Here is a 56,792-nt window from a genome sequence, read left to right on the forward strand (position 1 = left end):
GCCCGTCTCGCCCTCTTTCAGTGCTTGCTTGTCCCCTCCATGATGCTCTTTGTTGGCTGTTGTAATTTGTGGAGCACTGGGGCGGCCACTCTGCTGTGAACTGTAGCCCAAAGAGTTGAACAAAGCATTTGGCAGTGCATGATCAAAACAGATACTGATCAAGTTGTGTGTAGTATTACTCAGAGTCTGGGAAGGAGGAAAAATGTTATACACCCTTTCTGCAACAGAGGAAAGCTTTCACAGGTCTGTGTGACTTCTGGGTATGCTTCCCGTCCCTTCATGAGTACTCTAGAAGTAGACTTTTTGTGTGTCAATAGTGTATTAGGAACTGGTGCGAAGATTTCAGAAAGCCCAACAAAAAGCATATCTATGCAGCTCCAACCTCCTCAGATCTTGGCAGGAGCAATCTTTCTTGCGCACTCCAGAGCTGCTGATAAGCATCACTCAATGGACTGTCATACAGAGGGAATTGCCAGACTGTCTATAACAAAAATCCTTGGATGGTGGGGGCAGAGATAAAAATCAGTCTTCCTGGTGGAAGGGGAGAAGGAACCACAGGGCTAAGCTACCATATATAAGATGTACAGTAAGGGCAAGGCCTGCGAACTGCAGCCAGAGAACCACCATGAGGTGAAGGCTTCATGTTAAGCAGCTGGAAAGGATTCAAGAGATTGAATCTCTTGGCTAGAGATTCCCTGGGATAAGCCGTTGTGCTTACACTGCCTGCTTTTACAGTAGGAAGAGTCACTGAGCAGTGATGCCATGGAAATACCCATGGCAAGAGGCACAGATGAGAGTACAACGCAGGTTCCGAGAGCACCGAGCAGACAGAGGCAAGCTAGCTGCCACCTGCTAAGCTAGGTACATCCAGCATCTTACGCAATTCACAAGTTCCAGTTCCTCTTAGACTTACAGATAATTTATTAGACTTTTCTGCATTAAAATCTGACAGGCAGTATAAAAACTTTGTATTTAAAAACACTGATTATTTAAAAACTCTCAGCATGGCTAGGAGTTAAGGAGGTGGGCGCTTAAAGAAAAAATCTAAAGTTCTTGTCACACCTTCTCTGGGTCGTTTTGCACTAGATGCTGCTGGAGGCTTGGGCTTGTTCTTTGCCTTGGCAGGAGACCTGGAACCTGCAGCCTTTGGGTTGGGAGCTGCTGCTGGAGCCGTGGGAGCGCTTGGCTCCAGGAAGGAGCTTTGCAGTTCCAGAGCAAAGTGGTAGTCCATGTGCTCTGGGAATTCCCACACCAGCACGAGCTCACCGCACTTCTCACAGCGTTGCTGGTCCCCTGGCGAGGCAGGAGGGAGCGGAGTGAGCTCGGGAGAGGGTGGCATATTCTGCTCATTTCCCTCCATAGCTGGCTCTAATTTCAGAAGGGTCCTGGAGCTGGGTGGAGTCAAGGGTGTTTGTGTGGCATCAGACAGCAACTTCTCACAGGGAAGCCTCTTGTAAAGAGAAGTAGGGCTCCCATCCCTGGGACTCCGCTTGGCAGGGGACTCTATGTCACACTGCACAGAGGCAAATCCAGTGCCATCTCTCTCTCTGTGCTCTGGGGAGCTTGGCACAGGTGACTCCGCAGTGGTAGCAGTGGGCAGGCTGGTTGCTGCCGCCGTCTGTGACTGCTGCCTTTCTGCTGCCTTTTGGAAGAATGACTCAATAGCATTAGCTGGTTTTTCCCTAAGCTCTTTGCTTGGGCTCCTGAAGAACTTAACCCTGGGCCTCCTAGAAGATGCGGTGTCTTGGCTGCCAGTGGCAGTGCCGTCAGCCTGGGTGTCACCTGTCAGGAAGGTGGCAATGCCTGCAGAGAGGAGCGTGGCAGGCTCTGAGAACTTGCTTGCCGAGAGAAGCACCGATATGAGTGGTGGAGACCTGCAAAGGATAAACCAGCATCAGCTCAGACACCAGCCTGGGAAGGAAGAAGTCCACTGAGGTAAGACTTTAAGCAATATATTATGTTCACAGGCAGGAGATGGGAGCTGCAGTCTGGGTATCTGGCAAGGGGCAGAAGAGAAGTTTCCCCTGACAAATGCTGGCATTGCTACCTCCAGAACAGTCTCACAGACACAGCAGGCTGCAGCGGGCAGAGCAGAAAGCCTCCTTCCCAGAGCAGCATCCCAGAGCAAAGGAAAGGGCACTGGAGCCAGAGCAGCCAGTGCCAGCCTGGACTTCCAGCCCACCACGGGCCATGGCTGCTGTGAGACTCCCAGGCAAGGTGAGAGGGCCTTAAGGGAGCAGCAGCATTGTCAGAGCCTAACAGACAGGACCTTCTTGCCTTCGCTCCAGAGCAGGAGGAAGGCAGGCAGTAATGTTGAATACGTGCACCTTAGCTTTTCCTTTCTGCCCCAGCAGCCTCCTCCCAAAAAGCACATTTGTCCTTAGGGGAGGACAGCAAGGCCTAGCTGTTCTCCGGCCCAGCAGGGCAAGGACTGCCTTGCTTCATCTGGACAACCTGCTACCAGCAGCAGAAATCATCAGCTCTACGTACAGAAGTCAGAAGTGTCTTGCCAGATGTTGGGCTAAGAGGAGGCCAGCCTTTCACAGCTGTCCTACTGCTAACAAGCGAAGTCGCTGCGCTCCACTGTGCGTGTGCTGGGGATCGATTTTCCTGCCAGTTGGCATAACACTCATTCCTTTCTGTCAGGTCCCTGGCTCACCCTGCACCTCCCGCAGGAGAACCACCCCTGACAGCGATGAGAACCACTTTCTCCCACACTCACCAGGCCGCCTGCTGAGCCCCAGCCACGTTGCAGTTTTGGATGAGGGCAAAGGCATCGTTGCACATCTTCTGGGCATCATAGCGGGACAGAGCACAAAAACGTGACACCCGGGTGTCTCCCTGCATGCGGATGACCACCATCAGCTGCTTGGCCACTCGGTGGTTCTGCAGAGAGAAGCAGCAGCAGTGTTTCAAGCGACATCTGCAGGAAAGGCCGAGGAGACAGTCTCACTGCGCAGAACCCTGTACTAACGGCTACCACCTCCTGAAGATGCTGTGTGACAGACAGCAGTTTGTCCTGCCTGGCCTGATCTCCAGGGGATGAGATACAGAACAGCTTGTACGGTGCTTGTACAGCTGCACCACACAGGATGGGAAGCAGTAAGTCTTTGCTTTCCTTCAAAGGCAGCTGCACACTTTTTTTTGCCGCCGCCGTGCCCCCCCCCCCCAACAGCAATGAAGTTTGCATATTACTATCACCCTAGCCTGCAGTCTACCGTTTGGATTCAAGTGTATTGCATCCCCTCACAGCCCACCGCACAGGCAGAACTGCATCAGCAAAAAGGCTTGGAAGGGAGCAGCAGTGCGGCAGGATGAAGATGCAGGTCCCTGCATCCTAAAGTACAGGACAAGGACTGTCCTTAGCCCTGCAGTGTTCTTGGCCAAAATCATCCTTCCTGGGCAGGCCCCTGCACACCTCTCTGCTTGAGGTACCTCAGCACACATCTGAGGGCCAGCAGATTTCCTCATACACCACCCTCAGCCTCCTGCAAACAGCTCATGGTGCAAATGCACTGCATGGCCTTCTGAAGGCCAGCAGGGAGAACGCTGGTTCCTGTGCTTCCCCTCCTTACCTGGCTCCTGTCCTTGATCAGTCTGGATTCCAGCTCCAAGGCCAGCTGCAGGAGCCAGTGTTGCACCTGGACAAAACAGTGGTAACAGACAGGTTGGGCCACTGGTCACAGCACTGCCACCAGGCCAGAGCGATGCTCTGCACGTCAGGAATGCTGCAGGGGGATCTGACTGGAATGGGCACAGACTACAGGCCCTGTATCTGGAGTACTCCTGGAGAAATCAGCCCAGATGAGGATTCAAGTGGAGACAAGGCACTGCAGATACAAGCCCTGCAGCCCTACTACTAGATTTTGCCAAATAATCCGAGTTCCCTGCCCTGGATCTCTCTTTGCATCTCCCTACAGCTCTGTGGGAGCCCTTCCCCAGCTAACAGGTAAGGTGCATCCTCTCTCTTTCTTTGGACTAGTTACCTTCTTTCTAGCAACAAAGCCCTTGAAGCTTGGCACCTTAAATACCTTCTGAACAGCACACCCACGGTTTTGCTTGTGGAAATTACAACACTGTTTGACTCCTTTGTGCAGGAGTTTGTCAATACATTTCTGTCAAACGGGTATTTCCCTAATTTCTGGGGGCCAAACCACCTCCCCCTACTGAGACCCTAGGCTGGGTTTTAGGGCACGGTGACACACAAAAGCAGCAGTTTTGCAAGTTATTCTCAGCTTCTAGTGTTCTCATCTTCTCTATTGCAAGTGTCAAAGCCTTCTGCTACATGTGAGCTTCTCCTACCTCCTTCTGCGTGGCCAGGGCTGTCCTCCCAGGGAAGTTCTTGCTGCAGCCAATGGACTGGGGCAGGTACCGGTTTTTGACAGGTTCCTCTTCAATTCCCCTGCACAAGTCATAGAGCCAGGACCTGAAAGTCACAGAGGAAGCATGAGGTGAAGGCTGCCACAGACAGGCAGGCATCACTGGGCAGCAAGTCAGCCTTCTGCTGAACCATGCTTTCAGCTCTGTGCAAGCTCTGACTCTTGCTGCAGCCGCAGCCAAACAGGCAGGCTTCCTTCAGGCCACAACTGCCTGTTGGCACAAGTTCTCTGCCTCTTCTCCTGAAGTGGCAACAGTTCACCGGTCTGCACGGCACCCCAACCGCTGCTCTGGGCCCAGAAGTGGTGTTTCAGGCTCCAGTCCAGCCTTGTAATTTCCTCTGTAATGAGACTGTCAAGCCTGCCTCCTTCCCAGCCTGCAGGGAGCCCTTCCACAGCTTGGCCCCATCCTTAAGACACTAGAGGAAAGCAGAGGAACTGGCTGACAGGCAAAACATTATCCTGCGGAGGGTGCCTGGGAGCAGTCAAGACCGAACACCTGTTTGTGGCCTGCCAGTCCAATGTTTCTCAAAGGTGTCACTGAAGTTTTACCTTCCAACCTTCCTAATCACAGCAGAACAACCTGTGACCGAAAGGAAGTCTCAGTTCCTGCCAAGAGTCACGTTGTGGTGAGTGGTTTATCATTACCCAGTTTTGTCTCCAAAGTGGGTCTGGAGCTCTGTCTCACTGTACTGTGTCAGCTGCCCAATGTACTCTACTCCCAGGATGTCTGTGATGGCAGTGCCAAGCTTGCCTCCCAGGTTACGGCTACAGCAGAAAAAGAAAGAAAGAGAAAACACAAATGAAGCATCATGTGAGGATTATATCGAGTCTTCTTGCAGCAGCTATCCCTAGATCACATCAGCTAGAAGCAGTCAGGAACTAGCAGGACAAAAGGGAACACTTGGGATACAACAGTTCTTCTGCTCATAGTAGAAGGACAGATAGGAGTTGAAGTGGGACCTGTTCCTTGGCTCACCCAGTTTCAGTGCTTCTCCCTTAGCTCCATCTTCAAAACATGATCCTAAACCATACTCTGAAGAATGCCTTACATGCTCCCTGCTTCCTCCTACACAGACAGGACCCTTTCCCACACACACCCCTCTCCACCCCTAGTGAGACACTGAAGGCAGAGAGCAGCAGTGCAGGTCTGGAGAGCAGGACCAGGGATCCATTGCTCTGGAGCAGCGATGCTGGTAACTCTTCCCTACGCTAGGAAAAGGACTTGTGCACAGTGTGGATGCTCAAAACCAAACCACATCTGCTCTCTGGGAGCCCAGCTTACAGTCTCCTGTCCTGCAGTTGCCCCTGGCTTATACCTATGCATCCTAGCAGTCATCTTGAGCACAGCTGTACCCAGGGAAAGGCTGCCCACAGGATGCTGGTGGGCTTTTTGTGTGTGGTCCCTTCACTGGCAGGGCTTGCAGCTCCCAAGCATGCTCCTCAGCTGCCTGTCATAGCTGTGAGGGATTGATTACTGGCAGGCTTTCCTCTCCATTTCTTACAAGCGCTGATGAGCAGTTACTGCAGAGTTGAAAGTCTTTTTGCTGGCTGCTATCAATTACCATCAAATTGCTCTCTGCTGAGGTGGCCAGGAGCAGTTTTCTACCCCCAAGTCACTTTAGTTCTGCTCACACAAGCAATGATGGCAAGCCAACAGGAACAAGTACTACAACAATGAAGACAAACAAGGCTCTCTTCCTGATAAAAGCCTGGGTTGTGGAATTGGAAGGACGTTTCCAATAAATGTCCTTGCCACAGAGCAGCTCAGCCCAAGCCCCAAGCAGCACACAAGCAGGCAGCTCCCCAGTACTTACATATTGCCGATGGGCAGTTGGCTGAAGAGCTGTGGGACAAATCGCGAAGATACTAGTGTCTGGCGGTTGGGCTTGTTTAACCCACAGGCCAGTTTTGCCAGCGTCTGTAACACAGAAGAGGGTGTAAACCCTGTTATTACAAACTTTGCACTGGCTTCATTGTGAGAATACCTAATGGCTTGTGCTGTATCACCTCTAAGAGCTGCCTCTGGAATAGCTGCCAGGAGGGACATGCAGGGTGCACCATTGCTTGCTCTCAGGTAGCACCCACCTTGGGACTCGGCACGCACTGGCTGGGTACCCTGAAAGCACTGCTGCTTCCAGACTTTTAGCTCTGCTCCAGGCAGCTAGGGGATCTGGATCTATGACCTGTTCTGGCTGGCTTAACTTTCCATCAGGCAAGCATGCTACAGCTTCCACAGCTTCCCCATAATCCTCCCCAGGCTATTTCTCTCACTGTCTTGCTCCATCTTCTGTGTTTTTCTTGCTTTTTCTCAGTGTCACTATTTTAATCTTCTCTCTGCGAGGTCCACAGCAGCATAGTGCTGCAGAAGTAAATCTGCAAAACACAGAATTGCTAGCCTGGAAGGGATGTTCCCTAGCCTCTCTGCTGTACGGCTTCCCCTCCCACTCTTAATCTACCACAGGATCAAGAATACAGACCAGCTTGAAATATGTTTAGCTAGATGTTTGTTTGTTGGGGTTTTTTTTAACGAGTCTAATAATTTCCTCTTTCACTGCTTTACCACACATCCTGTAAGCAAAACTTCTTTCCTGCCTATTGAGCTATGATCTTTATTAACAGCCTGTTTTACAGACTTACATACATTCTCCCTCTTTTTTAGTCAAAGTAGATGCCTTTCCTTCAACATTTCATATCCAGTCATTTTCCAGATGTCCCATTGTTGTTATTGTTTCACTGGAGACTCTAAGTTTACCCACACTGTTCATACAGTGAAGTGCCGCAAGATGAACCAATCACTAAGATTTCATGGCGAGAAAAAAAATTACTTTTTCTGACACCTCTAATCTGCACATGCTGGAACAGGATCCTAGCACACTTTTTTTTTTTTTTGAGGGAGTAAGGAAATTGTGATGTACTGTGCTGTCTCTGAAGAACTGTATATATCTATACCAGCAAGCGCAGTGCGGAGATTACCAGGGCTGACATATGGCTGTGCAGAACATGCTACAGTGCTTCCACAGCCAGCTGACCTCTGCAGGTGCAAACCTTATCTGCAAAGAACAAAATGAGTGCTAGGTGCTCTCAGTAAACCACCCTGCACTTCATCCAGCAGGAAATCTTCTATAACTGCAGCATCAAAGTCCGTTTGTTTCTGCAGCTGCTGTCATGCACAAACCACTCCTGTGGCTACTCTCAGCAGCTCGCTGAGCATCACCCAAAGCGCAGTCTGCTAGCAGGGGTAAAGACTGATCGACCAGAAAGAGGAAGAGTGACCCGACTCACCTCAGTGCCCCAAACTGACGTTCTTCTTTCCCCAGGTCACTGGGAACTTGTGTCAGTAAAAACCATTCCCTGGCTACAGCTGCTGTTGCTTAAAATTCATGGTAGAGGTTACCTGCTGTAAGCTCTCATTTTTTCCTGATGAAAACTTTCCTGGGGGACTTAAAACTCTTTTCTTCCTAGCGAGCTAACTCATTAGGGCACATCAAGAATCCAGGCAGTAAATCTGAATGCTGACTGCATAGGCCACATCTCTGGGAAAAGAACTCCTCCCCTTCTCACATGTCTGATAATTTCCCTGAAGGTGTGCTCACACATGGCTGCATTCCCCACTCAGTCGATCTACGGCAGACTTGGAAGAGTGTGTAGGAGAGTGTCTACGGCACATTCTGACTCTGCTACTCAGAAGAAATGAGGCTGACATGTTACACATGTACCTTGTTGTGCGAAATCCCAGCTGAACACCTGAATCCTGTGGCTGCTTCTACAGCCACCCTTATTTCTTCCACAATGACTGCACCCATGGTCAGCTGCAGGTCAGGGCAATCAGGGTTATCGAAGGACAGAGACGCCAGCCACTCATGCAAGCCACGTTGCCGCAGCTCCTCTAGAAAAGGGACACAAAGGGGATCAACGCGGGCAATGCTTGCAGAGCCCAGCGAGTGGGCTGGCAGCATGGGCCAGTCTCAGCCAACAGCCACATGCTTCTGTAGCTGCCTGCCAGCAGCAAGGACGGGAAGCAGGCGCCTTAGAAGCCACTCGCTGGGGAAAACACAGCCCCCATTTACCGTGGTCTTGCATCGGGGGGGATAAAGCAGCCTGCCCTCCGCCGCTGTGGGCACACAGGGAGCGGGAGAGGAACAGCAGAGAGGGTCCGGGAGCGGCTGCACCGGGCTCATAGCTCGCAGCGCGGCCCCAAAGCAAAGCGGTTCCAGCCGCCCCGCCGCGGTGTGCAAAGCGCCGGCGGCCCCAGCCCCGCGGGGCCAGCAGGTCCGGGGCGGTGCGTACCCTTCCCGCCGGGCTGGGGGCCGGGGCGGTGCGTACCCTTCCCGCCGGGCTGGGGGCCGGGGTCGTCGGGCAGCCCCTGCACGAAGGTGGTGGGCAGCAGCGCAGCCGCCAGGGGGCGCCCCCGCAGCGCCCGCAGCCGCTCCCGCGCGCTGCCCGTCAGGTCCAGGTACGCCTCGTCGATGCTGGCCCGCTCGATGGCGGCGAACCGCGACAGCACCTGCATCACCTCCGCGCTGGCCTCCCGGTACCTGCCCGGGGGGCGGCGGGCACGGCTCAGGCGGCGCCCCCCGCCAGGCGGACCCCGCCGCCGCCCCGGCCCCCGGCCCCGCTCACCGGGTGAGGTCGGCCTTGCCCCGCGCCTGGGGCACCCGCGCCAGCGCCAGCTCGGGGCACAGCGCCCGCGCCTCCGTCGCCCACATCCCGCGGGACACGCCGAAGGCGCGCGCCTCGTAGCTCACCGCGATGATCCTGCAAGACACGGAGGGCGGTGCGGGGCGGTGCGGGCGCGGCCCCGCCGGAGGGGTGCGAGGGTTCGGGGCCGCCGGCGGCACCTACCCGCCGCCCTGCCACTGGGTGTACTGCACCACGGCGCAGGGCCGGCCGCGCAGCTGCGGGTCGAGGCGCTGCTCCACCTGCATGAAGAAGCAGTCCATGTCCACCAGGGCCACCACGCGCTCCCGGCCCCGCGACATCCCAGCGACGCCGCCCGCCGACGGACCGACTGAGCGCCCCAGTGCGGGACCGCCCCGCCCGCCGGGAGCCGCGGGGCACGCCGGGAGCCGTAGTTCTCGCCGGGGGGGGCGGGGGGGGGGGCGGCGCACGCGCCGTCCCCGCCAGCCCCTCCCGCCGCGCATGCGCACAGCACCGCGGGGGCCGCGCCTGCGCCGCGTGCCGGCCGCCCCTTCCTCTCGCCCGTCGGTGGCCGCTGGCGCGGGGCCGCCGCCGCAGCCATGTCCGCCGAGCAGGTGAGCAGCCTCTGCGAGCAGCTGGTGAAGGCGGTGACGGTGATCATGGACCCGGCCTCCACGCAGCGCTACCGCCTGGAGGCGCTCAAGGTACCCGCGGCCGGGTGAGGGGGGAGCGCCGGGTGGCGGCCACGCGGGCGCCCCGGCCGCACGGTCCCGGGGCCCGGCGGGCTCGGGGGGCGCGGCCCGGCCCCGGGCGGCCCCTCAGGCGCTGGGAGGCGGCGGCAGGCGGGGGAAGGCGGCGGGGGCTGCGCCTGCGCGGCGCTGAGGGGGTCGCTCCCCCCCGCCCCCGACGTGCTCCCTGAGGGGCAGGGACTGCCCCTCACCCACCCCCGTTACCGGCTGCCCCTTGGCCGCCCCGTGGCCGCTCCTGTGTTTTAACTGCGTCTCCCCGGTCCTTTCCCAGTTCTGCGAGGAGTTCAAGGAGAAGTGTCCCATCTGCGTGCCCTGCGGGCTGAAGCTGGCGGAGAAGACGCAGACGGCCATCGTCCGGCACTTCGGCCTGCAGATCCTGGAGCATGTGGTCAAGTACGGCAGCTCGGCTGCTGCCCGGTGCCCGGTGCTGGGGAAGGGTGCCGGCCCGCTGCCACGCAGCCGCTGGCGTGGGCTCTGCTCCCATTCGGCATCTCCCGCTCCAGGGAGACACTTTCAGGACACGGAGAGTCTGTTCTGCAGCAGAGGGCAGTTGCTGTCCCCCTCTGTTTCTCTCCTGTATGAAAGGAGAAAGCTGCTTTCAGGCAGATGGGGAAGGTTAATTCACCAAGCTCTGAGGCATGTTAACGTTGCAAGACGTAAATAAGCGTGCAGGTTTATCAGCAGGTCTTTGCAGTGTTCTCTGTCATTAGCCTCATGCTAACAAAGAGGCTTTGTATTAGTTCAGTTCTGAGATTCTCTCTGCCGCCTCTACAGACCTGATGCTTTGTGCTTTTGCTGCTGCTTCTCATGTCTGTTGACTTCAGTAGTGCACGCCCATTTTCCAGCAGCAGTTTTTACTCAGCCTTTTCATTAAGGGATTGGGTGCTGGCAGTCAGTGAGCTGTAGTGTCTTTCTCTAGATGGTTCATTAAGAATCAAGTCAGACATCTCTATAAATGTTTTGATTTGGTGTCCTTTTTTTTTTTTTTTTTTTTTTCCCCTCCAACTCTTTCAAACAGGTTCCGCTGGAACAATATGCCTCGCCTAGAAAAAGTGTATCTAAAAAACAATGTCATGGGCCTCATATCCAGTGTAAGTATGTTCTACACCAGACTGTTCTCTGAAACATGATTCTTTCACTTGGAGATAGGAAGTGGGAACGAAAGGAAAAAAAGACTCCATTAATTAGCACAGAGGACCTGAATTCAGTTCTGCATTTCATTACTTTCTTGCTGTGCAACCCTGTTTTTTCCAGTGCTTGTCTCCGGCTTGTAGTCAGGTCAATAACCATGTCACCTCACATGGCAGGAAGTTGTGAGGCTCATATAACATATAGATAAGGCAATTTTTCTTAGGAAGGAATTCAGTAAGTATGGATATTCTTATCCTTTGCAAGATAATGACATCGTTATCTTAGTTGTGTTTTCTCTATTGCTGTCACTGCTCTCGTGACCAAATGACCTTCTGAGGAAAATCCCTTTTGTTCCCAGAGTTCACTAGGTATAGGTGCTTGGGAAGGTAGTTGGGATGAAGAGCGACCCAGTTTTCCAGCATTGTGTTTTGTTGGTTTTATTTCATGTGGTTTAGAATATTCGCAACAACTGTGCTTCCCAGGTCAGAATTATAAATGTCTGGTGTTCGCTGTTTTGTATATCTCTGCCCCTCTTCTGCCACAGGGGACTCAAAGTATTCTGGAGGAGGAAAGTCACATTAAGGATGTTCTGTCTCGCATTGTGGTGGAGATGATCAAGCGTGAATGGCCTCAGCACTGGCCTGACATGCTAAAGGAGCTGGATACCCTCTCCAAGCAAGGGGTATGAAATACACCTGTCTGTTCTCTTCTGCTTGCTCATGGTATGGGTTTCAGTCTTCCATCATCCTGAGGAAAGCCTAACTCACTCGTGGTCAGGTGAGACAGGCTGATGATGCACTCAAAAAATCCCTGTAAGATTAAGTTATTCTCAGAGGTGGTTTTAGCAGAGAGAGGGCCATCCTCCTGTCTTGTTTTCTGAAGGCGTGACTTGTGTCTTTGTGCGTGCTCACTTTCTCTCTGCATCTTTGAGGTAGCCTCCAAAGATTTTAATGTTTGAACTGTACTGATGGAGAGTATTTCATTTTGGGACATCAGGAAACTCAGACGGAACTGGTGATGTTCATCCTCCTACGTCTGGCAGAGGATGTGGTGACTTTTCAAACTCTGCCTACCCAGCGGCGACGAGATATCCAGCAAACCCTCACCCAGAATATGGAGAAGATCTTCAGCTTCCTGCTAACTACCCTGCAGCAGAACGTCAACAAGTACAGACGCATGGTAAGAGTCTCCTTTCCTTGGGTTCAGTCAGTGCTGGAGGTGTTTAGGAATTGGGATACAACTCACAAGTTGTTGGGGAAGCAAGTGCAGAAACTGTCTGAAATCTGTTGCTGTGGCTGTGAGGTAGGGATCTGCTGTGGCCTGGTAAGCCAGTGCTCATCAGAGGAACTGAACACACGAGGTTGACAGGCTTAGTGTTGGTATTTCGCATTTGCTAGTGTAAATGGCTTGAGCAGATGCATGCCTCATCCATACTGTTGGAATGCTCTGCTGACACTAGGGGTGTACAGCTTAGCAAAACAAAGGTGTGGTTGTGGCAGAAACAGCTAGAGGTTTGGGGGAGTTTATGTAACACGCAGTGGTAAAGAGATGCTGTCCTGGGCTCACATCTGCTCTCTTATGCTGCAGTGGTGTCTTTGTGGTGATGCACCAAAATGCATGAGTTCTTGATACCTCAGCATTGCATCTGGGCCTCTCTGGTCCTTTTCACTGAGAGCTCAGGTCAAGAAGCCCTTTTTTTCAAGTTATGGTGAGGAATGCTCTTCCTTTTTGTGTAAAGAGACGTCCCTGAACTCTTACCTAAAGTCAGAGTTGCGCAGGTTGGTCAAGATGGATGGTGAAGGCAAGCCTCTACCCCTGTCTGTTCGTGTGAGGAGGAAGTGGATTTGGAAGTGAAGCACAATTGAGAAACCAATCTAGAAATAAGTTGCTTAGCTGTATCTCTTGTTCTTTTTTTTTGCGAATTAAAATCCAGAGTTACACTAAATGTGAAACTGGGAGGCAATGAAAAACCCTCTCCTACCTGACTTCTGTTCATTTTCCTGATGCACTGACAGGCTGAACAAACCCACCTGTAGAGCAGACAGTTCTCTGTGCAGTTCATGGTGGTGGGTGGGAGACCCTGGTGCATTTTGTAGTCTGGTTGAAATGCATTTCCAGGTAAGGTTTGAATTTCAGTGTTTGAGGCTCTGAAGTGTGGCTGCTTCTGCTAACGGTGGAATCTTTCTGATTGGCAAGGTTGGAGCACCCCAGGAACAAGAAGCCCTCACCACTCCACAGGTTAGCAGATCTTTGGGATGTTTGTGCACAGGGTAAATTCTGAGGGTTGGGTGTTCAGTTACCTGTCTGCACACTGAGACTGGGGGAGATGAGGGACAGTTCCCCAAGACCATAATTATCTGCAGTGCTTATAAGTATGCAGTTCTGGTATGGTGGCTCATCGTTAAATGTTTGGGACACAACCAGATTAACCTAAAATCGCTGTGTGAACACATTGATGGACAGAATTTCCAAACCAAAACCTTGCAGTGGAAAGAAATGCTTGTGGTGTGTCTTTGCAACTGGCAAACAAATTGAACCTGAGCGTCTGAGGGACTCATTTGCATTAGCCAAAAAGATGGTGCAAGCAGCGTGTTGCTGCTGTTAAGTGTTTGGAACTGGGAGTCAGGCTGTAAGCTTTTGCCCCAGCTCTCTCTCCAGCTGCCTTTCTAACCATGGACAAATCACTTACCCTTTTCAGACGTCAATCACAGTACATAAAAGCCACCAGCATCTTTCAGAGTCTGGCTTTTGGATGCAAGATGCTCTAAAAGGTTAAAAGTTTCTTTCCTGGAAGCTTCCAGGAAGCATTGAAATGCCTTTCCTTCTTGTCCTCTGTGTCTCCCTGGTGCCTGCTGACTGGAGTGTCATCTTTTGGATGAGAAGGAAATTGTGGCTTAACTTGCAATTCAGAGTCCTGTTGCCTTACCCGCCAGAGGGCTGTGGAGGTGGTTATGATGGCTGCAGCCATGTCCTGAGCGGGGGACTGTGTTGCAGCCTCTTTCACTAGGCAGCTGTTCTGTGAACCTGCTTCTGGCTGCATTCTCGAAAATAAGCCTGTCCAGCTGTGGCTGAGTGGAAGTATGTGTTGTAGCTGCTCGCTTACCATCTCTTGTTTTCTTTTCCAGAAGACTGATCTGGCTCAGGAGCCAAAGGTGAGTGGAGCTATATGGGAGTTAGTGCATTAGTCATTCTTAAGACCAAGATTTCTTAGAACTAGGCTTTTCCCAGGCTCTGGAGTATATTACCTGCAGTTCTCATTTACAGATGGATTTGTTCACCCATAATACAAACTGCTTAAGAAGAGACAAGTGAGGGGTGGCAGCAGAAGGGTCCAAGTCTCTCACTCTCTCAGGGTGGTTCCTGGTACTGTTCTTCCAGGGAGTGGACAGCTTTAGATGGGAACTGGTGTTTCTCTCTGGCTCTGACCCCTTGCCTCCTCTCCCTTCGCAGGCCCAGGCAAACTGCCGCGTGGGAATAGCAGCACTCAACACCTTGGCCGGCTACATTGACTGGGTGGCCCTGAGCCACATCACAGCAGACAACTGCAAGCTCTTGGAGATGTTATGTCTGCTCCTAAATGAGCCTGAGCTCCAAATAGGAGCAGCAGAGTGTCTTCTGATTGCTGTCAGCAGGAAAGTGAGTTCTTCCTCCTCAGCTCCTCTTGATCCCCTTTGTTTTCCTCCTGTTCTATATAATTCTTCAGAATGATATCTTTGTCCTTTCATTTAAGAAACAGAATTCAAATTTGGCTGCATGTGTTAATGATGTTTGGTGTCAATGTCATGCCAGCACAATACATACATTAGCTGTTGGAACCCACTCCAATTTCTGTGCTCACTTCTCTGCACAGTTTTGAAGTTGGAGATACCCATTGACCTTCTTCCCCCCCAACATTCCACAACTGTAAAGTGGGAAATATTGTCACCAACTGTGTCATCTGGCAGCTCAGAGAAATGACAGTAAGATTTAAACAAGTGATTTGACCCATACATTCACAAGCAGCTTAGTGTCAAGGCTGAGCGTTTATCAGCTGCCTCTAAGTAACTAGTCAGTGTGGTGTGAAGAAGAGTTCATGTCTCAGTATCAGTTTTTTTGATTTAAAGTTCCTGTGGTGGGATTGCTTGGGGATCAGGAATATCTTCGATTTTTTGGCAAGTTTTTACTGAAGTCATTTGTGGACTGTAAGCCCCTCCCCAGATGGAAGGACGACTGGGGATCTCCTAATCTCACTTGCAGATGGGAATAGTTGTGTTCTAATTGAGGCATTTGGCATATTTTACTCATAGGGTAAGCTGGAGGATCGGAAGCCTCTGATGGTCTTGTTTGGAGACGTTGCCATGCACTACATTCTCTCTGCTGCCCAGTGAGTACCATCCTGCTGCTGTAATTTCACACAAAACTGCATACAAATGGCTTTGTAGATGTGACTTGCAAAAGAGATTGCTGCTTAACTGCAGGAAGCTGGGACTGGATTAGAAGAAAACAAAACCACTGTTTCTTTTCCAAAACCTGAAAAACTGCAAGTTTTTTCAAGTCCTGTAATTGAAAGACAAAGTGGTGTAAATATCACCACTTTCCCAGCTTTCTTTTTTAGCCTGGAACTGATCAGGAGGGACTCTTTTCAGAGAGTTTCTAGAAGCCAATAGAGCAGTAATTCATGATCATAGCAAATAAAGTCCCACTGCAATAAAATCAAAATGCTCTAGTCCTCTTTTTATCTGCAAGTTGGATAGCAGTGTGCTGTTAGCAGCGTGAGTAACTGTGATCCTGTTTTTCCCCCTCCCCTCATTCCCAGGACAGCAGATGGAGAAGGCCTGGTGGAGAAGCACTATGTGTTCTTGAAGAGACTTTGCCAAGTTCTGTGCGCGTTGGGCAGCCAGCTATGTGCGTTGCTAGTAAGTCTCTACTAATACCAGCAGCAGCCCTGGCAAGGCTAGTTTTTAGGGCTGGGGGTGAGGTGACCCTGATGTAAGGTAGCACCAGATTTCTCTCTGCACATGTGGTAGCCATAGGGTGCTCTCCACATGTTTGGAAAAGGCAGAAATGGCTCTGCTTGTAAGTGGGATGACTATCCTGTCAAGTCATAGGAACGCAGAATGAGGGACCCTGACTGATTCCATGCCTCTGTTGTCTTTAAGAATCATCTCCTATAACCTCTGTAAAATGCTGAGGCTTCGTTGAAAATTGGCTGTTTCTTGCTGTCTGCTGCCACAGGAAAAGCTACTCCAGGAAATTATTGTTGTATTGGAAGCCTTTTAAATTTCCATATTAGAAATAATTCAGAGAGTATCCCTGTTTGTTATTCTACCAAGATTCTCTTAAGCTGAAGGAAGAAACGGTTTTTGTTCCTGCTGTTCATCTCTCCGATGCTTTGTGTCAATGTTGAGATGAAGGTGCACACTGATACTTTGCATGCTACGCTGGTTGTTGAATTTCCACTCCCTCCATTCAGCACAGTGCTTCTACAGTAAAGAAGGCAGGCTTTCCCAGAGATGCTGTTCATGGGGAGACTGAGGCAGCCAGCCTGTGCTAGTGATAGAGCAAAGTAAATTCTCACAGGGAGGGAAAGAAAAAAAAAACCCAACCCATGTTTGAGAATTTATCCCTAAAAGGAATGGACAGCAAACAAAGAGTGTTACTACTTTCAGTGACTTCACTTGCTGATAGCAGTGGGAGCTGTTAGTCCGTGTTGAAGTAATGAGATGGGGATTTGAGTTCTCATAGAGATTCACTCAGGAGAGGCAGCGCTGAGCTGTACAGCTCCAGAACGGGGATCTTGAGGGCATCAGGTCATATGGTTAGCAAGGAGCAGCAAAGCCTTGAATTTGTGGCTCTGTGCAAAACTTTAAGTTCCTGACAAAATTCCCAGAAAGTCATTGGTAAGAGATGTCCATACATTAAATACAGGAAGCATTTGGAGAGTGAAATATCTGGGTGTATTTGCTTGTGAAATTCCACAGTTGCAAGTTCCACTTCGGTACTGCTGGCTGAGCTTGACCCAGTAGGAGTAACATTGTGACTCATGGCAGCAGCAGTTATGAATGTGGTTTCGACAGAACTGCACTATCTGAGAAGTCGCCCTTTCCTCTTGAATGCGGGTAGTGCTGTCTTCAGCACCCCCAGGCTGGTAGGCAGAACTTGCTGTTGCTCAGGCTGTGCTGGTTTCAGAAAAAAAACAGTTGTTCAGTGGTTTTGTCTCTGCTCCTGTACAGTCTCTGGCCTTGGTGCTGCTACACAAATACCACTTGTGAGCCCAGCATGACTGAGAGTTAGTATTTTGTCTGAAATTGTTTGTCTTCCTAATAGGGCTCAGATTCTGATGTGGAAACGCCAGCCAACTTTGGAAAATACCTTGACTCATTTTTAGCTTTCACAACCCATCCCAGTCAGGTATGTAAAGGGCTGAAAGTCATATGTATATCTTTGTAAGAATGCATGAATGTGTAACTGAGTGAAACCTATAGAAGATGGCAGAACTTCAGCTGCCAAATACTGCTTTCCAGGCTCTCCATTTCAGCTGAAGACCTGGAAGGCAGAGGGGTTTCTCCTGCGTTACCACTGAATTAGGAACAGTGTGTGATGCAGAGGTCCTGAGTAGAAAGTGCAGAATTTGCAGTCAGCCCTAGTATTTACTTTTGGTGTTCTGGAAGTTTGGGTTGTGCCTGCAAGGTGTCTTGGCCTCAACCAAATAGCCACTGTAATTTGCTTTTGCCTTCTGATAGCAACACTTAATGTTAGCAGTAAAGATTCTAGCACTGAAATCCTTTTCTGTTCCCTTCTTTTCTCTCTTCTCCCTCCAGTTTCTACGCTCTTCCACCCAGATCACATGGGGAGCCCTCTTCAGGCATGAAGTTCTGTCTCGTGACCCCTTGTTGCTGGCTATGATTCCTAAGTATCTCCGTGCATCTATGACCAACCTAGTGAAGGTATGTGGGAGCTGCAGCCAGACAGGTATGAGGAGGTGCCTAGGTTAACGTGGCCTGTGGATCCTGGGGGAGACGCTGCATTTTTATAGTGTCTGCCATGATCTCCAGGCTGCTGAGCAAATGGCTCTCTCAGTATTTTAATGTCTGCTCCTTGCCTTTAGTCTTCATCTCCTTGAACCTGGTGTTAGCTGTGATGGGTGTCTTCTCTTCCTTCCTGACCTTGTCTGCTCTGTCTCCAGGTGGGCTTTCCCTCTAAAACAGACAGCCCCAGCTGTGAATACTCCCGCTTTGATTTTGACAGTGATGAGGACTTCAATGCCTTCTTCAACTGTAAGTTGCCTTCATCCTGTATGGATGCTGTTGTTTCTGACTTTCGTCTTAGTTTCAGTTGCTGCCTGAGCTTGGAGCCTACCATTTTGACTTGGCAGCTTCCATTTGAGGCTTTCAGCCTGAATCTTGGAGTGAAATAATTTGTGGCAGCTCAGGTGTTTCATTTTACTTAGTTTTTACTATTATTTTGCTTGCTGGCCAGGTAGGTGTCCTAGTAGCATTTGCTACCTAGTGTCAAAGAAAATGTGCCTCTTGGTCACCTAGAGGACAAAATGAAACAGCCTCTAGTCATGGCTTAGGTTCGGAGGGGAAGGCAGCTTACAAATGACTTTAAATGTCATTCCAGAAAGAAAATCTGTCTTGGCCCTGCTAAGAAGCTTCTGGTTCAGTACCAATAGCTAGAAACAAGTAATTAAAATAGCCAAATTTAATCTTGACCTCAGACCAGCAAACAGGAAGCCCTGGATATTAATAATTTTATTTTTTCTTTGTATTTTACATCCCCAAACTGAGGTTGGTTCTCAGTGGCTGGTATAGTTTGGTACTCACTTGGTGCCTGGGAAGATACTTAAATTCTTACTTTTTATATTTCTGTTTGAAGACTCTGTTGCATTTTTTTTTATTGCCTATTAGATAGTTTATTTTTTACTTACTGTAATAAATGTTCAGTTGGAAATCAAAAAGTAGCTAAATGCACAAAGACAGAATTTGAAATAGTTTTAGGGAGTTAAATTATATTGAAGGTATTACATATATAAGAAAATAAAACTGATTTGAAACACAAAATTAGTTGATAAACCAACTTTTTTAAACCATGCAATTTGCATCTGTAGTCAGCAGAGCTGACTTTTTTGTGTGGCCATGTATTGGAATATTTTGGAACAAATGAAATTCCTGTTATGTGCTTTGCTTTTAATATGTTTGAAATTAAAAACGAGGCTACTTTGCATTTTTTCAAGTTCACATTAGTCTGTCAGACTAGAAAATTAGTAAGTTGATTAAGAATAAATTGATAAAATTGAATAATCTAGAAAAAGTGTGTTTAGATGAAGGAAGTGGTGGTTATCTAATGCTGTTTTTCTCAGTATCTCAAGGTGCTTTGTAAGGAGAAAACATACAGTTCAAGTATTTTTTTGTATGAAAAATAGAGGCATAATTGTAGTAAATCTTGGTTTAGCATAGATTTTCATAATTTATGTTGCATTTTAATTGCACTTATTATGTTAATCCAGCATTTTTTAGTCCATTTAAATTGCTTCAAAAATTGCCCATCCTGTTACACCTAGGTTACTCACTGTGTATCTGAGCTTACTGAGCTATTGCCAGAGTCCATAATGTTCCCAGGTCTGCAAAGCTGCAGGTGAGCTTTGGGGTAGGGAGCATTTGCGGCATTAGCTTGTTGCATGGTGTCTGATTTTTTTCACTGCAGCTTTCCGAGCCCAGCAAGGGGAGGTGATGAGGATGGCTTGTCGTCTGGACCCTCGAACTGGCTTCCAAATGGCTGGTGAATGGCTGAAGTACCAACTCACAGCTCCTGTCGATACTGGACCCATGAACTGTAAGTGACCTGAAAAAAAAGTAGGGATTTGGGACTTGTTTTTTAATTCAAGCCAAGAAGAAACATTTTTGCCTTTTTCTTTTCTTCTTTTTTCAAGGGGCATCCAAGACTCAACACTAGATTCTCAGGCTTTTAAGGTCTTTGCAAGTTAAAAGCAAAATCAAATCAAACCCACCTGTCCCCAAATTTAACTCTTTACAGTCTTACCTATGGAATAGCTGATGTAAAGCCGCTGGCTCATCATTTCCTTCCCTCGAGTTTCTCTGCAAAACAGATGCAGCTATCCTTCTGATACCATTTTATAATTTTTTGGGTCCTGTTATCTCTGTAACGTATTGATTATTTTTGTCCAGGGAAGTTCTGTCTGCCTGGCAAATCCCTCTGTCAGTCACTTTTTTGCTTTCCGCCTGTGAAGGAAGGCCACTTGGTGCTCTGCAAAGTCACACCGAGGGCAGTCTTTCCTGCAGAGCTGAGTCTGGGCATGTGGTCTCCCACCTTTTCTTTTCCCTTCTGTGACTTGTTGGTGTTGTTCCCTGTGGTATCTCGAAGGTCAGACTTGGGTCTCGGGAGCCTTCATTTGAATGAGGCAAATCACGTGCTGGTACCATAACTGCTCCCAGCGCGTCCCTGCTAGGCAGCTGCGGGGAGAGCTGTGTGACCAAAATACTTGTTGAGTGCCGAGATGTTGCAGTGTGGGAGCTTATTAGCCTGCTGTTGTGCATGCAGGGAGGAGCATGGTGAGACCTCCAGTGTTCTCTTCCTTTCAGCTAAGACGGGCGAAGGTCTCTGCTCCATCTTCTCACCATCATTTGTGCAGTGGGATGCCATGACCTTCTTCTCAGAGAGTGTCATCAGCCAGATGTTTCGAACCCTGGATAAAGACGTATGTGTATCAAATGCTCTCACTTGCTCTCGTAGCTTGTTCTGGGTTGACATGACTGGTTTTTTTCAGCTATGTTGTTCTTGAAAAGTTTGTAATAACTGGTTACCTCCATGCAGAAACACAGATTGTTCGGCGAGTGATTCTCATAAGGGGTAATGACCCTTCTTTAGATGGGACCAAACTCATACTGGTTTACTCTCAGGCATGTCTTGGTTCTGGACACTATGCCATGAGAAGTCGCAGGCGAGTGCTTAGGTGGCACGCTTTGACATAGTGCCTGGCTAGGGGAGGAGAGCGCTGCTGTCGTGGTCAACCCCAGCCAGCAACTAAGCACCACACAGCCGCTCACTCACTCCTCCCACTGCCCTGGTGGGGTGGGAAGGAGAATGAGGGAAAAAAGGTAAAACTCGTGGGTTGAGATAAGAACAATTTAATAAGTGAAATAAAAGGAAATACGATAGTAACCATTACAATGAAATGGGGAGAGAGGAATACAACAATACAGTTGCTCACCAGCTGCTCACCAGTGCACAGCCAGTCCCTGAGCAGCAGTTGCTAAGCCCCAGCCAACTCCCAGTTGATACATACTAGTCAGCATGACGTTCCATGGCATGGATATCACTTTGGCTAGTTCAGGCAGCTGTCCAGGCTGCATGGCATCAGTTGTGTGATGTGTAGAAGAGACCCTCCCTTTGAACATCCAGCCCAGCACTGGCAGCCAGTGTGCCAGAAGGAGCTGTGCTTCAGCACCAGTCACTTCTGAAGCATCTTGAACCCCTTCATAAATGGCTGGTATCTCATTTTTATATCATAAATTGGAGTACAGCGAGCCTCAGATCCTCTATATCTCCGACTCCAAAAGCCTAAGGGTCAACCTTGAGTCTCTCCTGGTGCCTTCTGCCAGAGGCTCCAGGTAGGGCCATTCTCCCCAGCTGCAGTGTGGAGTACATTTTTTACGTCTTGCCCTGTCCAGACTGGTCCAAGGGCTACTGCTTAAACTATCTACCTCCCATCTAATTTGTTCAAAGGCTTGTTATTGCTCAGGGCCCCATCTGAAATCATTCTTCTTTTGGGTGATTTGATAGAGAAGGCTTACAGTCAGACTGTAATTTGGCACGTGCATTCTCCAAAAACCCACAGTGCCTAAGAAAGCCCGAGTTTCTTTCATATTAGTTGGTGGAGACATAGCTGTTATTTTTTTGATCATATCCATTGGGATCTCATGATGTCTATCTTGCCATTTTATTCCCAAAAACTGGATCTCCTGTGCAGGTCCCTCAACCTTACTTTGTTTTATGGCAAAACCAGCTTTCAGAAGGATTTGGACTATTTTTTTCCATTTCTCAAAATTTTTTCTGCTGTATTGCCCCATACAATGTCATCAATATATTGCATGTGTTCTAGAGCTTCACCCTTTTCCAGCACAGCCTGGGTTAGTCCATGGCAGATGGTAGGGCTGTGTTTCCACCACTGTGCAGTCAATTCCAGGTGTATTGGACATCTCTCCAAGTGAAAGGGAACTATGGTCTGCACTCCACTGCCAAAGAGATTGAGAAAAATGCATTTGCGGTACCGATAGTGGCACACCAGCGGGCTGCCCTTGACTCCAGTTCATATTGCACTTCCAGCATGCCTGGCATGGCAGCACTCCACAGCAGCGTGAGTTCATGTGGGCCTTGATAGCCTACTGTTAGTCTCCACTCTGTTAGACTATTGCAGTGGCCACGTGGGGCTATGAAAGGCTGAGCAGGTCCTGTTGATCACTGCTTGGCTCTAAGCTTATGGATAAAAATCAGGGAGTCTTAGTTGGCGTGGTATTGCCGCCAACGCACCATTTTGGTAGCGATCAGCACCTGTTGTTCTTTGACCTTCAGCAGCCCCACAATAGAAGGGTCCTCTGGAGAGACCAGGCAAGGTGCTTAGCTTCCTCCTTCAAGGCAGCTACACCGAAAGCTACTTGTACCAGCCACTGAAAAGAAAATTTACTCTTATCTCAGCCAAAATGAGGACAACTGCTTAAGCGGAAATTTCCTAAATTTATTCTTTTTAATTATCCCCTGATTAGATTATTATTTTTTTAAAAAAACTTTTAACTAAATCAGAGAAACTCGTGCTTGGGCAGGAGGAGATCAGAAGCAATTTGTCTCTGCTTTCTGTTCAACAGCAGGCAAATCAGAAGGAAAGCATTTGTTTTCTTGGCCTTATGTAGACTGACTTGATTTTTTTACTACATTAGGCTGCTTAAGCGCTTTAGTTCATCATTCTGATCATGGTAAAGTAATTATATGGGCTGATAAAGTTGGGATGGAATCTGTTGGACAGAGTCAAGAGGAAAATTTGGAGCCAAACTGAGAGAGGAAATTGGTCTTTCCCAGAGGTTCAAGCAATTGTATGGGGACTTCAGATTGACATCTCACCACTGCCCTGCCATCAATGGCAGTGCTGCGGGCCTTTTTCCCCTCAGCAAGTGCACATGCAAGTGCACAGTTAAACTGATGTTTCTGCTGCTGTTCTTTCTGCTTTGAGAACAGCTGTGTTCAGCTGAAAGGCCTGATATGATAGCAGCAGCTCCATGGCTTAGCTCTAGGAGTTGTAGGATGTGCTGCAGGCTGAAGTACTGAGTGTTGCCTCCTTTATTCTTTCCTCCTTCTTTCCCTTTGCTGCCTTTGTAGCAAATTCCAGTGAATGATGGCATAGATCTGCTGCAACTGGTCCTTAACTTTGAAACAAAGGATCCTCTCATCCTGTCCTGTGTGCTCACCAATGTCTCTGCTCTCTTCCCATTTGTCACTTACCGACCAGAATACCTACCACAAGTACTTTCCAAGGTAGGTACTTGCAGACTGCAAAAATCAGGTAGGCTTTTTCTGGTGCAAGGCCCTTGTATTAAACTGCAGGACTTGATCCTCGTGATGTTACTGTCAAGGAAGGATTATCCTTCATGTTAAAGATGGAAAAACTGAGACTGATTCTCGTTCAAGAAGAAACAATGTCAGATAACACAAATTTTGCAGTTCCTAGCCGTAACGTTAAATACACGCTCTGGCCAGTAAACATGTTTTATTTCAAGGCCTTGTTGTACTGATGATTCATCTTTCGACTTTACTGACTTTAATAAAATTGTACTAAAGCCTTACGATCTATTCCTTGAGCTCAAAACACATGTGTGCGCTAGATATTAACAAATGATGTGAGTTTTTGGATTTTTCCTCCCTTTTCTCACAGCTGTTTGCTTCAGTTACCTTTGAAGTTATAGAAGAAAGTAAGGTACGTCTGAATTATTATCTACTAATGAGCTATAGAAGGTGGATCAAATCATACTCTTATTTGAGAGTGTGCTGAGTCTGAAGACTGTTGTAGTAGGCTTCCCAAGTATAGTTCTGCTCCTGGAAGGGGCTGGGAAGTCTAGATATAGCTGATCTCTTCTTGGTGGACGTAGCCTAATAAGCTTTGGCTCACAAACTTGGAAAGCCACAAGCATGGCCGAAGGCCAGTGCACTTAGTCCCCTGGTGTGTGCTGGCCTTCCTTAGCGTAATGAAATCCTTTCATTAGCTGCGGGTATTCTTCAGTAGTTGGTATATGTGGCCGTGAGGGATGGCTATAAAGCTGCCAGCTAGCCAGGGAGTGCTTGGAGTCTTGAAATATTAAGATCTATGATATTCTTGCCTCTGGAGTACAGCTTGTTTGAACATAGGCTTCTTGAGTTAGCTACCGCTCCAGAGGAAATATGGTTGTTACATGCTTGTTTGGGGTGCGGGGTGTGGAAATACTTTTTTGATCAGTAGTCAACAGTGCAGAAAACTGTATGTAATGCATTTGTCTCTTGAAGATACCCTGCATTTGTCTGAACTTTTGTTTTGTTGCATTGAAGTTTGTTATGTCTGTCCAGGCTCCTAGAACTCGAGCAGTGAAGAATGTGAGAAGGCATGCATGCTCCTCAATCATAAAGATGTGTCGAGATTACCCTCAGCTTGTCCTGGTATGTAAATGCAACTCTTATCATGAAGAGTCTTGCCTCTATTTCAGCTGGATTTTGTGGGATCTTCAGCTTCCTTGGCTACAGCCTCAGGTTCTCTTCCAAGAAATATTCCTGCTTGCAAATGGAAAAGTATTTTATTCCCTGCATGTCCCTTCTTCCCCCCAGGCCCTGAAAAAGTTTTGGCCAGAAGAGTTGAATTGTGAAGTGATAAGTTAAAGGAAAAGGTAGTGAGTTAAATGCAAAAGGAGTGATGAGGAAGATACAAGCAGCGCTAGATTCATTTTATGAGAATGCTTGCTGAATTTCCATTTTTATCACTTGCGGTGGTCTCAATTGATTCCTTAGCTGAAGATGCCAGTAATGATTAATCTCCAGACTTTCTTCTGTTACTTAGCAGAATGTAGGAGCAAAAGGATTTTTCTGGATTAGCTTGAGGAGACTAGAAGAATCAAACACATTTAAAACCTGTGAGCCAGTGTTGTGTTTGGTGTTGCTGACCTAAACAGCCTGCATGCGATATGTGTAGCTCTGAACTGCTTTCTTTGGTGGTGGTTACGTGTGGGGTGATTCTAGGATTATGGGAGCGCAATAGGTCATTGCTACTTTAAACAAAGACTTTTTTGAGGATGGTACGTTAGGGGTTCCAGTTTGCATTCTGCAATAGCTGCTAAGAACGAGAGGGTTTGTCTATGGCCCCACTCTACTGGCTGTTGAACTACAGCTCTCTTTCCATGGCCAGCCAAACATCCTCACTGGGAGAGTCAAGGGCCCAGAGCTGTCCCAAAATACGTTCAGATGACTGTGCTGAAGGGGGTGATCGCTAGTGCTTATGCAAAGTTACTGGAAGACATGGTTGTGGCTGGAATAGGTAGGAAAGAAAGTAAGCTATTCCTGTGGAGATGGTGATAACCATATGAATAATTATTAGCCTAGTTGTGAGCAAAGAGATGGAAGAGTCCTAAGTCTGGCACTTGGGAGCCAAAGGAGCGAGGTACTTTCTGTGCGCAAATAAAACCAGAACTGTTTTGAGGTGTGACACTGCTGTAAGGGATATCACCGCCTGGAAAAAGAGAGATTTCCTCTGCTTATTTTAATCACTCTAGAGACTAAAGTAAGCTGGATTCAGGATGGCGATAGAGGAGTAGGGAAGAAAAAAGGTTCTTTTAGACTGGGCATTCAGAGAAACTTGAGACTGAGAAGGAGATGGCTATGTAGAGAAAAGGTAACTTGGACATGCTCCTCCCGCTGTTCTGCATAGTACAGTACTCCCCAGCTCTGCCTCTCCCAGTGGCCACCCTCCACACCAAATGCATGACACTCTTCCACTCGGATGTGTTTTCTAGCCAAACTTTGAGATGTTGTACAACCACGTGAAGCAGCTGCTCTCCAATGAGCTACTTCTGACGCAGATGGAGAAGTGTGCTCTTATGGAGGCCCTCGTCCTCATCAGCAACCAGTTCAAGGACTATGAGCGGCAGAAAGCTTTCCTGGAGGAGCTCATGGCTCCTGTTGCTGGCTTATGGCTCTCCCCAGAAATGCAGAGGTATGGGGTCATTTTCTGAGCTTTGAGCTGGAGGTGTTGCAGAGGTAATGTCATGCGCAATAAGGGAATGCACAAACCAGGTGAGGGTGGTGGGGTGCCTCATGATCGCCTGTGCTCTGGGCAGTCTTCGTGGTAATAGCTCTCCCACAGTTCAGAAACTGCCAACTGAGTCTAAATGCTGTTCGTTAAAAATTGCTAGGTAAGAATTCTTTAAGGTGATAGAGGAGCACTTCCCAGCACGCTTCCTAGCATTTGCAGAAAATGAGAAATAAAAGATGTCTTTATCCATCTTAAGGAGAATTTAGGAAGCTGAGCTTTCCTTGTGAAAGCTGAGGTGTCCTGCAGCCCTTGGCATCTGGGCATGCACAGAAGTTTTCCCAGCAGGGCTATCTTCATAAGACATTCAAAGGTTTTAGCTCCCCATGGCCCAAGAGCACGAGATGTCTGGAGAGTACACATGTGTCTAGTGCTTTTTATCACGTTCCCATATCCAGTGTGGAGCACTAGCTACTCTCTCTAGCCTGCTCTGTATTTGTTAAGATTTTTATTGCCAGTGCAAAGCTCTGCTCAAATTCCCTGGTTCAAACCCCCATTCAAATCCCCATTGCTGTCTTTTGCTGCTGCCAGAGTCCTCTCAGATCCTGAAGCCTTTATCTCCTATGTGGGTGCAGACAACAAAATTGCTGATCCAGTCTTAGAAGATCCTAGTGGCCTGAACCGCTCTAGAGTGAGTATCATTACCAGGAGAGGTGTAATCCTTATCAAGGTGAAGCTTGCTTCCTTCTATCCCCTGTTTCTGCTGTGGTTACACACAAGATCTCTCCTGATCATCTACTTCTTTAGGGTGTCGATCAGTAAGTCTTTCTCATTGCAGAAGAACAGGCTGCCTTTTGCCTCTTTAAGCTACAGCAATGAGCATGTAGGCCATGCAAAACCAGATTATTCAGCAGAGTGAAGCATGCTATTCCCTGCTTTTTATGTAGCAGTGTTTGGTTTTGGAGAAGCAAGTGGTTTATATGAGTTTTGGAAATGTGCAGTGAATTGTGCTTTTTGAGCCAGGCACTGTGGAAGGTGCCATGTGGAGACTGCAGCATGGAATAGAATTAAAATTCATCCAAGGAGATTCATGTTGTTGGAGTCGTTACTAAAATGTCTTCACTTCATGGACAGACTGCAAACGGAGTTGCTATCTTTTAGGTCTGTAGAAGACACTGAAATGCAGTCCACAGAGCTGTGCTTGTGATTCAGGCCTAATGCAGTTTGACCACTGTGTCATCACAGATCTCTACATCCATGCCAGCCCATGAAGGAGATGAGGAACTGATAGTGTAGACCCTTCCTTTTACAGGATGACCTACCTGGTTGCTTGCATACTCATGAGACTATGCGTTGATGCTTTGTGCGACAGCGAGTTTTCCTAGGCCGTCCTGCCATGGCTGAGGGCCACTGAAGGTGATGGAACATGGCACGATCGTTTGCTGATTTTCTTGGCAGCAAACCCACCAGAGTTTGTTCCTGTCACCAGATTAGGCTCACTGCAGAGCGTTCCCTTTGAGGTGGGATGATGTTGGGGTTCTCTGAAAACCTGTTTATTCAGGTTGTGCTGTGGCTAATAAACTCTCCACATCTCTTGCTGCAGATAAGCTTTTGTGTGTACACCATTCTGGGAGTTGTGAAAAGAGCTCGTTGGCCTGCTGCTACTGAAGAGGCAAAAGCTGGAGGATTCTTGGTGGGATACATGCCCAGTGGAAGTCCAATCTACCGTAATCCCTGCACTGAGCAGGTCCTGAAGCTTCTCGACAATTTACTTGCTCTTATAAGGTGGGTCAAGTTGACTTGAAATCATTTATGTTGACTTAAGAATCTCGGAAAGCCAAACTGTGATAAATACATGGAATGCTCAGAGCATGTTCTCCCAGCGAAGCCAGCGGGAACACAGGCTGGTGCAGGTGCCCAAGTACTGTTCCTGACTGTTCACAGTGGGGAATGGCACTGGGGAAACTGGAGCCTTCTGAATGTTGATTGGCCTGGCCTACAAGAGTCCATCAAAGCCAATGGGAGCTTGGGCTGGGGTTGCCTCCCCCACCTCCACTGCTATAAATCTGCCACCCAGTTAATCATTTCTAGACTAATATCTCTGCTCTGCCCTCAGTCCCTACAAGGCCACCTCTCCAGTCACCACCAGGGCAGTCCCAGCTCTCATCGCATCCTGTTTGTGTTGTTCTCTCTTCAGTGTCAAACTAAGCTGGTTTTGCTGAACACGAACACCAGCCTCCTGAAGCACTGTCTGCTATTGAAATCAGTGGATGCATACTCTCAGGCTGTTGCTACCTTGCAGTGCCTCTCTGCATGTCACTGGTGGTGTGTACATCTGGGGCAGCCAGAGGAGGGAGCAAGAGAAGGCGGAGAAGGGGAATCCTGAATAACAGTTCCCAGAATAATAAAGGAGGAATCTGTCTCAGGGTAACTGCTGACACTGGGATTTTGCCAGGCTTATGGGGCAATTTTGTGAGATAATGCTACATGTTACGTACTTTAAAACATGAGGCTCTGTCCTTGGCAGGAGCCTGCTGGGAAACAGCATTTTGAGATCCACTTAGATTTTTCAGTTCCCAGGTCTTTCAGGAAAGGGGCCCTATTACTCGAGCTCTGTCTCGTCAGGTATGTTTGGTAGTTGCTGAGGTCAGGGCCGCTGCTTCCAGTGGGAAGCAACATGCTGGGCCGGTAGGACAAGCATGTATTGTCATGGCCTGCCCTAGCGGTGCTTTTCATCACAAAGCTCTGTGTAGCACAGCAGGCGGCACTTTGGCCAGTGAGCAGGGTTGTACCATCTTGTTAGGGCCACAGAGTTGTGCTTGAAGTAATTCTGCTTTTTATCCTGGAAGGCTGAAGATCTTATCGATGAGCTTTTGGGAGAGGCTGGGTAGAGTTGCCTGAGTAGAAGTAGCCTCCTGCCATTTCTTCCAGAGCCTGGAACACGCTCAGTGTTGTGGCAGACCAACTAAACCAGTGCCCAAGGTCTGAACAGGCTGAAATAGACAGACTTTTTGCTTGTGCAATCACTGTTCTTGCCAGAACTCAGGCATTATTAAAAACACTTAGGATCGCAGTTACAGCAAGCTTAGGAAAACTTACTGTCCAATTCTTATCGCTCCCTGTAAAAAAGCAGAAATTCTGTGCCTGCTTGTTTGCCACCTCCAGGAAAACGCATGAGCTATGTTCTATTGCCAAGTGCTTCCCCATCTACGTAAAGGAAGAGGCTCCCTGGCTGTTTGTGCGGTAACATCTCACATCAAACATCTGCGTTGTTTGAGCATCTCCCCTGCAGTCCAAAATATTTTCTGAGTGCATAGTAGTGACATACGTGGAATGGCCTGTTGTTCACTCGGGTATCAAGGCTTTTTTTAAAGGCTGGATACTCCAACAAGAACCAATGAGTGATGTGTTAAGAGCAGTAGATTCTCCATCTCATACCTTTCCTGGCTGCTGCTGTGTGTAGAGGCCTCTATGTGTGACAACTGCAAGCTTATAGTTATTCAGTGCAAATGCTGGTGATGCTTACGTCTTTCTGGAGAAGCTGGAGCTTCTGGTGTGTTTTTTGCTGGCTTTGAGTGCTTTTTCCATGTACTGCTTCCTCGAGCCCTCTTTAGTATGCATTACAGAAGAGAATACAGAATCTGTGGCAGCCTGTCAGCAGGTACAGGGATATGAGGAAGGCTGGCTGGCAGGAAAACTGCCTGTGTTGAGGATGTCTTCAGGAATGTGATTGCGTTACTACTGGGGGATGGATCTTCTCTTAGCTGTGTGCCATTAGGCAGCTTTCCGGGGGGATGAGCAAGGTCCAGTGTTGCTTATGTGCTTATGCAGGAATCGGATGTGGAAGTCCTCACAGGGTTGTATTGGTTACTGTGTGAGCAGAACTGAAGTAGGAGCAGCACAGATCCTTCTGAGCAGCTGAACTGAGCACCAAGTCAGGCACCAGCATGCAAAAAAGGGGCATTCTGCAGGCTGAGCAGTAGGGTCTGTTGCTCTCTGATATTGTATGGCATTCTTCTGCTGTGTTTGCAGACAGAAGCAGTGAAAGCTGTTAAGCCATTGAGTCTTTGCCAGGGTTAGTAGCTTGAAGGTAGGTCATGGATGAGACCAAATAGCCAAGAGGAATGAGAGGGAGTCCAGGTATCAAGGGAGAAATAAGGTAGTTTTGAGTGGCATCCTTTTGTGCCTAGCCATATTTGTCTCTGTCTTGGTAGCTGTAGTTACCAAATTATTTTGAGGTTGCTTTGTTAATCACTGCTTGCAGCTTTTTGAGCGATGATTCTCCTGTCTTCTGTGGTACCTCATTTCACCTAGGTGCTTTCTAGCTTCTGGCTTAATTGTTCTCTCCTGAATTTAAACTGAAATAATGATCTGCAGCCACCTTTAGATAAAGGCGCATTTCTGGAGTCAGTAGCTGCATGAACTGATAGATGCAGCACCTTTATTGTGGTGGGATTTGCTCGTGTTTTGTTACAAATGGACTGGTCAGGCTCAGCAAATGCTTTGCATGGACAAAGGCTATTTTGGAACTCCTCTTGATGAGATGCTGACATTACTAAGGCATTAAATCTGGTGAAAGAATTGTTGATTAGACATGGATGCTGTAGGCATTTTCATTGTAGACGGCTCCCGCTTTGGATAAAGATTCTTCAGGCATGAACTGTCCTAAAGGACTCATCTTCTGGCCTTGAAGTTCATCTTTCTAGGCATCAGACCCTCTTTCCAGCAGAGCTGCGACCATCGCTGAAAATCCCCCAGGTCCTGCCATATCCTTTGCTTGTCTTTTCTAAAGCATAAATGTCTCTTGAATTTTTTTTTCCCATGTGTGGGATGCCCAGGAGTGCTGCTCACTGCTGAGAACATGAACATGCCTACGGGCTACATCTTTGTGTATGAGGGCTGTTGGATGCTTTTTTGACTCCCATGAGGAGCAGCTGATTAGCCATTTTATCTTTGTTACTGCTGGGACCTGTCTAAAGTATTAATTAAGGGAGATCAGCCTGTGAGCGAACATCTGCCCTCCCAACTGTCAAACTTGAGAAAATGCTTCAAGGACTCTGAAACAACTAAGGACCATGATCACAGCTTCAGTATATGAATGTCTGGCCCGTCCTGCTGGGGTTAGAGCAGTGGGATTTCAAGGTTCACCACTGCAATTCCACAGTCCTCGGGTTCGCCCCACTGCCCTTCTGCCCAGCATGAGGCAAAGCCAACACTGGCACGGAGCAGGCAGGAGACATACAAGAGGGAATTACTTTAGTAGCTAGGTTTCGGGATAGCCTCAAGCAGAAATGCACGGGTTTTTGAGTCAGTGGAACAACATTATCCAAACTTCTGTGGAGGCTGGGCTGCTCCCTGGCCCCTCTTGGGAAAGTAACACCAGCTTGTGCCCGCTTTGAGGCCTGTTGCATGGTGTTAGATCCAGCCCAGAATGAGAGTATGAGTCATTAAGAAGTCATTTGTGTAGCTCTTTCATAAGAAACTTACATACTTGCCTTCCTCACGTGCAGTGAGCAGGGAAGTATTTAACGCTTGCAGAGAGAAATGGGATAGCTGCCATTTCGGAGCTAACTCAGGCTCTCGGCAAACTCAGGCAGACGTCACTGCATCGGGGTTGCCAGGATTGTGAACATAGACCTTCAAAACAAAATAAAATTAAATCATTAAGACATGAGTGAAAGCTGAGACTCTGGAGAACATACTGAGGTCTGCCCGCGCTCCCTTCCCCCAGCCATTCCCATGTACCCCCTGCTTTGGGAAACGCTGCTCTAGGGGGAGATACTGAGTTGCCCTTGATCACCTCTAGCAGCAGGTACAATGGCATTGCAGTTTTGGAGGAGGCTGCAGGATTTGTGCTGTGTGCAGCTGGCGACACCCAGAGTGGAGGTCTGAGGTCTCAAAGGAGAGAGGTAGGTGAGAGAGACACCCCCTGCCGAGTCCAGCTCTGAGTGTCAGTACCCTGGCTAAGAGGGGACCCATTTTGGCCTGGATGGCAAGAACCAGCCACCCGTGGCTGAATTGGTGTCCCGCACGGAGCCGTGGCCGCCTCCTGATGATGCGGAATTGTTCCCAGCTGGATGTGTTGTCCAGGGGGCACATGTGTCTGCCACGAGTAACATCTGATCGGACTGATGTTCTCCCTAGAGTCCCTCCAATGCCACCTGCCATTCTGGGGACTGTGACCCATTCCTGGGGGGCAGTGTGTGTATTTTGGACTTGATACAGCCCCTCCCTCTGCAGGGGCCTTAGGTGCGGAAGATCTTTTGAGATTACAGAATCTGTGTCTTGTCGGTTTTTAAAATACATTCTCTGATCCCTTTGGCCAAGCTAATAAGCTGTTGCCAGCATCAACTGGATAATTGCTGGGAGTTTTTACTGCCAGTGCTTGCAAGGGGTGGGGTGAACTGAAGTAAGTGGAAGGGGCAGCCAGGAGATTCGGGACATGAGATGGAGTCACTCCATGTCTCTGTCGGGTCAGCTTCCCCAATATTTTTGCAGGTGGGGAAGGGGGATCCCATGCACACGTGCTTGGTCTCACCTTCCTCATCATCTGCCTCAGAAGAGCGGTTCACAAGCTGAAGGAGAGGATCCCACTGTCAAGGGCAAAAAGGGTTGACCCACATGAGTATAAACCAAGTGCTCTTCTGTTTCAGGACTCACAACAATCTCTACAAGCCGGAGATGGTGGCTAGGCTGGGGGAAACGTTTGCAAAGGCCTTAGATATGCTGGAGGTGGAGAAGAATGCCATCCTAGGTAAGGGGCTTCTCTTCAGGAGGAATGTGTGGGCAGATTCTCAGAGGTGTTTGAGGTGGTGGTCCATCATTAGCAGTGGAAGTGAAGAGGGCTGGAGAGCCAGCTTCTTCGTAGTATTTGCAGCTCAGCTTCTTTGTAGTAGTTGTAGCTGAGCTCTGATTTAAACCTGCTGAAATGAAGAAGTTAACGTAAGTTACTGGTCACAGACCAACTGGCTTCTTCTGCATGAAGTGAAGGGTACCCTACCAAACTGCTTATCCCAGCTGGGTGGCGGTCTCTGCAACATGGCATTTCAGGCTGGAGAGGCTGGTGTTGCTGTAGTTGTCTGCCTTTGAGCAGAATTGGTTCCCAGCAGGATCCCTGAGTGCTGGTGCAGAGACCTGTCCTGGAGGGTAAGACCAGGTCCTGCAGTATGGTTTTGTCCCGTTTTTCCAGACAGTGTATTAGAAAGAGGTTTCTGGAACTGTCTTAAAACAGGTTTGAGCTTGTGAACACAAGCCTTTCCAGCCAAGCAGAAGTGGGTGGCTTTGTGGATAAAGTGTAAACCGTGAGTCTGGAAATTTCAGGTTCTGATAGTGAAATATTTTGGGGAAGTTGCTTTGTCTTCTTTATCCCCGTTTCCTATCTGTAAAATGAGGAGATGCTTCCTTTTCCTGTTTTCTGTGACTTACAAACTCTGTCGGTGAACCACTGCATGTAAAGCAACAGGGTCTTGATCTCTGCTCTAAACTTTTTAGTATCACAGTTCAGCAGTAGCTTGTGTCCTGACAGAGATGAATACAAACCTGTAGAGATGAGCTATTGGAGGAGCTGCACAGCTGTCAGCGTTGCTCCTGACTGGGTTCTGATAGCTCCAGTAAGTTTTGCTTTGGAGAAATGAGGGGGCTATAACAACCTTAGTGGGAACACCTCTGCTCTGGGTACAGCCAACCTGAACTTGGCTTACCTCTGAGGGGAGGTTCTGCCCCAGGGTTGCTGCACCTCTTCCCGTTTGGCTGCGTGTTGATCTTGTCGACCCTCGCTGCTGACAAGTTGGCTGGGGCCTCCCCAGCATGTTCTGAAGGTGCACCGTGCTCTGTCAATGTAGCTGAAGCTTATTCATTCCAACAGGTCTACCTCAGCCTCTGCTGGAGCTTTATGACTCTCCTGTTTACAAAACGGTGTTAGAAAGGATGCAGGGCTTCTTTTGTACTCTCTACGACAACTGGTAAGAGCACCAGAAATCCCCATTCACCATTGCACAGCTGAAGCAGTAGGCTATTGCTGGGTGCTGACTTCTTCTAGAGTTAAGACTTTTCATGTGAGCTGTATCCTATAATATCCAAGTACGAGCTGCAGTTGTGAACTGTACTCAGTGGTTGTAACCTACTGCATATATGTGGAACACAGGCGCTGGAGAAAGTACCTCAAAATGTGGATCTGATTTTAGCCTTTCTGCGGTTAGGTAGTTGGATTGAGCACTTACCTGATACCCAGACCTAGTCTGACTCTCTGCCACTTTTAATCATGTGTTGGGATACATCAGCACTTGAAAGTACATTTTAGTGCTTAAATGCTTAATTCATTGTCCCCTCTGCAGGTACCCCAGAAAAAAAGAGATGCTGTGCTAAAATTCCTCTATAGTATTTGTTTAAGAACATGGCAACTATCTAATATCAAGATGACAGTACTTGTAACCTTTGCAGACCAGAGGCATAGTACCTGTTCTCTAGCAGACTTGCAACTGACTTGTTTTTTTGTTGAAGTTTCCACATCCTGGGAAATGCAGGCCCCTCCATGCAACAGGATTTCTACACTGTTGAGGGACTTGCCACCCAGCTCCTCAGCTCAGCTTTCATCAACCTCAACAACATTCCTGATTACAGACTGCGTCCCATGCTCCGTATCCTTCCATCACTGTCTCCAGCCAGCTAGGGAGGCTTTGAACACATAAATTGTTCAGTATGGCCAAGCCAAAGAGGGGTGATGGAGGAGGTAAACAAACAGGGATACGCCTGGTGTGGATGAGGTGTGAGCCTAGGTGGGCATGAGCAGGAACAGCAGTGCAGTGGGATCAGAGAGAGTAAATACAAAGAATTATGTGGTCCTGGATTCCGCATGGGAGGTGGGTAGTCCCTCCTAGGGGGCAAGGAGGCTTGGATAGTGTAGCGGCTTGGCAGTAGGATGTCTGACTAGACTTCGTGCTTGTGTGGGAGGCCATCTGGAGTTCCCAGCCCACTTTCCAGGGCTGGACATTCAGTCTTACAGCTGGGAAAAGGATGCTAGTACCCTCAGCTTTCTCAGCTGAACTGTCAGGGGAAGGGGCTGAATATTTCATGCTCTTGCAGCGTAGAGATGTCACTTGTTAATTCAGGGCTGTGAGAAGATGGGCTTTGGGGTGTCTGTTGCTTGGCCTCCCAGTGGAATGGACTGGTTCGGGCAGTGTGCTGCAGTCTCCCTAGCAGCTGGCCATGTGTGCTGGATCTCTTCCTTAACTAGTCTATGCAGGTGTGTTTGTGAAGCCCTTGGTACTCTCCTGCCCTTCAGAATACTACGAAACCCTTGTATGCCCCATGCTGGGACCACTCTTTACCTATCTGCACATGGTAAGAAAACAGCTTGTTCGATGCCGGCTCCTTGGCAGACCAGACTCCCTGTAGCAGGTGGCAGCAACATGTGAGGACATCTGTCTCTCCAAAGCTAGCAGACACCAGGGCAGAGCCTCGATGCTTAATGATTTTGATGCTGTTCAGGGAGGGCTTTTATGGTGCGTTGAACTCTGGCTGTTGCACAGCACCCCTTGCTGTGAATTCAAACATTTGCTCCTCAGACCTTCAGCCCTGAGAATTTTTGTGGGTTTGGGTTTTTTTTTGGCCTGTGTCCTCTCCTTTTCCTGAAAGCTCGCTCAGATTCTTACAGCCAGCACAGCCACAGCATCTTCAGCACAGCTGGTGGCAGTTCTTCCCCATTCAAAATGGGACTTGGCATGAGAGCTGTGTTGAAAGCTCTTGAGCTGCTATCAGCTGTGTAGCCTCTTTGCATTGTGTCAGGCATGGCTCCTTAGGAAGGTATTGAATCTTCCCTTTTGTTTTGAACAGAGGTTGTCTCAGAAATGGCAGGTGATCAACCAGCGAAGCATGCTCTGGTAAGTGTCCGTACCTTGATACGAGGGGGAGATGGGGAGTGGGATGGAGCTTTGGTCTTATATGTGGCCCTTTGCCCAGGGAACAGTCCTGACAGCAGAGAGCTGGAAAACACTGTTTACTCTGATGGTGACTCATTTGCTGTGCTTGGGCAGAGGGGATACTTTCAGACATTGGCTCCCTTCACACTAAAACCTCTTGTCCTCAGTGAGGATGATGCTGCAGATGACAACCCCGAGTCTCAGGAGATGCTTGAGGAACAGCTGGTCAGGCTGCTGACCCGAGAAGTCATGGATCTCATCAGTAAGTGAAATCAAGCTAGGTCCCCTGGGATATTTGAGAAGTTTGCCCCGGAGAGGACAAAAGGAATTTCCAATGTGCGGTAAAACTTAACTATAATGGCCAGTATTTAACATAATCCTTAGAAACCAGGTGTGAGACGGGTAACCCTGCCAAAATCTTAGCAAAAACCTAGTAAGAGATCAATTAAAAACCTTCAGAAAAGGTGCTTCCTTCTGTTAGGTTAGCATTTAGGGCTCCATGGTTTTGGCACTGTCTTTGTAGAAGTCCAGTCCTCCTTTGGAATCTGGGTTCTCCCTTCCTCTGCCCTGGAGCCCAGTACAGGACATCAATTTATGGGCAATCTGAGCATAGAGCAGTTTTGTTGCTGACAGTCGCCATGTTTCTAGCCAGACAGGTGGGAGGAGTCCCTCCTGCAAAGCAATCTCCCTTATTTGTGTTCCTTTTCTCTCCAACATTGTGTTTTTGTCAGCATGGCTTTGAGCACAGAGGCTGGGAATATTGACTCCACGTAGAGATTTCAGATCCTCGACCTTCCATCTCCTTTCGTGCCTTAAGATAATGTTCTTCTTGGGTTATGGCTTCAAATGGTTTTACACATTCCTGGTTCTCAGTAGTCTGAAGCAGCCACTGTACAGCAGGTTCCGCTGTGGGAGGATGCTGTGGGTGGGGTGTTTCAGCCTTCCAGGTAGTGCAGTATGTGGCTTTCATACTGGGTTTGCAGATTCTTCTGCAAAGTGCTGTATAAGAGCTTCTGCAAGTGCTGTGTAAGAGCTGGGGGAGCTTGAAGCAGCTGTGAGCCCATCAGAGTCTGTAGGATAATCTCTGCGTGTACTGAAGTAGCATCTTGCTTTTCCGCTCCTCTGACCTGCAACTGTTTTTGCAGCCGTTTGCTGTGTTTCTAAGAAAGGTGTTGAGCATAACACTACTGCTGCTGTAGATGGAGACGGTGAGTAAATGCCTACCTTTGCCTTTCCTGCCCTTGGTGTACACGAGCACTTTTCCCATTTCCTCATGCATTTCTTGAAGGAGAGGCTGGCCTGTTGCTGGAAGTTCTGTGTGAGGGGTGTGGTATAGGTTTGGTTAAGAAGCCTTCAGCTCTGTCCTGCCCAGCATGTCTGGGGGCCACAGGAAAACCCAATTAACCTAGGAATAAATGTGCTGTAGGATTCACAGGTAGCATGTTTGAGCAGCTGATTCTTAAGGTACCGAGAAGAGGGGATGTGCACAGTCTCCCAGAGAGCTGAAGGTCGCTCACTAGGTGCCCTTCCTGCTCCCCAAAGGGTGCGGGTGCTTTCTGCTTGGAGAGAGATGTTCTGGCAGGCTGTGCCAGCATACTGACTGTGTGCTGTGTCCTGGCTCCCAGCTGAGTTCTCGCTGTGCCTCTCTGTGTCACCCGCAGTCCTCGGGAGGCCACGTTCACAGTGCTCTTTGCTCTGCTCTGCAGATGATGAGGCGATGGCCACAGAGGTGACTCCCCCTGCCAGCGCAGAGCTCACCGAGCTTGGCAAGTGTCTGATGAAGCAAGAGGTAAGAGTGTGTGCTCTGACTTTCACCATCCTTCCTGTCACACTTGTCTGTGGTGCAGCCAGGTGCTGATACAGCGATCTAGGCTGTTGGAGCATCCCTCAGTGTGAGAATCTTCTCTTGGGACCTTACATATTTTTTTAAGGGCCTTGTTAATGGCTGCGGAAGCCACAAAGCAAGTGGGGATTGGGATCCAGTGTAACACGCAGCTACAGAGTTTCAGCCCTTCTGCAGGTGAGGCCTTAGTTGTACTGCCCCCAAGGTGCTCCCTGGCTCTGCCTCCGTCCTGGGCTCCAGCCTTCATGAGGAAGAACTTCACCCAGCAGCTCTTTTTTCTGTAAAATGTGCCAGAGCTGGCATAGGAGCCACAGTGTTAACGTAATCCACTGTGCAGAGTGCCTTCCTCCCAATACCTCTGTATTCCTCCTCTGCTGTGGATGCCTCAGAAGCTTCAGAAGCTGTTGTAGAAGCTTTTGCAGTGACTTGAGAGTAGCAGCTGATGGGAGTGAGATGAAGGGAGCAGGTTTACTTGAACTTGATTCTTCATGGCTATGGTTGTGCACACTGGGTGCCTTTAAGCACTTCAGCTGGAGCAGCAGCATGCCAGATTCTCAGAAGACAGCCCCAAGGAGCTCCTGCAGAGTCCCTGGATTTCTTCTTGGCTTCCTTCAGGTTTGAACCCTGGAGGTGGGAAATAGTTCCTTTGACTGGTTTCCCTCTCTGGCTCCTTTTCAGGATGTCTGCACTGCGCTGCTGATCACTGCCTACGCATCCCTCTCCTGGAAGGACACCTTGTCCTGCCAAAGAACCACAACACAGCTTTGCTGGCCGCTGCTCAAACAGGTACCTCTGGGAGGAAGAAGGGATTACTTCTGGCAGGGTTAGGAGATGAAGCTCTGAATGTAGTGAGAAGCATGGCTGCTTCACCCCTGGGCATCTTCTCCTCAGGAAGACTGAGCTGCTGCAGAAGAGCAGTCATGTATCAGTATCCTGCTTCCGTGCTAATATTGCCTCTTCCCCAGGTGCTTCCAGGAAACCTCCTGCCCGATGCTGTGTCCTGGTTTTTCACAAGCGTGCTGAAGGGCTTACAGACACACGGGCAGCACGATGGCTGCATGGCAGCTCTGGTCCACCTGGCTTTCCAGATCTATGAGGCCTTGGTGAGAAATTCCACTTGTTATCTAGATGCAAGGTTGGCTGGGGAGTGGTGGAAAACCAATCCCATGCGTGCTTGGGTAGGGGCGGAGGAGCTAATGGTCCCCCAAGGAGGGCAGGGCTGCTTCTAAAGCAGAGCTGTGTTAACTGTATGGCTCCCTGCAGCGCCCTCGCTACGCTGAGCTGAAGGCAGTGATGGAGCAGATCCCAGACATCCAGAGGGACTCCTTGGAGCAGTTTGATTCAAAGCTTCTCAACCCAACACTGCAGAAGGTGGCAGACAAGCGCCGGAAGGATCATTTCAAGCGCCTCATCACAGGTTGCATTGGAGTAAGTGATATCCATGAGGAAAATGAACCCGTTTCATTTCACACCCATATGCTGCAGAAAGCCAGCCTGCCTGCCTCTCCCCAGCCGCGCCTCCCCCTATCCAGGAGGGCATTGCAGTGTATTCTGTGTTTGTTCTGTCTTCAGCTCAGAGGTGCAGCAGGGGTAGCAGCCCGACTGAGCAGCCTCTCCAGCGATGATTTCTGACTGAGAGGCGGGGGGGTACCCTGCACAAGGGTGCCCAGGGGAACAGGGTGTTAAAAACCTTTGAGGGACACTCTTAGGTGGGTGCTGGGCTTTTGTGAGGATGGTGATGTTGGGAGCCTGATGGCACGGGATTAGAAGCTTGGCAGCCGGTGCCCTGGTGGTTATCTCTGTGCCCTGGCACCTGGGAAGGACCAGGCTTGAGAGTCCCCAACATGCAAATGCAGGATCCAGGCCTGGGCATTACTCAGAATCTGGGGTCTGCCTCTGAGCTGCAAGCAGCCTCTGAGCTGAGGCAGGGTATGAAGGCAGTAGTGACTGATGCCTGCCTTGTCTGTCCTCTGCAGAAGCCCCTTGGGGAGCAGTTCCGCAAGGAGGTTCATATCCGGAACCTCCCATCTCTCTTCAAAAAGGTGAAGCCATCATTGGAGACGGATGTGCTAGAAAATGAGGATGGAGAGGGTCTCACTGCACTCTTCGAGCCCTGAGCCTGGGCTGTTGCAACCATCTCCACCCCTACCTTGTATTCTGTCTCTCCACATAGTAAGCACGTTAGATTCTCTTTGTCATCGCCTCCACAAGCGTTCGTCTGAATAAAGCCCTTTACAGGCCCTGTCCCATTCTCCTCCCTGCATTGGGATGGGGCCTGTGGTGGCATTTGAACCAGTGTATTAAGCTTTCCCTGATTCCTTCCCCTCCATTGGATGAGCATCTTTAGACCTTTGCTTCTCTGCAAGGTGGGAGCTGAGCCCATAGGCTCCATTAGGTAAAGCCTGGTCATCCTGTAGCCTTGGGTCACTCTTGTTCCACCTCTTCATCCCTTGGGGCTCAGGATTCATGCAAAAGGCAGAGTAGTGCGCCATGGGAAAAGGGGCTACCCTAATCTTCCTCCAGGTGCTAGTAGCCAGGCTTTGTGGGGAGCGTATCAGACACTCCGGTCATGCCTGTCGGCTCTTGTCCCTTGCGGACTCGTACTCTGATGAATCTGTTTCCCTCCGGGGTGCTGAGCCTTGGGCTGAGGGCTGCGTGCCAGGCAGCCTGGCAGTGCTCTAGGATCTCCCTCGAGATCAGCCTTTTCTAAGGTGCAGCTGCTCTCTAGAAAGAGGCACTGTCATACAGATACATACATATATATGTATGTATATATGATCATACAGCTTGTTCTACCCAGAGCCAAATGGAAGGCTTTTCCTTTGTGCCAGCCTTTCTTGGACATCTCTCAGGGGGAGCAGGACAGATTTTTTTTTTATTATCTTTTTCTTTTTACCATGTCCTGTAGATTAGAACATGGCCAGTGCAGGGTACGCAAAATCCGGACCAATATCTGAAGCACCTGCAAACCAAAAGGCATTTCCTCACCCTGTTGCTGTGGAGGTGACAGTAGCCTGTGTTTTTTAACCAGCCTGGTACTTGGAGAATTGCATGGTGGGGCAGGAGTGGGGGCGGTAATTCTGCAGTTTACAGGGGGGAGCCAGGTCAGAAACTGGGTTTTGGATGAGGTGGGACTCTTATGATGCCACTCCAGTCTGCAAAGCTGGTTTTTCTTACATGACAAGTGGTTCCGTTGGTCTATCCTAGCGTTAGCACAGGAGCTGGGAGGGTCTGTCCAGAGCTGGCTGGCAGTTTTGCCATCCGAAGACAAAACAAGGAATAACCTGGTGGGCAGAGAACATGGTGTCTCCACTTGGACAGACTGGATAGAATAGCTGGAGTTGGGAGGGATGGGAATGCAGAAAGGAAGAGCAGCCCTTAGGAATCCACTCACCCTCCTGCCCCTGCTGTTCCACCAGCACCCTCCACTTTCTTCCTGGCCTCAAAACTTTTTTAACCTCTGAGCTAACGTGGCTCCTGGCTTTAGCAAAGGCTGGGTGTATTTATTGTGTTGTGATATTTTTAACATCCTGTGACTTCATGCTAGACACAAGGGGTTGTTTTTTTTTTAAATGGTTTTTAGAACCTTTTTTTGTAGGAATGTTTAAATCCAAAGCTGTCTCTGAACTGGTTGTGTTACACCTCTGAATGTCAGTAAAGCTATTCCAGTTTCATACACACAGTGTCATGCTTCATTTTTATTCTTTTATCTGTTTCGGTAAGATCCGAGACCTCTGCTTTGCCCAGATTGCCCTCCTAAGGATTGTTCAGCCAGCACTTCTTATTCCAGCTACCACACAGGGAGCACCTTTGCTGGTAGTCAACATACATTATGAGGGAGGGGATGAACCATTCCAGACTACCTAATCAAATTAGAAGGCAAGGGGAAAATTGCATTTTAAAGTATTTATGTCACTCACAGCTGGTTATATTAATTCCACAACAGCTGCTAGGTCCCAGCTTACAGCTTGAAGGCTCAATGTTGCCGAAGTGAAACCCTTTGGCATGCCTATTCCAGGCTATGTCCCATAAGCAGTATGGCAAATACGCACAGAAAGGTGCGTATACTACTGAAGTAGCCTCCAAGCCCAACCCTGGCTACTGCTGGGAGAAACAGTGTCTTGTGCTAGTACTGCAGTTCAGCCGCAACGCTCTCGGCTGACCTTTTCGGTAACACAGCTACAACAGGACGGTGACGTAGCTATTGCCTTTGGTCTCTCCCTTGGTCTGAAGGTTGCATGAAAGGTCCCTCTTGCAGCAAAAGTAGAAGGTCTCAAAGAGGTGTGCCTGAGCACCATCGTGTAAATTTTTGTTATAAAACCTTTTCCCAGGGCCCCAACTGTAACCCAGCTCAGCATGTTTAAACTGAAAGGATCAAGACAGAAATCAGTGTTTTTCCAATGGGATTAACACCTAAATGGGTGTTGATTAAGAACTAGCCCCAGTCCAGGTGGAGAGGAACTTTTCTATGCTTTAAGCTGGCACTGGGACTACACACAGAGTTCCTCATACACCAGGCAAGTACTGCACAGCTGAGCTAAGTTTTCAGCAAGCAAAAAGCCCTGGGGGAGGAGGCATCATGGTGAAGGCTGTTAGGAGCTCTAAACCGAGAGGTGCAAACCACAGGACTTAGGCCTAGCTCTTGGGTTCCCAGCACTCCCTTCCAAGGGTCAGGGGATGAATGAGACCCTGCGGGATGTGTTCAGCAGCAAAGGGCCCTGCAAGCCTGCTGAAAGAGGGTGTGGTGCAAGAGTCAGCAAACACAGCTGTGAAACACCGACAGCTCCCAGAATAGCTCTCACAGGGAAGCAGCCAGTTCCCCCAGCAACCAATTACCAGCTCTCTGCAAAAATACCTGGAAGCAGGGCATGGGTCTGCAACACAGCGTAGTGACATGGGACAGGTTGGGATTGCAGCCAGGACACCAAGCTTGCCTGTTCCCTACAGCACATCCACCTTAACACCTGTAAGGATGTTTACAGCACAAGTAACTGCATCTCAGCGAAGCAGATAAAAGTATGATTGCTACGCTAAATTCTAGCATTGTAGTGAGGACTGACTCAAGCAACTGGGACACACTGGTACTCCCGGCTGTTCCCTGAAGTTCCAGTTCCTTCATCAGTTTGTCAAGAGATGTTCACAAGCCAAGACCTACCCTGCTGCTGGCTAACAGTGCTCACCACCGAGACTAACTTGCAAGTCCTCCCAGGCTTCCCTGGGTAAAGCCAGGCCCATGACTGTCACCAGCTCTCCACCATCCAGTTCTGCTTCAAAGACAGCCCAAAGTACATTCAGTCACTGAAAAGGAGAACAGAGCAGTCAAATCTAACACCTGGGGAGAAATGCCTTACCTCAAGATATTTAAAAAGGGATGGTCAAGTCCTTACAGAGCATGTTTTCAAACCCCACCTTTGCACAGAGAAGCCCAATACTGTTACCATAGATTGTTTGGGCTAGAAAAGACCATCAAATACCATCTAGTCCAACACGCCCTGCTGTTGTCGGGGTCATATTTCACTAGATCAGGGTCTTCTGTCCAACCTAAGTCTACCTTCTACCAGTTTAAAACCCATCACTACAGGCCATACCTCCATGTCCCCTTTACATACTGAAAGGCCATGATAAGGTCTTCCCAGAGCCTTCTCTTCTCCAGGCTGAACAACCCCAGCCCTCAGCCTTTCTTCATGGGAGAAGTGTCCCAGCCTTCTGACAGCACAGCCTTTCAGCTGTCACATTAACTACTCCTGAGCTGGTCTGAGACACCTGCAAAAGTTTTGCGCTGATACTACCTTGCTAAATCTCACTGACCCACTGTGAGTGCTTTACTACACTGCTGTATCAGTCATCTTCTCATACTTCATACAATCTAAAATAAATGCTATTATTCATCTTTACACCTGCTGCCACTTTCTTCTCTGTGTATTACAGTCTCACAATTGTGATGAGCAGAGAAGGAGACAGCTGTAAAGAAAAGCCTTTATTTTAGTGCATCTCCTCACTGAGGCTCATTACCAACAGAAGCCAAATCCAAAGAGATCATCCTAGGACTCTTAACAAGCCCGTCTCAGACCTCTTGCCTACGGAAGATAATCACCCCTGCCGGCAGGTGCTGGCAGCCCAGAACAGCAGCGCAGGGACACACTTCCCAGCTACAGCCTAGTCACTCCATAGGCACAGAGTCCAGCTCATTCAGGAAGCGCTGACACTTTCCCATCAGGATCTTGATGGCTTCACTCACCAGCACATCTGGAGGCAGGATACCCGTCGACTCCACTGAAACTGCACAGAGACATCGGTCAGTACAGCCACTAGGCTGCCTCAGCCTACCCCTGGCCCCAGCATTCCTGTCCCTCATCTTCCCTTATACCGCCCTTCTGACAAGGCAGATCTTCACAGCCAGAGAAGAATGTAACAATTTGCTGGCAGCAAGGACGTCACAGCACTCTCCAAACTATCAAGCTGCAACAAGGTCTTTTACCATCTCATACCAGCATACTCTTCATACAGTCCCTCTGCTGCCATCTCACCTCATCCAGGGCCCACTCTCTCTTCCCTTGCTTCTTCCTCGGCTGCTCTCTCTTCACTGGCTCTCAACCACTTAACTTAACCAGCCACACCTGCACCTTATCTACATCGGCCAACCCACCCCCCCTGAAGCCAACCCACAGTTGTATATTATCAGTGCTAATTAACTTTCCCCCTCCCTTTTTTTAACATTTCATACCTTATGTTTTTAACAATCATTACAACCTTTTTACAAATAAATTTTTCATACAGTCCTCTATAATTCCTCTGCAGAAGGACAAACGCATTTGATCCCAAAGCAACACTAAACCACAGCCTCAGTAGTTACCCACTGGAATACGAATGTATCAATGCTGATGATGTGGGAGGGAAGGGGAAGGCAGACACCCAGCTGTACACGCTGGCCAGTCTCTGCTTGTTTGCACAACCACAGCAGGGCTCTATGTTCTACGGAAAATGGGGCACTTACAGATGTAATGGTTTCGTACTCTTGCCAGGCGCACAAGGTTTTTCAGACTCTCATGACGGAAAACTTCTCGGCTGAACATGTCCAACCGTGCATTGGCTACTCTTGCCACCTTTTTTCCTAAAGGGGAAAAGATTAAACAACATGGGCACCGGCAGCAGATGGGTGCCTTGTGGTAACAGCAGGTGCTTACCCCTCAAACATGCACTCCCCCATCAGCAAAGGCAGTGAAGCCACCAATAAAGAATTAGCACATCCCCAAGACAAAACTCTAACCTGACAGTACTGGTCTTGAACAGTTCCAACCCAAACTCAAAGCTTGTATGCACCCCTGGGCAGGACACATGAAGTCTCTTGCATGCTCAGCTTCTGGGAAGAGCAAGCTCGCTACCCAGTCTTACAGACAACTGAACAGTGCTGGAAGCTGTGGTCAGCAGCTGCAAAGCCCTGCAGTCAGGCACCCAATGCCTTAGCATTTCAGGGACATCCCAGTTCATCACCCAACGCATCTGCACGTGACAGCCACTCACTCACTCATAAAACCAGGCTCAGAATAGCGTGAGCAGCTGCTTATCAGCAAGGCAACATCACAACATGGTTTTCTCCACAAAATGTGGTTGTGTCTCTACAGGCTTTGGCTGTAGTCTCTTAGTCTCTGCTAAGGCTTGTTAGATATAAGGCACTTAGAGCACGAAAAAAGTACCCTTGATATTCTGGATCTCAATGACTCCAGGGGAAAAGCACTTCTGCAACATCTCAGCTGCCTCATCCTCAACAGGCTGCAGGAGAGTAATGTCAGGAAGCAGTCGATAACTGGCTGTGGCCACAGGAGAAAACTTGGCATGATCTTTTCCTGCATGAAGAATTAAGAGTCAAGGGTGAGTGCAGACCTCTGAATGAGTGCAGGGATGACAGGGCCTGAAGGTGCAGGGGGAAAGCTGGTTCTCCACCCCTCACACAGCTGTACCCTAGTTCAAGCACTCACATTCCTCCTCCCGCTGCCCCCAGGACCCACAACTCACCTATACCCTTGACACAGTGCATAAGCACATCTATTTCCTGGCCAGGTCGCAACAGTGCAATGAGGATGTCATCATGAACAGGTCGGAAGTCAGCGTCTGGAAAAAGGTCTGTCTGATTCCCCAAGGGCACCCACGTCATATGTTTACTGTACACTGTGAAGAGAAGCCAAAAGTATCAGCCAGCTACTGTCTCAAAACAGCACTAGAAATGGGAAAAATAAGCTTAGCAGAATGGGCACCAGCTTGCTCTGCTCACAGGGCTGAGACAACAGACCAAATCCTGTCTCCCAAGACCAAAAAAGAAAAAAAACCAGCACCTATTTTTAGGAGACATCTCACCTTTGTGATTGAAATATAGTTCATTAGGATCAGATGATTCCTTGGCTGCCTGAGGGTTTCGGCTGCATTTTATTTTCAGCTGGAACTGCAGAGTATCAATTTCTGTGCCTTCTTCATCTCCTGAGAAGGGAAGAAAAGCATGAGACTCTACAGATTCACACTTCTGCTCAGTTTATGCAACCCTGATTTCCTGCTTTGGGGGGAACTTGCAGTATTTCTGTTTGATCCAAGACTCACCTTGGTTTCTATATTCGAAGAGTCGAGGGTCAGCCCGGATAGGGATGAGGCCCAAGCGGTGAGCCAGAATTTCGTCCTGCACAATGGATGTGTTGTTGTACACAAAGACTTTCTCTACAGCCATGGTTGGCACCTCAGGGAGACCAGAGACCAAGTCAGCGCGAGACGACAGCTGAACTATGCGCCAACTAAATATCCCTCTAGAGTGCCTATTCTCTCCCATAAATAATTGCCCTGCAGAATATCTTCAGCGCTATTTCTGCCAAACCAGGCTACCCAATATGCGCTTACACCTGATACACCCCCTTCCCCGTTTTTTGTTCTTATACAAACGATCACAAAGGTGAAAGGCAGGTCGATCCATGGACAGTACCAACAGCACCCTGAAGAGCAACAAGCGCTACTGCTGACGCTGCTAAGGCCCTAACCCTGGGCTGCTGGCACACGTGCAGCACGAACCTGCGCCTCTCCTCCGAACCCAGTCCCAGGGGCTGAGGTAAGGCAGGACGCCCCCAGGCAACTGCCCCCACCCCCAGGCCGGCGCCCCCGGCCTCCCCCGCAGCGGTACCTCGGCCAGCAGGATGCGGCGGAACGCGTTGGCGATGGCGGCGTCGATGCCCACCATGTCGAACTCCAGCGCGCCCTCCTCCTCACGGACGATGTCCACGCGGAACGCCTGCGGGGCCACCCGCCGCGGGTCACGCCGGGCGCCGCGGCTGGGACGCGACCCCCGCCCCCACCCCGGCCTCCCCCCGCCCCCGGCCCTCGCCCACCTCCTCGAAGCGCCGCTGGTCCCAGGCGTCATCGTAGCCCGGGTAGTTGCCGGGGAAGTCGGTGGTGTGGACCTGCGGAGAGGCGGGACGGTGAGGGGGCCGGCAGCCGGGCGCCCCCCGCGCTCCGCCGCGCCCCACTCACGCACGTTGCGGACGCCGAACTCGCCCAGCACCACGCGGTCCCGCAGCTCGTCGGTGCGCCGCCTGCCCGCCATGGCCGCCGCCGGCCCGGCCCGCGGGGCGGGGCTCCCCTGCACGTGACGGGCCTCCGCCCGCCCACGCGTGGCCGCGACGCTCCCGGGGAGCGCGACGCTTCCCCGCCAGCGCCGCCGGCCGGCCCGCCCGCCCGGGGGCCGCGTGGCTGCGCATCCCCGCCGCCTCTGCTCGCCGCGCCCCCCCGCGCCGCGCCCGCCCCGGCCTGCGCCACACACAAGATGGCGGCGCCCGCCCGCCCTCGCGAGAGCGTGGGAGCGGCCCCGCTGCGAACGTCACATCCGGGCGCTGGGCCGCTGGCGAGCGGCGGCAGCCAACGCGGCGCGGGCCCGGCCGGCACCATGGCGGCGCCGGCGGCGGGCGGCGGCAGGAGCGGCACCGGCGGCAGCACCGCCGACTGGGGCGGCTTCGAGGACAACATGCAGGTGGGGCCGGGCCGGGGGCGGCGGAGCGCAGAGCCGAGCCGGGCGGGCGCTGACGCTGTCTGCCCCGGCGCAGGGTGGCGGCTCCGCCGTCATCGACATGGAGAACATGGACGACACGTCGGGCTCCAGCTTCGAGGACATGGGGGAGATGCACCAGCGCATGAAGGAGGAGGAGGAGGAGGAGGCGGAGGGCGAGGCGGGGGCCGCCGAGGAGGAGGACGGGGAGTTCCTGGGCATGAAGGGGCTGCGGGGGCAGCTGGGCCGGCAGGTGGCTGACCAGGTGAGCGCGGCCCCCCGCCGCCCCCCGCCGCGGGGCGCCCCCCCGCCCGCTGCCAGCTCCCTTCTCTCCGCAGATGTGGCAGGTGGGGAAGCGGCAGGCCTCCAGGGCCTTCAGCCTCTACGCCAACATCGACATCCTCCGGCCATACTTCGACGTGGAGCCCGTCCAAGTGCGAGCCAGGTGGGCAGGGCCCGGGCCGGGCCGTCTCCGCTGGGGGGCGGGGGGGGGAGGGGGCTGGCTGTCCCCCCGAGGCAAGCGAGCCGGCCGGGCTGCAGCCCTGCAGGAGGGCGCCTTGCGGGGAAGCACACTGCGGTGTCCCGCTGCGGTGTCCCGGCCTCCCCGACAAGGTCCCGCAGGTGGGCTGCCAGCCCCCTCGCCTGTCACCCTGCGTGGCTGCTCAGGGCACAAGAGGAGGCTTTGGGACATCTTCAGCCTTTTAGGACTTGGCTGCATCATGTGGCCTGTTTTGGGTTTGCAACACAGCAGTGTCCAAAAAGGCAAAGTTTTGTGAGGATGGATGAAGAAAGGTGCCTTTTCCTTCCTGCCGTTCTGTCAACGGTCTCTCATCCCTGAGTGGGCCCCTAAACGTTTTCATTGAATCCCACCACCACCCCTCCAGCAAAGTTAACCCACTGATCAGTAAGGTTTTTCTCCTTTAGTAACCTTCCGTGACTCTTTAGAAGGAATCTCTGTCCCCCAAGGCCTGTGACCACAGCAGGAAATACTGGTAATGGGTGTATGGGATCTTTTGCTTTTGAAGCATCTTGTTAACCATCCTGTTGTCCTCCTTGCTCCTGCTGTCATTCCCTGCTTTGCTGTGATGCAGACTGCTGGAGTCCATGATTCCTGTGAAGATGATTAATTTCCCACAGGTGAGTTCCTTGTTGCTGAATCAGACTCCCTGGCCAAGGGCATGTCCCACAGACACCTTGTAAAACTGAAGTAGTCCATGTTATTCAGGACCTGAGTTTGTTACAGGTTCATCTCGCTGAAAATGTTAGTAATCCCTTTCCTGTGGTTGTTCCAAACCTCAGTGTGCTTGCTACCTTTAGTGCTGGTACAGTTATAGACTTTGCATATCCCAGGCTCCTTATGACACAACCTATTCTGCCTGGCTTCTGTCAGCAGCAGCCTTGCTGTTACTTCTGAGGCAGCCAAGTAATAAAACCTCATCCAGGGCATTTCTCACATCGCTTGGGGTGGGGAGCCTGGTATTCAGGAGCACTAACCAAACCTTCCCTGATCTATCTCCTCCTGTAGAAGATTGCAGGCGAGCTGTATGGACCCCTCATGCTGGTTTTCACACTTGTGGCCATCCTTTTGCACGGGATGAAGACCTCAGACACCATAATTGTACGTCAAGTCTCGGTGATAAGTTCTGGTTTGACTGGGCTCTGAGTTCCTATAATGATATTAGGAAAAAGACAGGAGACCTCTTCCATGACTGATTAGTATTTTGCTGAAAAGCAGATAGATTCGAGGAAGAAGCTGTTGATTTGGGGATGAGAGGAAGCACGCATCAGAAAGTCTTGATGCTCTGCTGCTGGGAGAGCTGGGGTGTAGGTCATGTGGCACCCTGAACACTGCTAGCTAACTATTTGATAATGCCTAGAAAGGCTCTGGGACTCTCTGAGGTGGAATTTGGGTGCTGGTAGGTCACTTCTTTGAGTCCTCCTCATCCTGATGCTGTCTCCACAGAGGGAAGGCACACTGATGGGCACAGCCATTGGCACTTGCTTCGGTTACTGGTTGGGCGTCTCCTCTTTCATCTATTTCCTGGCATATCTGTGCAATGCCCAAATCACGATGGTGCAGATGCTGTCACTGTTGGTATGTACAGATGGAGCTGCCCCAAGATGCAAGTTGGCTGCATGGTGTTCCAGCACAAGCTGTTCCCAGGGAATGGGAAAAGTCCTTGTTAGACTGGTGGTCCCAGGTAACTGCAGTGGGACAACCTGGGATGCTCTTCTGACCTGCCCCATCCCAGGCACAGTGACAGCACAAAGAGAGAGTTCCTTTGTGCAGGTCTCCTGCTTTGCACTTCCTGATCTGAGAGCCTGGTGGTAAAAAAACTTCCCTCTCTTTCCCAAGTTGCTGCAATCTCTGACATCCCTGTGAATCCTTCAGAAAGATTATTTGGGTGTGAGCTGCTGTTAAAATTGTTGTGCTGGTTGGCTTTTTGGCATTGAATGAGTGGTTTGTGAAGCGCTGCAGGAATGGGATGCTCGTGCTGTTGATCAGTGGCCCCTTCTGTGAGGCTGACGCTTGTAACATGGATGTTTTTGTTGTCAGGGCTATGGTCTTTTTGGACACTGCATCACTCTTCTTGTCACCTATAATATCCACTTCCACTCCCTCTTCTATATCTTCTGGTTGGTTGTTGGTGGACTCTCTACGCTACGAATGGTAAGGGATGGGCAGCCATGCAGCCCTCCTGGGTACAAAAATGGGCCTGTTCCTTGGGCCTGTCAGTTCATTTCACAGCCAGTCAGGCTGCTGTGAAGAACAGCTTGATGCTTCTGGGTTATTTGGCCACTGGTGTACGGTGGTGATGCTTGGATTAATATCCTCACCCATTCTAACAGCTGCAGGAAGTTTACTCCATTACAGCCCTTGCTCCCATGTGCCTGAGCATCCTGCACTCGTTGGCAAGACTGGGCAAGGTTCACCTACACAAAAGCAAGTCAGATTATTCTGAACTTGTTGGTGCCAACTGCAAAAAAGGCTCTGAGCAGTGTTTCTCCTGGCTGCTGCTATTTGGTCTATCCTCCTGTGTGCTCCTGACTGCAGTGCCAGAGGCTCAGGTACAAGCTACGTTGTCTCTAATCTCCACCTCTCTCCTAGGTTGCTGTGTTGGTATCGCGCACCGTGGGGCATACCCAGCGGCTCATCCTGTGTGGGACCCTTGCTGCTCTGCATATGCTTTTCCTCCTTTATCTGCACTTTGCTTATCACAAGGTGGTGGAAGGTAAGCAAGGGAGATATGAAGACTTATCCTGTTCGATCTGAGGGAAGAGGAGCTGCTTTTTGCTCTCTCTGAGAGAAAGGATGGACAGTTTGGATCTGACCTGAGGGCATCTGTGCCAGTTTCCAACTCAAGAATGACCAGTACTAGCTTTATTAGAGAAAACTGTCGAAGTAGGGCAACAGGTAGATGTGGGGTAGTTTCTGTACACCGAGTTTTAATACTTAAGACCTAAGTTGTGAGGCAGGACGCTTATTCTTTCCCCACAAGTGAAATATAACAGCACTGACTGTTCTTGCATGCAGATGTCCGGTCCCTTTCTGAATCTTGCTGAAGTCAGGTTGCTTTTCTCTGATCAGGAAATGTGTCACAAGTTGTCTTCCTTCTTTCTGTTACACCTTTTTTATCTTGTGTTGTACAACACAAATGGCAGAAGCTGCATCTTCCCCTGTTGGTGTTGTTTACTGGGCTATACATGTTTGGGTCCCCTTTCTGTGTCTTTTTTTTTTCTCCCAACAAAGGCTCAATCTCCTTTTATTAAAAAAAAAAATAATAAAAAAAAAAGTCTTCTCCCACCTTATCACTGGAGAGTTTCCAAATACCTAAATATGCTGTTCCGCAAGCCTCTTTATGAGTTCAGGCAGCCAGACTTGTTCATATTTCAGATAAATCTGCATAATCGAGGGTTATAGCATAGCATTACAAGTCTTTTTAGATGTAAATACGATTCTTTCCTAGATCCATTCTTATGGTGAAGGTTCTGAGCTCTGATCTGCAACATTTCAGCAGATGAAATAGGATAACATATACTCCAAGCAATTTTCTTCAAGGCACTCCAAGACTGATTATCAGTCTTGAGAGGGTAATTGACGGACTGGAGGACACTTGTATCTGTATGCGTGTTTCCTGCCAAGCACGGTTTATGTTTGTATTGCAGTGATAAAAATTCCACACTGCAGCTCCTGATGTGAGTCTGCAAGGGTATCTCAGGATGAAAACAAACAATTGGTCTAAGAACAGGATCTGTGTTGGGATGAGGTGGTGATGGGATCTTACCAACCTGCCTCAGCAAAACAGCATCCCTGGCAATGTCTGCGTTCAGGTCAGATGGGGATCTGGCACCCTCAAAGTGAAAAGATCTATGTTCCTCTTGGGAACATGCGGTTTCCCCGCCCCACGGACAAGCTCTGATCTGTGCCCTTTGGTCTCCGGATGGATGCGTTTACTCCTGTTCAGTGTTTGGGACTAGGTGTCTCCTCCCATCACCTGCAAGTGCTTTGTATGTCCTTGGGCCCTGTTGCCATCGACCACTACCTGGCCAGAGAGACAAAAACATCTGTGCAACTGAACTAACTCTTGCCACTCCCCCTTTTTCTGTTTCCTGCAGGTATCCTGGACACATTGGAAGGACCCAACATGCCACCCTTTCAGAGAGTTGCCCGAGACATTCCAGTTGTTTCCAATGCTGTATTGAACACAACAGCCAAAGCAGTTGCATTGACCCTGTAGTTTCACGGACTTGGACTTGCTTCCTTCACTACTTTTGGGGCTGTGTAGGGCGATGATAACCTGCTGCCTCTTAGGAACAGGACAGAACAGTAGGAAGAAGACTGGTTTTGTTTTGCTGGAGCTGTCCTTTCGGTTGCAGTTTTGGACAGCTGAGCAGACTGCACCTCAGTGACTCAGAAGAACTACGTTCTTCCCTCACCCAGGTCTGGGTTGTCTTGAGTAGCGTGGTTCTGTTGCCTGCATGTTTAGCTGGGATTTCCCAGTGCGGTTTGTCCCTTGCTGCTTGCTGATGTAACCCCAGGGGCATCTGCCCTGTTCCTGTCCTGAAGAGGGAAGAATTAAATTGATGTTGGTGCTGAGTGGTGCCTTATGTTTGAGCCTACTTGTGTAATGGGAGAGCAGTGTTGGGTCTCTATGCCTTTAGCTGTCCTGTCCTAGACTCAGAGGATTCTTTGCAATTTTCTGCTGTCTGGCTTCAAATGTTCTGTGATATGTGGCCTGTCTTGGGCACCTTTTCCATAGTCCAAGAGACACAGGAACTTTAGTTTGTCTGGATATTTTCAGGAATAGCATGATATTTAACCACCTGCTCTTCCTTGTCATGTTCCAGGTTGATCCTTCTCTTTTCACTTGATCCCAGCTCACCTCAGCTGTCCCTTCTCCTGTGTATGTCAGAAATGTTTCTGTCCCCATGCTTTCACAGGACATTTGTTCTTGTCACCCTTCCGCCCATGTTGCTCTGTGGGACAGCAGTTCTGACTGCAGGGGTAACATGTTTGTGCGTGGTCTTCTGTGGATATTTCTGTTAAGCTAGTTCAGCCCTCCCTCATGCAGCTTGCTCGCATGTCTCCCAGCTGTGGAACTTTCACCTCATTGCTCTGAGCAGGAGCGGCTTCCTGCTCCCCCAGACACAGTCTGTGTGTGCTGCCTGGCTTTTCAAGCTGAATCTAGGCCTTATGTCTGAAAGGACTCCTGGAGCCTTGATAGTCTCTGGCAAACTTTTTTCCACTGTTCGCACTAAACAAAGGGAGAAGTGGGGGAGTGTGCAATGGTAACAGAGCTGACACATTTATCTCCAGCATACTGATGCGGGAAAGCTCCAGTGAGGATGGGGAAGCAGAACAGCTCAGCCTAGGCTTACTTGCATTGCGGTAACCCACAACTCAGTAGTTCAGATGTAGCCTTCCCTCGCTGCTCTAACTTGTACTGGTCCACGAGTAGAAAACTGTTAGCTGATAACTGGCTTTCACCTTTTCTCTCCCGGTAGCTCTGAATGATTAGGGGAGGGGAGCCACCCCTCAGAGAAGTTCACCCTTAGGCTTGGGCTGGAAAACCTCCAAAATATTTCCCTTTCTTGATGTACCCACAAGTTAGCTGTGCACAAGGCAGATGTCAGAACTGCGCTCCTTGGTCCCTTGCTTATATTAGTGGGAGAGGATGCAACTGTAGTGGCATTCAAACTAGTGCCAAGGTGCAATGAGAGGAAGATGGTGCCAGCTACTGTAATCAGGCTGGTCATCTGCTTCAGTTAAAAATGTCACTGGATAGGACTTGAGCATTTTCAGTCAGACCTATTTTCCACTGTTTGCTTATTCCCAACTTTGTAATTTGTTCTCCTTCCAAGAGCAAGAAGCTCATCTGCTAACATATACATGATAGACATGTTCTTTTTCACCCCCCAACCCTGCCTTACTTTGGCAGAAGAACAGCATTCAGAACAAGTTATGTGGGGGAACAAAATTAATTATTTGGGCTAGTAGTCTCCATGTTTTTTGGACCAAATGAACCACTTCAAGCTCCCAGAATTTCTATTACTTCCAAACTTGACAAAATGGAAGTGTTAGTTTGTAATGATGACTCTGGTATTTCCCTCTTTAGAACTCCACAGGAAGTTGCTTTCTAATTCACACTTCTTGCCCTGGCAGCCTAGAATGGGTCTGTTTCTCTTGGTGCAAATTCTCAAAGCATAGGCACGGGGAAAGGAGAAAGAGACAATTGTCACTAGAGCAAGTCCAACCAAGAAGAAAAATCATTCTGTGCTAAAGTATCACTGCTGATCTATGGACACTGTCAGAGAGAAGAGCTGTGCTGTCTTCCTGCACCTAGCCATACAGCTAAATCCAAGGACGAAGCTGTGCCCTTTGTTTTCACTCAAAGCACAGGAGAGAGCAGCAAGCTTCCCCAGTGCAGCTTGTGTGTCATGTCATCTGGGGACAGACAAACAGGGTGACAACCAGCCACCCTCTCGGAAGCTGTGGGGGCTTGCTCTGCTCCAGTTCTTCAGCCCTGATTAATTCCCTGTGCAGCAGCAGCTGGAAGCTGAACTGTTAGGTGCTGCCAGAAATTCAGTACTCAGCTGAGAGCTTCAGCATCTCCTTTTGCTGACAGAGGGGGACACACTGTTGCAGGGAAATACGTGCGTGCTGCAGTTCCAGGGAGCATGCTGAGCATGCAGCCTTATTAAAGTCCTTGTGGGAGGGCATCTCAGTGCTTACTCAAGTTCTCTAGATACCAGGATAAACTCCACGGCCCTATCATGCCAGACTATCTCTGCCTTTGTTTCCTGCCATGGCTCTTGCAGCAAATCTAAAAATTTTTCTCCCTCCTCCCTTGTAGCAAATCTGAAATAACTCCCCCCCCCATTACCTCCCCTTTTTTGAGGAAGGGTAGCTCTGTGAGAACCGCATAAGGCCCTTTTAATTAAATATGAAATAAATATATATAAGCTGTCAGATTGTAAAGATAAAATGTATATTAAAGCATCTATGACCTTCTCTCTGCCGTACCTGGGAATCCAACCCTCCTTTTACATTCCATCCTTGTTGTGCTAATCGTCACCTTAGTTGTGTTTTGGGTTACAGGTAGGCTGCTGCTTCTCCCATTTGTTTTCCTTCCTCAATCTAGTCTCACTCTAGCTGCTCCTCATCCACTGTTTTTCTCTGATTATGTGTTAGCTCGTAATGGCATCAGTCTAGAGAGTCCTCTCATTCATTGTGCCCCCAGTAGGTAAACAATAAACTGTCTTCCTCATACCTGCTGGGTAACTGCACATGGCAAGGAAGTAATACCTCGTTTTTTCCCAAAATACCACTGCCAAATTCCCCTTTGCATAGCCCTTAATTAGGTTCAGTGTGCCAAAGCTTTGAACTGTTAGCTTCTGTGCCACTTTTCCCAATGTATTTGAGCATAAAATGAGGTAGGACACTTGTCTCCTTAATGTGCTTTTGCTCCTGATGATAGGCAGTGAAGATGTTAGCACCAGGGAGATGCCAGCAGTAGGGCATCTTCATCAGCACTTCTGGGCTGCTGCTGTCAGTTGAAGTGGGACGCTTCCCAGGGGCTCTCCTCCAAGCACTTATCTAATAATAGCCTACTTAACAAAGCATGGGTTAATTAGTGCCTGGAGGTAACTGGGAGGTGAAACTGAGTGCAGTCTTCCAGTCGACCTGTATGGATCAGAAGCTGGTGTTTTCTTGGCCGCCCCCCTGCCTGCCGCTGACATCCAGCCTCTGCCCCTCATTAGCCCTGCAATATGTAGGATCCTGTTCTCACCTGGGCCATTTAATGTGACCTTGGAGATCAGCTGCTCCTTTTTTGAAAGCCATCACCCGTACAACAGCTGGATGCTTGCAGCTGCTGCTCTTACCCCAGCACAGATGTGTTGCCAAGCCAGCAGTCTTGCAGGTACAGGATCAAGCCTATGCACTTCTGTGCAACAGGGAAACAGAACAGCTCTAGAGAACAGCAGTGGATTACTCAAAGGGCAGGGTGACACCTTCACTCTTAAGTCAGATATCACTGCCAAAGTCGTAAAATCTAAGTCCAGCTTCTTATCTGCTGCTGCTCCCCTTTCTCATTCCAGACCTAATGTGCAGCCCTCAGCCCTGGTGACCTGCTGCACCATTTCAGTGGAGAATTGCTTCGTGTGTCCCCCCCGATCCTATTTTTCCCCTCACATTCCATCCCCTCTCTCCTGTCCTGGTCTGCAAACCAAGCAGAGGAGCCTGGGTTTGTCCCAGGGTTACCCACCGGGCTGGAATTCACTTGAGCACTGCTGTATGCAGCAGCCAGATTAGTTACGTGCAGAAAGCTGCCTACTTAGGCGGTTTAACCTAATTTCCACAT

At 49.5% G+C, this 56,792-nt stretch overlaps 4 protein-coding genes across 11 annotated transcripts; 2 read left to right on the forward strand and 2 right to left on the reverse strand.

The window, feature by feature from the left end:
- Positions 1-903: 903 nt before the first annotated feature.
- On the reverse strand, positions 904-9,428 carry POLH (DNA polymerase eta). Of its 2 annotated transcripts, none has more exons than XM_056356855.1 (10): positions 9,222-9,428; positions 9,000-9,134; positions 8,703-8,914; positions 8,096-8,265; positions 6,194-6,297; positions 5,025-5,144; positions 4,303-4,426; positions 3,576-3,641; positions 2,723-2,886; positions 904-1,874 (listed from the first exon to the last, which is right to left on the reverse strand). In XM_056356855.1, the coding sequence occupies exons 1-10, from the start codon at positions 9,356-9,358 to the stop codon at positions 1,016-1,018; spliced, it is 2,091 nt and encodes a 696-aa protein (XP_056212830.1). In that variant the 5' UTR covers positions 9,359-9,428; the 3' UTR covers positions 904-1,015. The 2 variants fall into 2 exon arrangements, with proteins under 2 accessions (XP_056212830.1, XP_056212829.1); XM_056356854.1 differs by having other exon boundaries at positions 8,667-8,914.
- Positions 9,429-9,536: 108 nt separating this feature from the next.
- XPO5 (exportin 5) lies at positions 9,537-41,589 on the forward strand. Of its 7 annotated transcripts, none has more exons than XM_056356745.1 (33): positions 9,537-9,721; positions 10,038-10,159; positions 10,785-10,857; positions 11,442-11,579; positions 11,894-12,076; positions 13,094-13,135; positions 14,023-14,049; positions 14,348-14,533; positions 15,184-15,260; positions 15,693-15,792; positions 17,204-17,287; positions 17,698-17,823; positions 18,063-18,153; positions 19,583-19,711; positions 20,479-20,594; positions 23,267-23,422; positions 23,820-23,861; positions 24,467-24,574; positions 25,918-26,117; positions 26,745-26,844; positions 27,757-27,938; positions 32,807-32,907; positions 34,018-34,114; positions 34,653-34,789; positions 35,395-35,492; positions 35,985-36,031; positions 36,238-36,332; positions 37,216-37,278; positions 37,777-37,859; positions 38,592-38,699; positions 38,879-39,016; positions 39,177-39,341; positions 39,890-41,589. In XM_056356745.1, exons 1-33 carry the CDS (start codon positions 9,617-9,619, stop codon positions 40,028-40,030), a joined length of 3,660 nt encoding a protein of 1,219 aa, XP_056212720.1. In that variant the 5' UTR covers positions 9,537-9,616; the 3' UTR covers positions 40,031-41,589. The 7 variants fall into 7 exon arrangements, with proteins under 7 accessions (XP_056212720.1, XP_056212722.1, XP_056212721.1 ...); XM_056356747.1 differs by having other exon boundaries at positions 24,485-24,574; XM_056356746.1 differs by having other exon boundaries at positions 14,026-14,049.
- A 2,288-nt stretch (positions 41,590-43,877) lies between these two features.
- Positions 43,878-47,631, reverse strand: POLR1C (RNA polymerase I and III subunit C). The gene is made up of 9 exons (XM_056356754.1): positions 47,422-47,631; positions 47,276-47,347; positions 47,071-47,178; positions 46,503-46,635; positions 46,266-46,385; positions 45,927-46,079; positions 45,608-45,757; positions 44,908-45,024; positions 43,878-44,192 (listed from the first exon to the last, which is right to left on the reverse strand). Exons 1-9 carry the CDS (start codon positions 47,488-47,490, stop codon positions 44,074-44,076), a joined length of 1,041 nt encoding a protein of 346 aa, XP_056212729.1. The 5' UTR covers positions 47,491-47,631; the 3' UTR covers positions 43,878-44,073.
- Positions 47,632-47,694: 63 nt separating this feature from the next.
- Positions 47,695-53,026, forward strand: YIPF3 (Yip1 domain family member 3). Its single transcript, XM_056356752.1, has 9 exons — positions 47,695-47,913; positions 47,987-48,193; positions 48,267-48,373; positions 49,020-49,065; positions 49,454-49,546; positions 49,892-50,023; positions 50,486-50,599; positions 51,038-51,161; positions 52,546-53,026. The coding sequence occupies exons 1-9, from the start codon at positions 47,710-47,712 to the stop codon at positions 52,665-52,667; spliced, it is 1,149 nt and encodes a 382-aa protein (XP_056212727.1). The 5' UTR covers positions 47,695-47,709; the 3' UTR covers positions 52,668-53,026.
- Positions 53,027-56,792: the final 3,766 nt, after the last annotated feature.

Source organism: Falco biarmicus, chromosome 12 (assembly GCF_023638135.1).
Source record: "Falco biarmicus isolate bFalBia1 chromosome 12, bFalBia1.pri, whole genome shotgun sequence".
NCBI lineage: Eukaryota > Metazoa > Chordata > Aves > Falconiformes > Falconidae > Falco > Falco biarmicus.

Coding starts and splice junctions, on each gene's coding strand:
- POLH (XM_056356854.1), bottom strand. CDS start 9,358: ATGTCGCGGGGCCGGGAGCGCGTGGTGGCCCTGGTGGACATGGACTGC. Junction 9,135..9,221: donor ACCCAGTGGCAGGGCGGCGG/GTAGGTGCCGCC, acceptor CGTGTCTTGCAG/GATCATCGCGGTGAGCTACG. Junction 5,145..6,193: donor CAACTGCCCATCGGCAATAT/GTAAGTACTGGG, acceptor TTTCTGCTGTAG/CCGTAACCTGGGAGGCAAGC.
- XPO5 (XM_056356745.1), top strand. CDS start 9,617: ATGTCCGCCGAGCAGGTGAGCAGCCTCTGCGAGCAGCTGGTGAAGGCG. Junction 9,722..10,037: donor ACCGCCTGGAGGCGCTCAAG/GTACCCGCGGCC, acceptor GTCCTTTCCCAG/TTCTGCGAGGAGTTCAAGGA. Junction 15,261..15,692: donor TACATTCTCTCTGCTGCCCA/GTGAGTACCATC, acceptor CCTCATTCCCAG/GACAGCAGATGGAGAAGGCC.
- POLR1C (XM_056356754.1), bottom strand. CDS start 47,490: ATGGCGGGCAGGCGGCGCACCGACGAGCTGCGGGACCGCGTGGTGCTG. Junction 45,758..45,926: donor GCACTGTGTCAAGGGTATAG/GTGAGTTGTGGG, acceptor TTCTTCATGCAG/GAAAAGATCATGCCAAGTTT. Junction 45,025..45,607: donor TGAGATCCAGAATATCAAGG/GTACTTTTTTCG, acceptor TTTCCCCTTTAG/GAAAAAAGGTGGCAAGAGTA.
- YIPF3 (XM_056356752.1), top strand. CDS start 47,710: ATGGCGGCGCCCGCCCGCCCTCGCGAGAGCGTGGGAGCGGCCCCGCTG. Junction 47,914..47,986: donor GCTTCGAGGACAACATGCAG/GTGGGGCCGGGC, acceptor GCCCCGGCGCAG/GGTGGCGGCTCCGCCGTCAT. Junction 48,374..49,019: donor CCCGTCCAAGTGCGAGCCAG/GTGGGCAGGGCC, acceptor GCTGTGATGCAG/ACTGCTGGAGTCCATGATTC.